The sequence below is a fragment of the Lacerta agilis genome, chromosome 12, assembly GCF_009819535.1.
Source record: "Lacerta agilis isolate rLacAgi1 chromosome 12, rLacAgi1.pri, whole genome shotgun sequence".
NCBI classification, from domain to species: Eukaryota; Metazoa; Chordata; class Lepidosauria; order Squamata; family Lacertidae; genus Lacerta; species Lacerta agilis.
In genome coordinates, this window is record NC_046323.1 from 24519784 (window position 1) to 24591872 (window position 72089).

Here is a 72089-nt window from a genome sequence, read left to right on the forward strand (position 1 = left end):
GTTTCATTTGTTTAGAAAAGTTAATACATTTCCTATTTCAACGAAGTTGCTGGCTTCATGGGGGGAAAGGCTATTAATGGAACATTAAAAAAGAAAGAAAGAAAACTATGCTAGTATGATTACAGATCCTGTATATCACTTGCATTTGTGTGGTTTCCAAATGAAACTTGTGACTCCTGGGAGAAAGAGAGAAAATCAACAGGGAAGTAGTTGCCCTGTTTAAAAAATATAATTTGTTTTCAGCTTTAAGAGCCATGTGTGTGGGACCATTCCCTGCATTTTTTTTTTAAAGAGGGTCCCATTTTCTTAAGCTTGGTTGCTTAACAACAACAAAATTTAATCAGTGAGGTTGTAGCTGTAAGTTAACCTCTCATATATCATGCGAAAGATGCAGGTATTTCATTTATGGCACATCCACATATAAATATCCAAAGTGGAAATGGTTCTTAAGCTACTGACTTCACAGGCTCCATCTGGCATTTCAAGTACTCCATCAGCAAAAGAGAATGCCCAGTTTTGACTCGACTACAAAATGTCCCATTGACTGTGCAATTTATCATTTACTGAGAGAGAAGGCATTGGCTAAAGGATGCAGACATGCAGGGAGTGTTCAATTAGGCATATCTGCTGTGTGACAGCCCAGAGATGAAACAGTGTAGTGGTTAGTGGGTTCGACTAGGACCTGGGAGACCAGGGTTCAAATCCCCACTTACTCACAAAGTTCTCCGAGTGAGCATGGGTCAGTCACTATCTTTTGGCTTAACCTGCGTCATAGGATTTTTGTGAGGATAAAATGAGAGAACCAGGCATGCCACATTGAATTCCTTGGAGGGAAGGTGGTATACAAATGTAATAATGATAATAATTATAAAAACTGTCACTAGTGTGGATGTCCCCTACTTGCTTTCTTGGTCAGCCTGGAGCATCCAGCTGTATTCATCAGAAACAAAAGAGTCAGGGGCTCAGATAGAGAACATTTTAATTTATTTATTTTCTACAAAATTTATATGATGCTCAATGGTAGTGCTCTCTGGGTAGTTTACAGGCAATCAAAGCATTCAGATCTCTCTCTCTCTCTCTCTCTCTCTCTCTCTCTCTCTCTCTCTCTCACACACACACACACACACACACACACACATACACATACACAGAATACAAATTTCAACATGAAAATCCTGCATGCACATTTCAACAGCAGCAAGAAGAACAGCATGGAAAAATACCCAGTGCTGCTAAAATATATATAGCAGATCAGTAGATTCAAAAGTTCATCATTTTAAAAGCCTGTGAAAATAAAAAAAAGGATCTTCACTTGTCACTGAAAAGAGCACTAAGAAGGTGCCAGGCAAATCCTTCCAGGGACATGACTGAAGATATCCTTTCTCTTGAATCCATCCATTACTGTACAATTCAGGTTAGAGGAAGGAGAAGAGCCATGGCTCAGTGGAAGAGTCCTCCATGCATATGGTCCCAGGTTCAACCTCCAACATCTCGAGGTAGGAGAAGTGCAGTCAGACGGCAGGTCCCTAGGTCCCAAGAAGTGGCAACAACCTCTGAGGACACACACACACTCTCTCTCTTGTATTTGACATAAATACAATCCAATGTTTTCCAATGTTTAAACTAATCCTGCTAATGAACTTACATGTGTACATTAACATTTCAAGTAATACCTGAATTTCCCCCAGCCTTTTATTAAGTCCCCCCACTCCCTGGTTCCTTATTGCTCTCATAAGTCTTGCCATTTCAGCATAGTTCATTAATTTAGTTTGCCATTCCTCCTTGGTTGGTACAGAATCTTCTTTCCATTTCTGAGCATAAATCATCCTGGCTGCGGTTGTAGTATACATAAACAGGTTTGTTGTTGTTGTTGTTGTTTTCGGTATCTCTGTACCAATTATCCCTAAAAGAAAAGCTTCTATTTTTTTAAATAGTTATTTTAAACATTTTCTTCAATTCATTACAAATCATTCCCAGAAAGCTTTTACCCTATGACAAGACCACCACATATGGCTACAAAGTACCCTCTTTCTCTTTACATTTCCAGCACATATTTGATTTTGATTCATACATTTTTGCTAACTTACCTGGTGTTGAATACCATCTGTACATCATGTTCTAATAGTTTTCTTTCAATGTATAACGTGCTGTGAATTTCATATCTACATTCCACAGATTCCATCTCTGATTCCAGTTAGATAAATGTAGAGGATGTACATCATTTCCTCATTCTATCTCTGTCAGATTCTCAATAAAGTATGGGGGAAATCCTCTCACTTGAAGACTGGGAGGCATACCTCTACTTAACTGTAGCACAAATTAAGATTGAGGTTCTGGTGTTGACTTCACAGTGGCCTTAAGCAGTGTTTTTCAACCTTTTTTGGGCAAAGGCACACTTGTTTCATGAAAAAAATCACGAGGCACACCACCATTAGAAAATGTTAAAAAATTTAACTCTGTGCCTATATTGACTATATATAAAGTAATTTTTCAATTTTTCCCACGGCACACCAGGCAACCTCTCGCGGCACACTAGTGTGCCACGGAACAGTGGTTGAAAAACACTGGCCTTAAGTACGGTAGCTGGTTGGGTGTTGCAGATCACCAACTGCACCTCACCACAATACCTCCTTCTCCTATCAAGTGTTTTTCCCCAGGGATGTTACGGTGTTGCAGAAGCTGAAGACCCCCCCCCCCCTTGTCAGAGAAAGGCTTCATTGTGGCTGTTACAATAGGGAAAGTTAAGCCCTGTTGCTAGAGATTTGTCAAACATTTCAGAATGTGCTTCTCAGTTTGCAATCAGTTTGGCACTGGACTCTCATAACTACACAGAGATCTCTCTTAAGAGGGACGTCTGTAGGCCTGAACAGAAAGCATTTTGTCTTCTCTAACAGGAAACCTAAGGCACTAACTTAGGCAGCCCCATATATTCAGCTGTGCCTGTCAGGACAATCAACATGTATCTTTTGATCTGTGTTGCAACAAATATATGAGTTGTCGTTTTGTGCCTGGAATGGAATGAGACACAAATCTGCCAGAGGTGAGCCCATGCCCCTGGAAGACTTCTCCACATCCTAAATTTTGCCAAGCTGAGACTGGGGGATTTCCAATAAATATGTCTAACAAACCCATAAAAAAATTCCAACTAGCATGATGACTTAAGTCCTAATGTCAAAATACAGAACCACATAGGCTGTGCTGCATGATTTTTTGGCTCCTGCACTGCAAATTAAATCTCAGTAGAACCACTGCTTTTTCAAACAACAAAAATGAAGTCTATCCCCTTCCCTCCCTCCTTCCAACGTGGGGAGAAAAATGCAGAATAAGCTGTCCTGAGACCTTGGGGCCAAATGCAGCAAGAATGAAAAAAAAAAAAAGACTTGTTCTTATATTTAGGTAATCAAATCGGGGTAGTAGCTTCCTAGTCCTGGATAAGGCCAAGCCTTTGGACCTCATTGTCTTATAATTTCCTCTTGCCATCCACAGAGAGAGACAGTATTTCACATAGCACTTCTGTTTACAAAGCAAAGGGCCTCACTTAGGCATCGTTTGCTGAAAAAGAGTGCTGTTCTGAGGAAATGTGAGTGGGCTGGAGCGGGGATCCCTGTTGAGCAAACTTGGCAGGACCCAAGATCCTGGCTCGGTCTGATATTAAAAGTGAGTCATCAGTTTACCCACACAGCAGGGCTTCTCTCCGGCCTTTGCGTAGTGAGCAACTTGACAGAGCTCCAGAAGATCTAAGCCCAGTTTCTATAATTAATAATAACTGTCTGAAAGAAGCTCCTTGTTAAGAAACACTTGCTTTTGTATTGTGCGACTGCTCCCAAGAACATTTCTTTTTAAATCTATTAAAACACTGCAGATCAAACCTAGTACTTGAAAGGATAGTTTAGGCCACAATCTTATACACTGTCACCAAGGTTTCATTTATTAATAAAATTTATTAAATTTGTATACCGCACTTCATCTGTAGATCTCAGGGGGGCTTGCAACATAAAAAGGCAGTAAAGGTAAAGGCAAAGGGGACCCCTGACCATTAGGTCCAGTCGTGTCCGACCCTGGGGTTGCGGCGCTCATCTCACATTACTGGCCGAGGGAGCTGGCGTACAGCTTCCGGGTCATGTGGCCAACATGACTAAGCCGCTTCTGGCGAACCAGAGCAGCGCACGGAAACGGCGTTTACCTTCCCGCCGGAGTGGTACCTATTTATCTACTTGCACTTTGACGTGCTTTCAAACTGTTAGGTGGGCAGGAGCTGGGACCGAGCAACGGGATCTCACCCCGTCGTGGGGATTCTAACTGCTGACCTTCTGATCAACAAGCCCTAGGCTCTGCGGTTTAACCCACAGCGCCACCCGCGTCCCTAAAAAGACAGTATAGAAACACAAAATACATGATAAAAACAAGAACAAAAATAAAGCTCAACGGGGCTTACTTCTGAGTAGACGTGCCTAGTAGACATGCCTGCTTGAATGTTATTTAGGTCACATCCACACCATACATTTAAAACAGTTTTATCTTACTATAACAGTCATGGCTCTTCCCCCCTAAGAATCCTGCAAACTGTAGTTTATTAAGGGGGCTGGGAACTGTAGATCTCTAAGGGGCCTCCTAAGAACTCTTAGCACCCTTGACCAGCTGCAATTGTCTGGATTACTTTTTGGAGGAAAGACATTGCTTTTAAAGTGGAATAAGAGTGCTTTCAATGTATGGATATGAACTTAGTCCTTACTTGAAGGCTGTTTCCAGTAAGATGAGGGGAACTGGCAGTGCTCCAGAAGTTGTTGAACTTTGACTCCCATCATCCCTGATCCCTAGCCATGCTGGCTGGGGCAATTGAGAATCTGAGTATAATACCTTGAAAATGTCCCAGGAAAACTGGGACACCCTGTTGTTGTTTTTTCCGCGCAAGAGCACAGTTGGCCATTTTGGGTGCTGTGATCTCACACAATTTTACACCAAGATCTCACCCTTGGTGAGGGGAGGGGGGGAACCCCACATTTTTTAGGGGCCACAATTTTGCATGGCACCCCAAAACAGGCATTTTTGGGTGCTGTGCTCTCAAGCCAGGGCACAAAGAAACATGGGACACATACAAATGGTGGCTGCCCAGTGCCAGTAAGAGGAACACTACCACGTCCAGGTAAGACAATGTGGGGAATTGGCCTGGGAGGAAGCCCAGCAGTGGGTAATCTGTGAAGGGGGCCCTCAAGCTTTGTGCTGAATGTGGTCAGCAAAGAAGCTGCTGCTCTTCCACCAGTGCTCCCAGTTTCAGTCACTGGCACCTCCAGGTACTGCTGGGAATGCCCCCTGTTGGAACCCTGGAGAGCTGCTTCCATGCATTGTAGGCAATATTGAGCTAGATGGACCACTGGTCTGATTCTGCACAAGTCAGTTTATGATATGAGAATGAAGGTAAGAACAAGGCCTCGGAGCATAAACTGAGATGTGGGAGTCCCTAGTACAGTGGTACCTCCGGTTACAAACTTAATTAATTCCGGAGGTCCGTTCTTAAGCCGAAACTGTTCTTAACACAAGGCGCACTTTCACTAATGGGGCCTCCCGCTGCTGCTGTTCTGCCGGCGTGTGACTTCCACTCGCATCCCAGGGCAAAGTTCGCAACTAGGGGCATTTACTTCCGGGTTAGTGGAGCTCATTACCCGAAGCATTCATAAGGAGGATGGTACGTAACCCGAGGTTCCACTGTACAATCATCTCAGCTACCAACTCTCTGGGTAGCTGTGAGCAAGCCTCCATCTCTTGGTCTTCGAACTGTCTCCATCTGTATGCAATGTGTGGGTAATAACACTGATTTGCTATCTGTCTTTATGTATGCATCTTACTGTCAGTCCCTGCCTTTCTGCAACATACCATGAGATATTGCCTGGCATACGCCAGGTGAAACGAGTGATGCATACATTTGAACCACCAACAAAGGTCCTTCCGTAAACTGGAATCCGAGCACCATGAAGCCACTCTGAAATCCATAGGGGTCACAAAGAGTTTCATTGGATAGTCATAAGTAAGGCATAGGGGAGACAAAGTAAGTGAAACAAACCTGACAAGCAAACTCACTTAAATGCCTGGCTGTGATAGGACAAAAACCAGAGCCCTTTCCTACTTCTGAACTGGTATTTCTGTTTCTTACATGGAGGGACATAAAATGTGTGTGTGTGTGTGTGTGTGTGTGAGAGAGAGAGAGAGAGAGAGAGAGAGAGAGAGAATATAAACAGATGGATAACCACTTTAACAATCAAAATGCATGCTTTCTGAGAGCCATACAAGTGAATACTATAATGTTATTCCCCACACCTGTTGGTTCAAAATACTTCAGGCATTTTAGCAATGGTGAAGAAAACAAACCTGAGAACAATCTGCTAGATATATATTTAATATACACCTCTCTCCCTCTCGCATTGGCTGCTGGAGAATATTTTACCTTCTCCGGGGATTTTACCCTAAGATGCTTCTCTCTCCTTCCTAGTTTTTCAGATGGAGCATCTACTTTTATGTTAGAAGGCTGGTGGTGTGAAGTTTGAAAACTGGTTCTGAAAGAGATACTGACTTAGAAAAATGCTTAGCAAGGGTGCAATAAAAAAGGATGAATTTGAGGAAACTTGGTGGCCTTTTCTAACCCTTTTAACCCAGCCTGGCTATACTACGTAGATGTCCACCAAATGACCATGTTCCTTTTTGGTCAGACTGTGTTCCCAGGTACAGTGGAACTTCAGTTTTCGAGCGTCTTGGAATGTTTTGGAACCCGAAGCCCAAAAACCCAGAAGTAATTGCTTCCATTTTCGAACACACTTCGGAAGTCGAACGTCTTCCGCGGCGTGTTTTTCCATTTTCACCATTGAAATTGCCGGCAGCCCTTTGAGCCTCGGTTGTCGAATGTTTCAGAAGTCGAACGGTCTTCTGGAACAGATTACGTTCAACAACCGAGGTTCCACTGTATTAAGTTTTTATTATCCTTATGCACCCCGTTCTATTATTATATTCTTTTGTCCAGTGGGTTTTTCTTTCCGTTTTGCTCCTGCTCTGAAATGTAATCCCTGTGTTCATGGATATTTGTAATTTATGTTGTCTTTTCCTTTGTTTATTTCTTTTGATTGTTGTGATGTTAATGTTGAAAATTATCTATAAAAACAATAAGAATTAATTAGGCTGCAATCCTATATCAATTAATCAGGGGCTTACTTTTGAGTAGACATATATAGGATTGGACTATTAATTGCATGCATAGTTTTATAGCCAAAGGTGAAAAGTATGTATTGTACTCTCTCTCTCCATTTTTTTTTGTCCTCATGTGTACAACTTTATGCAATGAAAACTTGCAGATGAATCTCCTTCCTTCCTTATACAATACCTCTGATTGATTAAAAACCTTGTTGGTTGAACACCAAGATTAGGAATGAATTGCCTCCTCCATTTCACTCTCTCACCTAGGTTTTCTGAGGAAAGGACAATGCCACATTATCTGGCTGCCACGTCGCAGGCTCGGCACATAGTAAAAATCTTTTGCCTGTAGCCTTTGCATGGCAAAGTTATCATCTTCTGCAGGGTGTTTGAGTGCATATTTCACAAGCCACGAGCTAAGATGTGTCTTAATTAATTGAATCTGGCTTGCCCTCAGTCCTCCATCAAGCTTTCCAGACCTGCAAAGCTTTGAACCTTGAACATGAAAGGAAGAGGTATTTATTGGAATCTGTAGAGGGCAATGCTTTGCTGCTCATCTGAAAGTATTGCTTGTATTTCACTTCATAAAATAATGGACGTTGGAGCTGTCTTTTGTGAACTAGGCCGGCAGTCTTGTCTAATTTTAGTGGTAAAGGCAATAAAAGTTAAGTATTCCAGCAGCGAAGCTAGCTCCATGGTTGCCTTCAAAAGCTCTGCTTCTGTCTTGGCCTGTACATTAGGATATAATAATATCAAAGGCCTAGCATGGAATGAGACCTAATTCTTACAGCATTCCCATGTCACAGAAGTCAGCTCTTTATTAAGAATTTAGGATGCCGCAACTTCTTTACTGTGATAGGAACAATGTGTAGAAGGAACGGTTTCTCAAGGAGTTATTGGGTATGACTTTTTGTTCTTTTTAAAAGTTTCATTCTCGTTCATTTCCCTCTTTTTCCCACTTGTGGTTTCCTTTCCACACAGTCTTTTAAGTCTTTGGGGTACCTTTATCAGCAATATAAACTCAACTTCTTTTTGAAGCACGAAAGCTTCCCAGGAAAGTTTTTTGTTTAAACAAAATGATTAAAAAAAGAAAAAACTCTACAGAAGTGGCTGTTTCCAGACCACTTCTTGTCACTTGGGATAGGCACGTGATGGACTCGTTTGAGATTCATATTGCATTTGATTTTATTTGGTCTGGTATATATTTTTTGGCTTGTTTCAATCCCTGCTCCCTGCTTGTGTGAGATCTTGGAAACAAAAGAAGATCTGATCTTGGCACAGCATAAGATGGCTGGAAGTCCCTTTGCAAAAATGTTGAAAGCAGCATATATCATCTTAGCTTCACACGCTTGGTGCAGTAGCACTAACAGAGAGTCCCTGTCAATTGGAAATCATTTCCAGTTGCTGCTATTTCTCATTTTATAATAATTTGTGTGTGTGTGTATCAGGGGCAATGTTCCCCAGATTTCTGATAGCTGATAGGTGCATTTTGATTCTCAGTTCAAATTGGAGAAACACTTTATTCTTACTCCTGGGCTGGGCTCTTTTTTAGAGTGTGCAAAACAAGTCATGAGGGAAGCTGCCTTAAACGGAGCCAGACCACTGGTCCATCTAGCTCAGTATTGCCTTCACTGATTGGCCACAGCTCTCCAGCATTTCAAGCAGAAGAGATTACAAGCCCTGGCTGGAGATGCTGCAGATCGAACCAGGGACCTTCTGCATTCAGAGTAGAGGATCTTCCTCTGAGCTTCATTATGTATTTTGTTGGGATTGCCGGAATTTCCCAGACATACCTGGAATACTGATGTCAGAAGCAGTGCCTGGGCGGAAATCAGCAAAGTGTCCGGGAAATGCCCAGATATACGGCATCCCAATTTCGTGTTCTCATTTCGTGTTTTTATTATTATTATTATTATTATTATTATTATTATTATTATTATTATTATTCAAAACAAAATCAAAAATTCTTTCCAGTAGCACCTTAGAGACCAACTGAGTTTGTTCCTGGTATGAGCTTTCGTGTGCATGCACACTTCTTCAGATACCAAGTGTGCATGCACACGAAAGCTCATACCAGGAACAAACTCAGTTGGTCTCTAAGGTGCTACTGGAAAGAATTTTTGATTTTGTTTTGACTATGGCAGACCAACACGGCTACCCACCTGTAACTATTATTATTATTATTATTATTATTATTATTATGAGTCACCCTGTGATCTTGATGAAGGGTGGTATGGCAATTTAATAAACAACAGAAGCAGCAGCAACAATGTCTCAGCAGAATTTTCTGATTACACCCAAATCAAGAGATTTTTTTTTTTTGGGGGGGAAATCCCAAGATTCTGGCTGGAAGGCAGTAGTGTGATCTGGGGGGGGGCAAGGAGCTGAGGGCTCCCACAAAATTTTCAAGGAGGGGCCGGGTCCCCTTAATATTCTGCAGCCTGCTGCAGGCTCTGGTGGACCTTTCCACAGCCATGGCAGGCCCCACGGGGCTTACCCACAGCTGTGATGGACCCCACAAGCCCCCTCCCACTGTGTGACTATGCTGGAATAGATATGACTAGGGCAGAGAGCCTTGTGTGGGGGTACTTTGGCCTCACATGAGCGTTTAGTTAGTTAATTAATTAATTGAGTACGCTGCTGAGGCCTGGCTTCCTGCTAATGTGGAGATGTCAGTATTTCCAGGATATGAGAGTTAGAAGATAATGAGCTGTATTAAACTAAGTCAGAGTAGACCTATTGAAATCAACAGAATTAAGTTAGTCATCCCCATTCTTTTCAATGGACCTCCTCGGCGCATGACCTAGTTGCAGACCCTCCAAGTGTCCCTATTTTCCAGAGAAGCCGTCCCGGTTTCTGATTTGATATTGGAACGCCCCGCTTTTCCTTAGGATGTCCCTATTTTCATTGGAGAAATGTTGGAGGATATGGACTTATCCAACCCCCGAGCTGCCTGAAGGCAATCCTGTTAAATGTTTAATGTTTTACTATGTTTTTATACATGTTGGAAGCTGCCCAGAGTGTTTGGGCAACCCAATAAAATGTGTGGGGTATAAATAGTAACATTATCATTATGGAATGGGACGTCCCTATTTTCATCAGAGGAATGTCGGAGGGTATGCAGTTGCTTTCTACCACTTGGTTTGCCTTTGACTAGGAAGTCGACATGGTTGGCATGGCTTCTTATGTGCTGAACGGTGCTGTAACATCATGCGCTGGCTCTTGCTATGCTATTGCTATTGCTATGCTATGCGCTGACTCTTGCTATGGAAGCCATCAGCTATTACCATTACGTGCAAGCGAGGAGCACTCCTTGGTGTTTGTGGTGCAGAGTTCCAAGATCAGAGAGATAGTTTGGAGACCTGGGTTAAAATGCTGTAAAACAAGTTACCATTTCAAAACTAACCACTGGCATCTACTTATTTGAAGATTGTAAAAATAAAATAAAAAAAATCTTTTTGGTAGGCTTAGAATGCTTATTACCAGCAGAGTTTGAAGCTCAATACACTGTGCTGAGGTCACAGTTACTTTGATGGCTCAGCGACATGGCCGTTTTTTTAAACGTTGCTCCTTAGACTTTTCTGCCAGGAGAGAGCAAAGGCACCTGCAAACTCATCCACATCAATCAGCCCACAACACTCAAATATGTCAGGGTTACTGCACAAGGCAAGCTGGAGAAAATTGGCAGTCAGGATATGAAAGCTGTGGACTGGACACAGGGTGTGTGTGTGTGTGTGTGTGTGTCAACAGATGATTGACTATGAGCAGAGGTGAGGAAGCCAGCATTTTTCTAAGGCAAAACTCCCAGATTCCTCTGGAACCTACAACCAACCTGAAGAGACTGCACTGTAATTGTGCATCCAGATGTTCGCCTTCCCCACAAAAGCCATTAGCAAAACAGGAAGACTTGTTATCATTGAGGTTTGGAGCTACCGGTTCAGCTTTGACTTACTAGGGATGGGGGAGAAATTTGCTTCTGTTTGCTTCAGTTGGCAAGGGAGATACCTTGGTCATAAAGGAGGTTTTCCTAGGGTGAGGTCCCTCCGCTGCATTCCGAAGTGTGCTGACCCCTGAGATTTCCCCAATGTGGGAAACTTGACTGCATAATTTGTGGCACAAAACTTACCTAATTCACACTTCCTGAAACAAGATGCAAAGCAAAACTCAGCCATCCATTAATTCCCCCCCCCCCCCCGCTTCTCTGAATTCTGCAAGGCATTTCTCCAGCCAAGTAATGTGCACCAAAATGCATAAATTAGTGTAAACTATGTATATAGTTGCATATATCAGTGAAAATGACTGTGTTTATTGAGCACATCCCCCACAAAATCCTATGTAAAGGGTGGGAAGAACAGTGCTTTTTTTTCCTGGGGAGGATGTGGGGATACGCATACCCCTAAACATTTTGTGAATCTAAGTTTGGCCTCATTGAGGGGCAGTATTTCAATATGAGTAGAAAAATGAGAGTACCCCATAAACATTTTTTTTTAAAAGAAGTACTGGGTAGAAGTAACACATGTTAAGTAACGCAGGTGCAAGTAACACAAGTTAAATAAAACATATGAGTAAAAAAGGTCATGCAACACAGGGCAGTGTTATCAATCAGTAATGTAAATAAGGCTATAGCAACCAAAGAAAATAACCTGCTCCATTTGCTTCCCTGGTCCATGGATAACTGAACATTGGTCTGTTTGGTTTAATGGCTGACTCTTGACTCCACTAGTTGGGGGTAGCAAAAAGATTATTTTGTGGGCAGTTTCCAGATGCTAGGACCTATCACTGGTATCAGCCTGCACTTGGGAGAATTAGTGAATTAATCAATATATTGCAGATTGGCAAAATAGGCTAGCAACCATAGGTTTGCTATGATCTCCCTGGGACTCCATCATCCATATACAGTGGTACCTCAGTTGTCAAACGTAATCTGTTCCTGAAGACCGTTCAACTTCCGAAACGTTTGACAACTGAGGCGCAATGGGTGGTCAGCAAATTCCATTGAGAAAATGGAGAAACGTGCCTTGGAAGCCGTTCAACTTCCGAGGCGCATTCGAAAACCCAAGTATTCACTTCCAGGTTTTCGGCATTCGGAAACTGAAACGTTCAGCTTCTGAAGCTTTTGACAACTAAGGTACCACTGTATTGTGTTTTTACATCTGTTAGTACAGCTACAAACTGGTGAATCGTTTCTTTAAAACTTGGAATGTGTTAACTTGCTGCCTAGCATTCAAAGTAGATCTATCGCCAGGATGAAAGTGATATTAGACATTAGATGAAGAAGGGTGACTTTTTAAAAATGACACAAAAACTCACCTTAATGTTGTAAAATACATATAAGACAAACAACAACATTTTTTCACTCCAGCCATTCTTCAAAGAGTACCATAGAAAGGAAAATGGAAAACCTGATATTATGATGTGTGCATTTTAAAATCTCCATCTTCCATCAAGGCTGCTCACTACTTCTAGAACTTTTTCTTGATTAATAATCTCATTTGAACAGGCTAATAATTAATTTGGTTAATATTCTTTAATTTATTTAATCAACTACACCAATTAATCAATTAAAGGTTGATCCCTCACCATATGCTGTGTGCATCTATGTAGCATTGTGTACCCTGGACAATTTGTTTCCCCCTTTGTTCTGAAAATTTAGAAACCCAATTACTATGCAGTAGACTTATTACTGAGGTTGCAAGTGCAGGTTTACTGCTCCATACACTTAAGTCTACGTTGCAAAGGGGAAAACACTCAAATATCGGGGGAAAGCGCTTCTGAAAAGTGGTGGCTAGATGGCGCTCTATTTCCTCTTTGAAATTCAGGGAAGTTGGTTCTTTGCTGAGAACTTCAAACACGAAAAGGGAAGATCACAGAGGATCTCTTTCAAGATGTTGCACAGCTGAGAAGTTGCCAGAAAGTGGCCAAAAGCTTGCATGTTTATAATGCAACAATAGCCATGTGTGAATATGTAGCCTAATTTGCAGTTTTTCTGTGGCTCATCTGGCATTTTACTTGCACTGGGTTCTTTGAACCCCACAAAGGACTTTGTATCTGCCTATTTTCTGGATTTCCCCCAAATGCATGTTTCAAAAAGTTTGCCAGAGCAACCTAAAGTATAGGCATTTGGGAAGGTTGTTCTGCCCACATATTTTCTTTCAACACATTTTGAAATGCATTTTGATAATATTTTGGAGCTGCAAACTCTGTCAGAACATTCAGGAAGTTCAAAAGCCAGTGGATAGCTAAGTTCTGATCCACATATATAAGTCCAGGAGCTGCAGATAACAGGCAATTGGTATTGGAATTCATGACAACAAAATTCATTTTTTTAAAAAAATATTAAGTGTTTGATGCTCCTCTAAGCACAGCATTTTTGAGCGACAAGTGTTGAAATGGTCTCTTGGAAGGAAGCTCACTGAGAATTGATACAAGACATGGGGATTGTTTTAGATGTCATGTATCTCTGCCTCTTCTCCAAACATCAATGCCAAAGCATGTTTTCCCCTCCCCAGTGAACACCAGGTCTATATATAATCTAGAAACTTGCGCAGGAGGAAGAAGGCAGCAATTTCTATTCCAACATTTATTTCTAGGAGAGCTCAGTCAGTACAGCATAAGACTCTTAATCTCAGCGGCATGGGTTTGAGCCCCACATTGGGCAAAACCTCCCTGCTTTGCAGGGGGTTGGACTAGACTACCCCTGTGGGCTCTAAAATTCTATGATTCTCTGTATTCATCGCAACCAGCACAGTTTCCATTCCGCTGCAGTTTACTTTCCAGCAAATACTTCAATATTCATCTCGCTGTGTGTACAATTAATACAAGTTACCTAACTAATGAAACTATTTAGATAGCTTACTTAACTGGCATTCATTTCAATGTGAAAGAAACATCAAAACGATATTTAAAAGTCGTTCATTATGTCTGCAGACTTAACCTCATGAATCCAGAAGTTCAGATGACATAGACTGTGATATTCCTGCATTCTCTCACTCTACACTGAAGTTAGGAGTCATCTGCAGGCAACAGGGGGCTTCCCCGAACTGATGCCCCAAAGTGGTTTAGCCTGGATTCTCAGCTCAGAGACATATTGAGTAGAAAAGTTTCCATTGAGCCTGGAGGACAACTTGTCTTCATTTCATTTGTTCATGTGCGGTATTTACTTTCTGGGCTACAGAAAGTTCTCTGGGTGGTTTTAGAGTGGTGCTTACCTGTATGTTAAAATCTTCAGCAGAGGGCTTTCTACAAGTGAGATGAGTGGGCGCCAGTGGGTGGCACCCCAATTGTGGAACGCTCTCCCATACAGTTGTGCCAAAAAGTTCAACTGTGCTCCCCGCTCCCAACCATTCTCCATCCATTTAGGAGAGAAGAGATTGCGTTTGAAAAGGAAATGGAAGATCATTTTTGGCAAAATTCTTGTGGGTGGAGTGCAGTGCTTTTGGTCGTGATTACCTTACATTCAAGGTGGAAGCTGCCTTGTGTTATGAACACATCATACGTTTAAAGTGCATTAAATGGGGACACGAGTGGTGCTGTGGTCTAAACCGGTGAGCTTGTCGATCGTAAGGCCAGAAGTTCAAATCCATGTGACGGGGTGAGCTCCTGTTGCTCTGCCCCAGCTTCTGCCACCCTAGCAGTTCAAAAGCATACCAGCACAAGTAGATAAATAGGTACCACTGCGGTGGGAAGGTAAATGGTGTTTCCATGCGCTCTGGCACTCGTCATGGTGTTCTGTGTGCCGGAAGCAGTTTAGTCATGTTGGCCACATGACCTGGAAAGCTTTCTGTGGACAAACACTGGCTCCCTTGGCCTGAAAGCAGAGATGAGCGCCACACCCCATGGTTGAATTTGACTGGCCATAACTGTCCAGGGGTCTTTTACTTCTTTACATTTTACCTTCAAACACATTTAAAGCACTTTAGATCCACAAAAGAATCCTGGGAAACCTTTAGTTTGGTTAGGATGCTGGAACTTTTAGCTCAGTGAGGGGTAAACTATAGTTCCTAGGATTTGGAGGGGAGAGATCAGGTGTTTTAGATATATGGTCTGTATGCAGTCCTACACTAAGTCAGATGGTGTGCAAGGCAGAGACGTTTATATTTTCACATGCTCTCAACAAAGGGAAGACATCAGTCCCAGGAATGTGGTCAATGCAGTGTAATGTTGGGTGGTTAAGTCAGTATTCTCAAAGCACTACTGTGCCCTCTGTTTTGTTTAATCCCCGTTTACAACTGCCTTATGAAGCAGGACAATACGTACACTAATTTTTGGTGATGGGGGATTGAGCCCTGGTTCTTGTGGGGTGGGTAGCTAACTGCTGTTCCTGCTGCTCTGTCAGTAGGCCAGAAGTTGGAGTGGCAATGGAGCAGAGTCTCTCACCAGTTTGCTTAGTGGAGTGACTTCTGACAATCTCTGAAAAGAATTACTTCCACGAATTCCCAAGCACAGGGATAGACAACCTGTCACCCTCAAGATGTTGCTGTGCTATAGTTTTCCATTGCTGAGGTTGATTTGGGATGGGGTGGGGGGAGTCTAGCAACATCTGCAGGGTCACAGTTTCCTCCCTCTGGTTCTAGCATCTCAAGCCGTACAGAACATGATCGTTGCCCGAGGACGTGAATTTCAATGCAAATGCATTTTACACAACGACAGCAGCACAATTCCCCAAAGAAGAGTTGTGTGTGAAACTGTCGATTTAAAGAGACCACTGTTTTTTCCCCCCAGGATGCAATTGATTTTGCTACATGGAAGGCACTCAGATTTATTGCCTATTAATTAATTTATTTTATTGCAAAGTTTTGCTAACTTTGAACCGCATTTCTTCCACAGGTATCGTTTTTTAAAAAATATTTTGTTAGTCGCCACCACTCACCACTCTCCTTGTGCCTGTGTGTTCTTTTACCCATCACTGCCAATTAATCATATTCGCTGTTAAATTGCAACAGCTATTATTTTAAGTCGTGCTGAATCATAAAATTTAGGAAATTTAAATCCGGCTCAAATACTAGGTTTACAGAGAAGTGGGTTATTGAACCAGACAACCCGTGTTATTTAAGTACTGGGAAAGTCAGATGATATATGTGTGAACAGATCTTGATTGTAGCCAAACTACTTATAAGAACAAATTCCACTACTTTTAAAGGGGTTAGAACTGAATCAGGAAACACTCGGGGTTTATTTTTCAGTCATCAAGATGGAGGAAAATATGTTATTTAGCAAATACGCTGCATTTCACAAAGTTCTCCGTTGCATGACTAACTTCTTTTTAAATTAAATGGCAAGCATTCTTAAAGTGTAATTTACAAGCACAGCTGAATTCCCAAAGGTTGTATAAGCAAACTGTAAATGCTGTGCAGTGGAATGCACAGCAACCTTCCAACAATGGATAGCATCAAGTCAACAATTTTGGACTAGTACATATTTGCAGGCTCCAAAAATATAAAACAGAGGTAGAGAACCTTTTTTCTGCCTAAGAGCCACATTACCTTTGAGGCAGCCTTCCACGGGCCACATTGGTGGGTAGCATTAGAGGTGAATATAGATGGAGCAATAATTTAGATTTTACACAGTAGGCAAGTTTCTACATACACTCACAACTCATGAGGAGCATGTGAAGCAAGGCTGGAGAGGAATGGGGTCTTGGAAGAGATCAGACAGAGAGGCTCGGAGGCCCACATTCAGCCCTCAGGGCTGAAGCTGCTCACTCTTGGCACAGGATGTTTTCTTTAGATTCATGAACAGAAGGGAAGACCCTCCAAGTGTCCCTATTTTCCAGGGACAGTCCCGGATTTACAGAAGCCGTCCCAGTTTCTGATTTCATCCTGCAATGTCCCACTCTTCCTTTGTTGTTGTTGTTCAGTCGTTCAGTCGTGTCCGACTCTTCATGACCCCATGGACCAGAGCACGCCAGGCACCCCTATCCTCCACTCTTCCTTAGGACGTCCCTATTTTTCATTGGAGAAATGTTGGGTGATGTGGAGTTATGTGACCCCCAAACCAAGGAGATAAGTAACTGTTCAACCTTTAGAAGACATCTGAAGGCAACCCTGTACAGGAAGGTTTTTTTAATGTTTAATGTTTTATCATGTTTTTATAAATGTTGGAAGCTGCCCAGAGTGACTGGGGCAACCCAGTCAGATGGCCGGGGTATAATAATAATAATGACAACAACAACAACAACAACAACAACAACAATAATTGTCTCTATTTTCACTGGATAAATGTCGGAGGGTAGGGAAGAGCACATTCCAGCTTGAATAACTTTTAAGCCTAGGCTTAAATCTATCCCATTAAAGTCAACAGGCATTAAGGCTGCAATCCTACGCGTACAGTTTCTTGGAGATGAGCCCCACTGAACAGAGTGGGACTTTCTTCTAAGTAAACACCCATAAGATTGGGTTGTAAAAAAATACTTATCTCTGGCTGGACTGTGCCCTAAATTCCTCCTCGTCTTTTCCAAACTCTGCTTGGTGAGGTCACTTGAGATTTCCACTGACCTTTTGAACACAGTATAATTCTGTTACCGGTGCTGCTGAAACAAAAATTATTTGACTTGTAGAAAGGGGAGCTGGCCTTTGTTGTCGAGCTGAGCCTTCTTTTGTGGGTTCTGCGAACTGTCCTCAGCACTGATTAGCTTAATCCCTGCCTCATAAAAAATATTTTTAAAGAGCACTTTCATTTTTGCTTTGAAATACCCTTCCTTGCATTTAATAGCAGATATTTATAAAGGGGTTTCTGCTATGTATCTGCATCTCCACAACTGGTTCCCAGGGCTTATTTATGTTTCGTTGTGCACGACCCTGGTCGGTTCCAATGAATATAATTTTTAGCTGTAAACAGCTGAGGGTGTAACATTCATCCCATGGAGCTCCCACTCCAAAACAAACAAACAAACAAACAAACAAACAAACAAACAAACAAACAAACAAACAAACAAACAAACCCCAATTCCTGATTTAAATTGTGCTCAGCTGCACCTGATAACCCAAAGTTGTATTTCAATAAAACAACAACCAGGAAGCCTCAGAACTCACTTCTTTGGAAATCATGTGCAGAATGCAGCTTCATAAACCTGAAACCTGTTTGCCTTTGATAGTCTTGCCTTTTTGAAAATGTGTGTTTAGGAACACATAGAAACATAGAATTGTAGAGTTGGAAGAGACCCTGGGGATTATCTATCCAACCTCAAAAATATGCAGCAATCCCATATGGGGACTGAACCTGCAACCTTGGCATTATCAGCACCAAGTTCTAACCAACTGAGCTATCCAGGCTGACTGGAACTTGGGGTGACATTTGCAATTAGTGACACTGTCTAACCCTACGCAAAGGATTCTCAGCCTTTTCACAATCTTTTAAATAAGACCTGCAAGGGAAGAGGGATTGCAGGAGTCAAGGGGGTCAAAGTAGACACAGTGGAAGTGCCTCAAATAAGCTCTTGTTTCCAAGCTTGATTTCATCAAGTGTTGCAAACCCCCAAAGACCATTTGCAAATACGTCGTTTTCTTCATTGCCTCTAATTAACGTTTTCCTTGGCTCTCGTGCTCAGTGAACTTGGGAGGATTTCACTGGGAGGATTTTGAAGAAGAAGGAAAGTCTGTTTCCCCACTTCCCTTTAGCAGGTGGACTTTTCCCTGTTCGACCAGTAGTGACATTGTGTGATCCTTCCTTCCACTATATTTTATTGGATTTATTCATTTTTAATAAATATATTTTTAGTCTTCAGCTCTGACAGAAGATGGAACATTCCACAAATCCCAGCATGGAGCTTATTTGATGAACTAAGTTTGTGCAGTGTGTCCAGGAGTTATGGAGTTGTTTGCAAAGAACTTTATTGTCCAAAAATTTATGGCAGCAATATAAACTCACAAATGTCTTTCTCTCTCTCTCTCCCTCCCTCCTCCAAGGAGTTGGCTTCAGTAGCCAAATGACAGATGATGTGACAAAGTGTGATAGCAAGCACAACTGCAGGGGAAACAGCAATAAATAAATAATAATAATTAGAAAAGATAAAATGGGAGATAAAATGGCTTTCAGTCAAAGTGCTAATGAATGCCTATGCTTTACTTTTTCATAAAGTAATAGCCCCCTACCAAAGTTCTCCCTTTGATCATATTTGTGGTTCTGTGAAATATACTTAAAGTTGCTTTAAAGGGGGGGGGGATTGGCAGTTATAGTATTTCAGCCTTGGAGACTTTGACAAGTCCCCCCCCCCTTAAGTAAAACATCTTTACTGTTAAGCCTTTGCTTTATTTCTTTTTCCTTTCCTTTCCTTTCCATTCCATTCCTTTGATATTAAGCTTCTCATGCAAAACCAGGGTAGTAGTAGTAGTAGTAGTAGTAGTAGTAGTAGTAATAATAATAATAATAATAATAATAATAATAATAATAATAATAATATTTATATGCCACCCATCTGATTGGGTTACCCCTGCCACCCTGGGCAGCTTCCAGCAAATTAAAACACAATACGACATAAAACTTTACAAACTTCCCTGAACAGGGCTGCCTTTAAATGTCTTCTAAAAGTCAGATAGTTGCTCATTTCCTTGATATCTGATGGGAGGGCGTTCCACAGGGTGGATGCCACTACCCTCTGCCTGGTTCCTTGTAACTTTGCTTCTCACAGTGAGGGAACCCCCAGAAGGCCCTCGGAGTCGGACCTCAGTGTCTGGGCAGAATGATGCGGATGGACACGCTCCTTCAGGTATACTGGGCCAAAGCCATTTAGGGCTTTAAAGGTCAGCACCCACACTTTGAATTGTGCTCGGAAACATACTGGGAGCCAATGTGGGTTTTTCAGGACCAGTGTTATATTGTCTCGGCAGCCGCTCCCAATCACCAATCTAGCTGCCACATACTGGATTAATTGTAGTTTCTGGGTCACCTTCAAAGGTAGCGGGGGCAGACCATCCATCCGTCAAACATTAAAAGCTTCCCTAAACAAGGCTGCCTTCAGATGTCCTCTAAAAGTCTGGTAGTTGTTTTTCTCTTTGACATATGGTGGGAGAGTGTTCCACAGGGCAGGTGCCACTACCGAGAAGGCCCTCTGCCTGGTTCCCTGTAACTTCGCTTCTCGCAGCAAGAGAACTGCCAGAAGGCCCTTGGAGCTGGACCTCAGTTTTCTGGGGAGTATGATGGGGGTGGAGATGCTCCTTCAGGTATACTGGGCCAAAGCCATTTAGGGTTTAAGTAAATGACAAGGTGTAGTCTTTGCAGCAGCAATTAAGTTCCCTCTTCCTCCAAATACAGGCTTCATCTTAACTAACCTCCTGAAGCTATGAAGAGATGAGGCCAAATGTTCCCCAGTAGCCCAGCCCCCCCCCAAACCATCTCAGAAATTTGTAGTCAATGTGTAAGGTCGTGAGCTTCGACAAGAGCTGGGAGCTGGGCGGCAGGAGAAATGACAGTATGAAGGAAGACTGCTGGAGACTATGGAGTGTATGGTGCATATGTGTCTGGCAATGCGCTGCCACTATCATGGTGAGATTAAACACGGGAGAAGCTTCTCATCCTTCTAGCACCACAGCAGAAAGGTGTGTACTTTTTTTCACCCTTTCTGCTCCCCTTGCCCTCACTCGGATGCTTCAAGTACATGGTTCACGTAAAATGTAGTAATTTCTAATGTAGCTATTGCAGTAAAGTGAGTTATTCAGGGAGAGGGGTGCTGACACAGCCCTTTGCCAAGGGCGCTGAAACCCCCCCCCCAACAATTTTGCACCCAGGGCAACTGTCCCTGTGCCCCCCCCCACACTATGCCACTGGCACATTTGGGGGTACTTTTTTATTTAATGCATCTTTTTTATTTAATGGATGCCCAGAAAGATAGTTTACAGTTTTGTTTTTAAATTAAAACATGAAACCACAACAATACCACAAAATAAGCATCTACGTTAAAAACCAGAAATAGTCACACTTTCCCAGCCCTGCGGATCAGCGTTCGAAACAAACGGTCACTTTTTGCGACAGGAAACATCCTTACTTAAGGTTACCAGATTTTTTTTCAATGAATCCGGGGACACTTTTCAACTTCAATGGATTTTGTAAATCCAGGGACTGTCCTTGGGGAAACGGGGACATCTGGTAACCTTATCCTTACTGTGATTGGTTGAGGAAACCTTATTGCAATGACGGGATTTCACCCCCTCACCCCCTCACCCCAATCCTCTCGTTTTGATTTGCCAGCTTCAGCAGCTCCTGCATTAGGGCGAATGTCCTCCATGGCCGGGACCTATGAGGACCCACAATCTATAGTTTGGTGGTAGAGCTTTGAATACAGAAGGTCCAGGTTGAACCTCAGGCATCTCTTATAGAGCTGGGGGGGGACCCTTCCCAGAAGCCCAGGAGATGTTGCTCTCCCCCTGACCAAGTGCATGAGGATTAAATCTGAGAAACCTCTTGCAAAGGAGCACCCTACACCAGGCAGGATTGGTGCCTCCAGCTGTTCAGTGGAGACAACAATCCTAGTCAATTGCAAGTGGTTTCCCTACGGGGCATGCCATGCAGCAGTCAGGATCAGTGCTGCCACTGAATGCTTATTCTGCAGCATGCCTGCAGGATATTGATGAAGATTGAATGATACAAATGGCAATGTTGATGTCGGGGTTCTCCTGTACCACCTGAGGCCCATTCATTTGATATTGTCACCTTAGAATCATAGACTCATAGAGTTGGAAGAGACCACAAGGGCCATCCAGTCCAACCCCCTGCCAAGCAGGAAACACCTTGGAGAGCTGTTGACCATTTAAGTGCCAAACTAGAGCCAGGGAAGATTTCCAAGCTGGTGCTCACCAGATTGGTAATCATAAATCACTGCCAGAAATGCAGTGGAGGCTGATGGCACCTAGACCTGGTGGATTACCTAGGAGATCCCATGGGTGGGGTGGTGCCTCCTTGTGAGATACCTTTGCAACGGCAGCACAGCTGAACAAATTATTGGCACCTGAAAGTGTCCGAGCTCGGTTCAGAATGGGCCCTTGCTGTCACACTTGCTTGTCTGGAAGATCCCACCTCTCTCACCCTTGATATTATTGTGACAGGAGAAATACTGGATCATGGTATTTGTATGTTTCGGGGGATTCAAAATCTTGGCAGGGCTATGCCCCACTTTGCCACAAAGAGATGCCTCCCCTGCGAGAAACACCCAGTGAAGGGCACTATAGACTGCAATTGTTTTTCCAAGGCTCAGGTAGCTTGCCTTCCAAAATCCAGGACTCTTGACTCCCTTTCTCTCACCAAGTAGTCAACACATGCTCACAAAGAAAATACAACGGAGGTCAAAATGGCGGGTTTTCATTGGGCAAAGTGTTGATACTAGAGCAAAGTAAAACAAGAAGCTGTTTTACAAGAGCTGTCAGTAATTAGCCCTGCTTTTGAATTACATATTGGTTTCTAAATGTTGCTTCAAGCAGGTTTATTGGATTCCCTCTGAGTTCAGTCATTTAATATTGGCTTAATAGAGGCATACACCATGCTGGAAAGGAACAGCTCCTGTTTATTTATTTAAAACTTTTATATGCCACTTCTTTCTTAAAATACCCAAGGCCGTTTGTGATATGAGAAATCGTAAATTGATAAAAACACAGCAAATGTTGTTTAAACAGCAGCAGCCAGAGGAAGCGATCTAAGATCCAAGAAAACCATTATGCAGTTAAGTACATTATCCCTCTATCCAGAAGATACAAGTTCAAACATGCCCGCTACACTCGGAAGAAAAGGGCTTCTAAGAGATGTCGTCTAGGCACTGGCAGTGGTAACATTTTGATTTGGTAGGGCAGCAGTTTTTAACCATGCTGTTTTTGTCACAATAGGACTTGTGCAGCACTTATTTAGGAAAGTGCGCCATTGCACATGTGCAGGGTGCCGTCATCTCCCCTGTTCTCTAAAGAAAGAAATTGTTCTGTGCACATCTATGAACAGGAAAACGCTTCCATGTAAGAGGACCAAGTTTGACTACATACTTCTTATTTAGAAATTAAGCCATACCACACAAGTTTTTGAAAATCTTTGGAATGCAATGCAATTCCATTAAAAAGTAATGGTTAAATATGATCAATGAGTTTTGAAGAATAGCACATAGATATCCACTTCCACCCCATAGGGTGTAATTTAAAATAAATCCAATATACCTTACCATACTGGGAACCTAGTGACCCAAATGCTTGCTCTTAAGACATTTTGTTTGTTTGTTTGTTTGTTTGTTTGTTTGTTTGTTTGTTGCCTTGGGCTCCTTTGGAGGAAAGGTGGGATATAAAGTTAATAAATAAACTAGAGGACACCTTCAAATAGAAGACTGTCCTCTGTAAAGTCGGAGGCATGCAAATTCTAGAATATCTTCCCAATACCAAAGTCAATAAATTCAGTCATGCTCAAGCCCAGCATACCAAATAATAGCAGTTACAGCTTTTAATAATGGCTCTGCTCAATGAAATTATTTTTGATTGGTCACGACTTTATCGATGGAAACCAAGGCTTGAGAGATATTCTGATTGACTTGTCTAAGATCCAGGAGAAAGCACTCTACTACAGTGGTACCTCGGGTTAAGAACTTACCATATATACTTGAGTATAAGCCTAGTTTTTCAGCACATTTTTTGTGCTGAAAAAGCTGCCCTCGGCTTATACTCGAGTGAGGCGGGTGGTGGGGGTGGCGAGAAAGAAGCCCTTTCTCTCCGCTCGTGCCGCCACCCGCTCTCCCCAGTCAACCATTCCTTAAGAAGTGTACAAGAACGGCGGTTCTTTACTCTCCCCAGGCAGCTTGTTCCATTCCTGAACTGCTCGCATAAATGCAAACTTGGCAAAGGAAGAAGAGGAAGGAGCAGCCCAAAGGGTTGCTTTCGGGCTGCTCGTTCCTCCTCCTCCTCCACAGCGGCAAAGGTGAACCGGCTTATACTCGAGTCAATAAGCTTTCCCAGGTTTTTGTAGGAAAATTAGGTGCCTCGGTTTATATTCGGGTCGGCTTATACTCGGGTATATACGGTAATTCGTTCCGGAGGTCCGTTCTTAACCTGAAACTGTTCTTAACCTGAAGCACCACTTTAGCTAATGGGACCTCCCGCTGCCGCTGCGACGCCAGAGCACAATTTCTGTTCTTATCCTGAAGCAAAGTTCTTAACCTGAAGCGTTATTTCTGGGTTAGCGGAGTATGTAACCTGAAGCATATGTAACCTGAAGCGTATGTAACCTGAGGTACCACTGTATAGGCACACTAGTCAAGCAGGCTATTGGACACTTGCTTGATTGCTCCTTCTACATATTATCCCTTCTTTCATGGGATATGAGATACATATTATCCCTTCTTTCTTTCAAGTTCTCCCAATTGTAGAGGAAAACTGTAGCCAGCTTTTTAGCATGCATGGAACGACAGTATTTTCCAGAGGCAAAGAATGGAAGCCATTAAGTTGGTGTGTGCACTGTTGTATATATAATGTGTGTATGTTTAGGCCCAAGGACCCAATTATGTGAAACCTGAGAACATTATCAATGGCTTGGAAAGTCTTTTAAAAATTAATTTTCAAGGAAACATTAAAGAGTAACCTGTGTGGAAATTTTATCACATCTTCATAAAATACTTCTCTTGGAACAGTGGTGGTTCATGATTACGCCGTCAAAGTATTATTTTAAGAATTCGTTCGGTAAACCCTGAAAACATCTGGACAATTCCTAATGTTACTGACCAGGAGAGCATTCTTTATATTATGAAACTGCTATAGAATAGGAACAGGTAAAAATAGAGATGGAGAAAAATAAGAGTAGAGAGACCCACCACTTTTACAATTTGTCTATAAAGGGGGCTCCTGAAAACTTATAATAGAGGTGGTGATGAACCTGCAGACTTCTAGATGTTGCTAGACTACAACTCCAACCATTCCTGAGACCATTAGCCATACTGGCTGGTGTTAATGGGAGTTGGAGCTTCTTATGTTCTTAAGCTTAGAACTTCTTAAGCATTTCTTCCTTCCCAGTTTAGCCCATAGCATTTGTCATAAGTATTAATGCATTGACTGGGACACGGGTGGCGCTGTGGTCTAAATCAGTGTTGCTCAACCTTGGGTCCCCAGATGTTTTTGGCCTACAAGTCCCATCATCCATGACCACTGGTCCTGCTAGCTATGGATGATGGGAGCTGTAGGCCAAAAACATCTGGGGACCCAAGGTTGAGGAACACTGGTCTAAATCACTGAGCCTAGGGCTTGCCAATCAGAAGGTCAGCGGTTTGAATCCCCGCGACGGGGTGAGCTCCCATTGCTCGGTCCCAGCTCCTGCCAACCTAGCAGTTCGAAAGCACAGCAAAGTGCAAGTAGATAAATAGGTACCACTCTGGTGGGAAGGTAAACGGCGTTTCCGTGCGCTGCTCTGGTTCACCAGAAGCGGCTTAGTCATGCTGGCCACATGACCCAGAAGCTGTCTGTGGACAAATGCCGGCTCCTTCGGCCTATAGAGTGAGATGAGTGTGCAACCCCAGAGTGTCTGCGGCTGGACCTAACTGTCAGGGGTACTTTTACCTTTAACTTTAGTAATGCATTGTGTGATACCTTTCAGTATGTATGCAATGGATAGGATCTTGGAACTTGGTTTTAAGAAATGAAAGTATATGGGGATTTAGAAAAGACCAGAGCTCACCTGGAAAACATCTGAGTAGGCTTTTAAAAGCATAATATTAAACTACATTTCACAGCCAGTTTGCGATTGCATGAACTAGCTGTATTCTCTAGGCAAGGATTATTCATTTCATACATCATTTAGAACTAACTGTAGAGATCCTACAAAGGAATGTTGTCTTGAACATAAAATTAGGAGAAGCAGCATGGCTTCTAAAGCCCTCTGATGTCTCTGATTTGAATTATCTTATTTTTCTTGACTGCAAGAAGGATATGCACAGCTTTCTCTTTTTTACTTGGAGCATTTAAGTGGTGAAAAATAAGGTTATTCTCTTTGTTGGGGTTACAGGTGGGTAGCCGTGTTGGTCTGCCATAGTCAAAACAAAATCGAAAATTCTTTCTAGTAGCACCTTAGAGACCAACTGAGTTTGTTCCTGGTATGAGCTTTCGTGTGCATACCAGGAACAAACTCAGTTGGTCTCTAAGGTGCTACTAGAAAGAATTTTCGATTCTCTTTGTTGGGGTAAGTAAAGCCAAAACCATGATATTTTGGGCCATAACCCACAGTCCTCAAACTCTCCACCACCACCAGGGAAAATAAGTAGCATATAAACCTAAACAGTAAACATCTAGACAAACTGAAAATAATCTCTCAACCTGGTGGGGGGGGGGGCAGGGGGCAGTGAGGGAGTTCGTAGTCACATACTAGGAGTATTATTTTCAGGTTTTCAGGATGGGCCAGGGTTCTCAATAAAGGTTTAGAGACCTGTTTCCGGATAAATTCAAATTGCAGATAATAAATTAATATATTTTAAAGAACATTTGTTTTGGCTACTTTTTTAAAATCTCACCCTAAGGATTAGAGGCATGCTGTTAACATTAGGCAGGCACCCACATTATACTTTTTAAAAGATGCCTACTCTTTTTATTTAAACAAAACTCTCCAGGTATATAAGTTAGTATTTGCTTCTAATTTTTGCTGATTTTATCCATATAATATTTATATATTTTATATTGTTGTATATGTTAACACTTAGAATTTGGGTGTGTGTGTGTGTGTGAAGCAGTTTATATATTTTTTTCTAAATACTGTAAATAAATTTCCCCATGCAGTCTTCCCCTTCGCAAGCCAGTGGTAAGCTCTCCATTGTATACCCCCTAAAACCCCAAACAGAGGCTCACCCTTACCAATTACCCTTGGAGAAACAGCTCTCATAGCAATTAACAAGTTTTCGCTTTTAAACATTAGTTTGGTGGCATTTCCTTTTTTAAAGAGAAAGTTCTTGACTTCCTTTTACATCAATTTATACATAATTGCAGCCTTCTCATTAGTTCAGTGCAGTAGAGAAAGATTTCGTATTTCATCAGCTCCTGCTTGAACTTGTGTGATCCAGCTCTTTCCATCTAGCTCTCAACACTTTGCAGACTTAAGGAAATTTCATATCTCATTATGCTATTTGTGGAGGTTCTAGTACAATCATGCAAGATCTCATTACATTAATTTTCCATTTGTTTCTGGCATGCTCTGATCTTGTAATTGGAAATACTAACAAATGGGGAGTTCTCCAAATATGGTGCATGCATCGTATTTCATTCCTCAAAACGTTCCAATCGGGATATTTTGATACCCTTTGGTTATATCGGGGCCATTGGAAGATGATGTGGAAATTGTGAAATAATGTCAAAAATATCAGGAGAGGGGGCAGATTTCTGCCAGTAAGATTTTGGAAGATCTTTCCATTTTCACAATTCTAAAGCTTACAATAACGTTTCCCAATGTGAATAGAGTTCAGCCTTGGAATATAGATCAAAACCCCTTGTTGGGAGAATGACTCTGTGCTTGGTCAAATCTGAAAGTGAACGAGATGGGCCAGAAATGGAGAGGCAGGATTATGGGAATGGGGAAGCCTCCAGATGTTGCATGGCAAGGCCCTGAGCACCACCCCATTTCTTAGATAATGAAACACATGGACACCAATATTTTGGGTTAATGGGATAAATAAGGCCACAATTTTATTGGTTGCAGATGTGAGCGGTATTGGCTTAGGCACTGGAACTGAACCAACTATACTGACTCCTGCCTGTCATGCAGGTAGTCCCATAAGGGTCAACAACCATTAGGGGGAGCCCTGTTGATGTACATCAACTGCGAGCTCCCCCAGGGTTCCCGATGGAATACCCTTAAAGAGGAGGGGCAGGTGAAGGCCACAATCTCCCCTCCCCAAAACCAGGTTTACCAATGCCTAACCGCCAAGCCTTACAAAGTTGTGACGATATCTACAAGGCAGGCGAAAACCACATGGCTGGTGCCAATTTGCCAGGTGGGAAAATTCCTACCTGGCCCCCTCAACAGGCAACCAACCGTAGTCCATAGCAAGGCCAAGATGACGAATGCATGAAAATAGGGCTGGAGAGCGGGAGGCCCGATGCAGGAGGAGAAAAAGGAGAATGGGCCCTGGCCGTGCGGAGGTTTAAATCCAGTAAGCCACGCCCCACGGTTGACCCGATTGGTCGGCCGTAGGCTGTGATGCAGCCGGGACTCCCAATGATTTGGGCAGCATTGTCATACCCTCCGCTGTACCTGGGGAGTGCTCGTGGCCAGCCTGCAACTCCGCCCTCCCAGGAAGGTGAGTGGTCTACCCAGGCAAAGGATAGAGCAGAGGTTGCTGGCCATAGGAGCCAATTCCTAGGGGCCAAAGGGGCTCCACTCCCCAATAAAATATTTAAGCCCCCCTCCATTTGATGGGCATTGCCATTCAATTGTTGCGCATGCACCATGTCATGTGATTGATTATGTGGGGCAGGGTTTACCTGGGCCCCTCCCAATATTTTATTCAGGCTGGTACCCCTGCTGCTGGCATCCTAGGGTTCTCTATTTGGGCATTGGAGCTTTCCCAGACCCCGCCCCCTCTCCCCAAGCCACTCCCCTCACTTGCCCTGCTTCGAATCCCAAATGTTTCTGCCTGGTTTGGATGTGGCCTTGAACTCAGATGGTGCATCTTCATTGTGCGGATGGAATATAGAGAGGATGTGTAGAAAGTAGTCCACTGGGCAGATGCTCTGCCTATTTTTGGCTTCTGGCCCCCACCCACCACAGGTATGTGGCCTATGGAAGGTTGGTCCAGAAGGGAATGTGACCTTGAGTTGAAAACGGTTCTAAATTATTGAAATTCCGCACCATGCAGTCGGTTTCCATTGATTCCTTCAGTGTGCACGTTCTGAATTTTGTAGCGCTTTACTGCAGCAACATGTTGGGAGGATACATAAATTAAACCCTAAATATATGTATATTGCAGCTGGGAACAAAATGCAGTTCATTTATGTCACCCGTCTAGAAAGTCACATTTGAAAAACGACATGTAAGAAAATAATTAAAATCAAGCCTGAAGTAGTTTTTTATTTTACTTTCTCTTTCCAAAATTAATGTGACCGAGGATGGGGGAGGGGGGGAAATCATATTTACACTACCTAATATTGGTAGGCAATCTGCTTTCTTTTGTGTCACTTGAACTAAAACCAAACGAATGAGGCCAAGTGGATGTTTATAAGCCCAAATCAAATTAATTAGCAGTTCCATTCCCTGTCCAGTGTCAGCGGCCAACTATTGCTATACTCATGAGACTGAAAGATGAATGTCACTTATTTATATCGTAATTAAGAAGGGGTTTAATTTCCCAGTGGCAGAATTGAAGACCGTTCCACTTTCTCGGGAACCATATGATGAAAATGACCTATATTTACCCTGTTGTAATATAAGACAGATTTCATCGGACTGGAGGCCTCTGGGTTTTCTGAACTACAACTCCAGGCACCACAGCCAATGGTCACAGATGATGAGATTTGTAGTCAAAAATATCTGCACCACAACAGGTGGGGGGGGTGGGGGGGGAGAAGGCTGATATAACAATACTGCCAACATAATGCTAATATCGGGAAACTGCTGCAATATAAAAACTTGTGCCATATCTTTTAAGAAGAAGCAGGTTATAATAGGCAGATTTTGCCTTCTTTGCAAAGCAACAATGTACAGATTCCCGTTCTGCTTTTCTAGTAGTAAATATTCTTACAGGATTGTTGGGGGTGGGAAAATCAATGTGCTTTTTTTTTTTTTTAGTTTGTTTCCTGATTAAAGAGTTTTAAAATGTGGTTTTGCTCTGCTCTATTATCTTCTAACAGGTGCTGGCTTTCATTCAAACAGAAATGCACACTGAAAGCTTTTGGCCAAGACCAAAGCTTAATCAGGACCAGAACCCCTTTCTGATTCCACCATTGCTAATTTATACAGTAGTACTGTAATGAATACTGCCTTGGTTAACCATAATCTTCATTTACCTCATACATCTTTCAATTGAGTTAAGTCATTAGGGGAAAAAATAGATTAAAGAATGAAATCTGCAGTGGTATAATCTCTTCCCTTGCTGAAAGCAGCAAGGCGTAATGATGCCAAAACACAGGGTGCAGGCTAATCCGAGGTCTGCTACTCACTGAGGTGGTAAAGCTCTGTCTGGACTGTACCACTTCAGACTGCAGGGCGGGTGGGCAGGGATCACACGATGGAATACCCTTCCATACCCCTCACAAGTCCCTCTGCATAAGGCACTAGGTAAGCCTTCCCTAACCTGCTGCCCTCCTGATGTTTGGGACTGCAACTCACATCAGCCCCAACCAGCACAGCTGTATTGGTATTAGAGAGGAGCGCCTAGCCTTCTGCTTGACATGCTGACATACACTTTGTGTGGAGGCACGTTCAGTCGTGTGAGAACTGGACCCCACAGGGAGAGATCCTCTGGGATGTTTTCCTGTGCACGCCCCATTACACCGAAAAGTGGTGTTCCCATTCATTTAAATTAGGCCCCCACAGGAGAGTTTGCTGGTGGACTGTGTCAAAACAGTTCATTATGCAGGGAAGGAGATGTTTGTCCCCACCCTCTAGTCTTGTAATTGCTGTTTCTGAGACCTTTCAGCTGTCCGTATTTCAAAACCTCGGTGGCTTAATGTTACTGCTCCCTTGCACTGCCCAAAGAGAATGTGACTATTCAAGGTTTTCTTTTTTTAATGCAACTTCTTTTCGTTGGTAATGTTGTTGTGAACAGTTGGGGGGGGGAGTACTTCCGTGTCTCCTTTCTGCTGAAGGATCCCTTTGCATTCGTTTTCAGTTGAGAAATCCTTAGCCCTGCCCAGATATCCATGTGTTGAAAGGGAGGAATCCCGTTCCTGACTTCCATGTGTCCTGGGGTGCCATTGGTAAACAGCCTCCCTCCATGCATTCACCTGAATGCACATAGGTTCTTCTATGCGTATCTAGTGCTGTGCAGAAATGCAGGGCATGGGTCCTGCATGTGTGCTGTGCATTCAGTCATGGTTCAGATACAACCCTTGGCAATCTGGAAGACCCGGGGCTCCTGCGACCAGCAGGCAGCCACCCTCTTTTCAATCCTGTTACCTGCAGGCAACATGCTTGTGAAGCAGACCCTTGCAGCTATCAGGATTGCACCTTCTGCTCACTAGCTGGTGAATGGAGTGTGTGTGTGTGTGTGTGTTCCTGAGAATAGAGCCAACACAGCTATCTGTGGGAGTTGTAGTCCAACAATATCTGAAGGACCAGAGGATCCCCATCTATCCTTCGGGGTAGTAAATCGGGTTCTACCCTGAGTAAGAGCACGTGTTGCGGTCGGGGCCTGGCAAGACACTAAATTGACCTGTAGGGAGTGGCTGGACGCTGGCCTTAGTCAGGATTGGTCAGGCAGAGTTACTGGGCAAAGTGAGATGTAGCAATTTGTGATGGACAGGTCAGCGTCCTTTATAATCCTCTGCACGCAGGGTGATCCCTCTCTTGGCTTGGAGCTTCGGATCACCCACCCGCCCCCCCATTGTTTTCTTAGGCCTCTGCTTTGACCTTGCAACTGCCTGTCATGGGGTCGTCTGCTTTGTAGCAGGGGCCCAGTAGGAATTTTTCCATCTGGCTGATTAGTAGTTGCCTTATGGTTTTTGCCTACTGCAGTAGCAACTTGTCACAACTTGTAAGGTTGGCGGTTAGGCATTGGTTATGTTTTGGATTGCTCGGATGGTGAGGCCCCACCTCCACAATCATGTTTATGTTGGTACAGGGAATTCCGTTAAAGGAATCTGGTGGCTCTTTTGCTTTGTCCGAACCCCAGGTCTGGGGCTAGGGCCATAGGCAGAGCCCCCGGGACCGCTGGTGAGGGGGAGGTTTCGTCCCCAGCCTCCTTAACTCTCCCCAGCTGCATTCTCCTGACGCTGACTGAAGTCAGCAGCTGTCCCGTTTGGACAGATAGTCTGAACCAATGCCTACGCAACCACTCACCAAATTTGTATTTTAATAAAGTTGTGGCCCTAAATTATTTGCCAAAAACCCAAACAAAAATTATGTCTCTGTGTTTAATTCTTGGGGGGTGGCTTGAGGACCTCGACGCGCAATTTATAGAAATTGTACCCATTACAATTGAATCAACATAGTGAAGGGTTTTAGTAGCTTGTCTTTAGCTTAGCCTTTATCAACCATCAACCTAGTGCCTTCAAATGATTTGAACTACAACTCCTAGCCAGCACAGCAATTGGCAAAAGTTGTTTTAACTCACGGTGACCTCAACAGACAAGGCATTTGCCATTAGGGAGGTCTGGGGAACCTGCCACCCTCCAGGCATTGCTAGACCACAACTTCCATCACCCTTGGCCATTGGCTATGCTGACTGGGACTGATGGGAATTGTAGTTCAACAACATCTGGAGAGCCAAAGGTTTCTCATCCCTGTATAAGCAGAGAACACTCACCTAAAAGAAGGGAGCTGCAGAGAGAAACATGGCTGACTTTCCCATGCTGCTTCTCACGTTATCTCTTCACCATTTCTGTTATCCTTCCTTCTTTCAAGCCTCTCAGACCACCAGACTATATTTATTATTGTTGTTGTTGCTGCTGTTAATTTTCATGTATGGATTGCTTCCTTTGAAGCATCTTGAGGCAATTTCACAATACAATAAAATGTATATATTATAGCATATATGAAAACTATTTCAAATCCAACACAGATAAAAAATATCCTCCACTTAAAAGTCTGTTGTTGAAACAAGGAAAGTCTTCCACAGGTGCTGAAAAAGCAATAGGGCTGGTGTCTGTCTGATATGCAACAGGAGGGATTTCCAGAAGGTAGGTGCTGCCACACTAAAGGCCTGGGTCTGACAATGTGAGGTCACTTTTGCTCTCTCCTGCAGAGTGCAGTGATTGGCTGTGTGTATGCAGGTCTTTTAGGTCTCCTGTCCGCTGAAGTCACATGGACCTCTAGCAACAGAGATGATACAGGACCACTCCAGACTATGTACTGGCTCCTTCTGGGGGAATCCAAAGTAGGCAAGTCACCAATTATCTGAACTCAGGAACTGCCCATCCACACCACCTCCATAATGCCTGGATTCAGTCTCAGTGTTTTGGTCCTCATCCAAGCCCACCACCAAGTCCAGGACTTGCATGGCCTCTTGATCCAGATATTAAAGAGAAATAGACCTGGATATCATCAGTGTACTGGTGACACCACATACCAAATCTCCAAATATCTGCTCCCAACAGCTTCATGTAGATGTTATACCCTGTGGCACCCCCACAGCACAGCTGCTAGAGGGTTGAGAGATAACCACGTGGTGCTATTCTCTGACACCAGCCCTGGGGATGGGCCCAGAGCCACGGAAGAACTGTGTACTTCCCCACCAATGTTCAGAGTCAATTCAGAAGGATGCCATGGTCAGCGGTATCAAACTTGCTGAGACACCAAGTAAAAATAAGAGGGTCACACTCCCCATGCATTGTGTGGAGAGCTAGATTTGTGGAAGTTCTCCATTTATTCTATAAGCCTGCTGGTTCTGTTTTGACTTTTGTCCCTTCAACCCTTAAGAACAATGCAAAACTTAATCACAAGACAAATTGTTCTTGTTTTGTGATGCTAAGGGAATCCCATGGATAATGGAGGCAAGCTAGGGTTATATGCTCTGTGTGAGTATGTCTTCTGCTATGCAAGGACACCCAGAGTAATAGTTTTCTTCCCACCTAGCAAATTCGCATTGAAATGCTCCCATTTCCCCCTGAAAGTCTCTGTATTCCTTTCTGGTGAAGTCAAATGCCTGCCTTGGCATTTTATACATCTGAGCCATTTGATCTATCAATTAATAAGACTTTAGCCAAACACTGTAAAGTAGGGGACCATCAGAGAGGCCTCAGCCCTTGGCTGGGATTGCTAAAACTCACTGTGAACAGCTGGCCTCTTTACAGTCCTTGTGATGCAGATTAAATGAAAATAATACATGGCAGAGAAAGAGAAAGGCAAAATCATTTGAACTTCACAAGTTATAGCCCTGAGCCATTTCACTACAGCTCATTAGGGAGTTTATGTTTATACTGTAATGCCTTTAAATATATCTGATTTTTCTAAACAGGGTTTTGTAAATTAGAACTTTCCCAAGGGGCTAACCCGGTGCAAGCTGTTCTACTTGGACTGTAGCCGGAACGAAAAGGCTACAGGGGAGCAGGAACGGATCAGAGTATGAGGGCTGGGGCTGAGATGGTACTCGACTTGGACAAGTTCAAATGTCTCTCAGCCATGAAGCTCACTGGGTGGCCTTGAGAAGTTTCCCCCCTCTCTCTCAGCCTAGTCCGCCTCTCAGGGTCATCCCAAAGCTAGTGAAAATCCAAGTAAGAATGATAAAAATGGGTTGCTTTATAGATTCACATTTTCACATGCACAAGTAACTGATTACGTGGGAAATAACTTGCATGAGCAGCATTACACCAGCCAGTTGTGACATTGCTCTGGATTAATGACTTAGGACAGGCTTCCTCAAACTCGGCTCTCCAGATGTTTTTGGCCTACAACTCCCATGATCCCTAACTAGCAGGGCCAGTGGTCAGGGATGATGGGAATTGTAGTCTCAAAACAGCTGGAGGGCCGAGTTTGTGGAAGCCTGACTTAGGACATCAAACTAAGACCACAGTATCTGTAGGCAGCTGCATCCGGCACTGTCATCGCCACCAGATGTCAATACCAAACATCACAAACATATTTGCCATAGAGTTTGTGCAGATAGGCGATGGCAAAGACAAGGGAAGGGAAGCTGCATCTCTGCACCAACCCAAAGGCTTTCTCGATGACAACAACCCAGTTGTATCAGTGGAAAGCTACATGTCTGTAATGTGGCCATAAGCTGTTACAATAGCGTGCAGCATAGTTGGGCAAGTTGGGCTCGGTTATCTCACGAAACCATGAACACTATCATGGCTACTACACTCATCTGTGTTCTGTTCCAGCTTCACATGTCCACAGGATTAGGGTGAGCCTCAGTTGCTGCTCCTTCTCATTTATATACTGGTGGCTCCCCACTTGTGTGTGCTCGATTCACAGGCAGCCATGGATGTGCACGGTGCCAGAAAATAATAATAATAATAAATTGACTAAAACTGCAAAAGGCTGCGAAAAGGGCAAAAACGGAATAGAAAGAGTGGGGGAAAGTGCAAAAACCACACAAAAAGAGTTAGAAAACAGATAGTAGTCCCAGGAGCCTTTGCAACTGCAATCCCAGGAGCCTTAGTTAATGACCTTTCAGGCTTGTGGAGACTTTGAATTTGAGAAAGGAGGTTTGGAGGAAGCAACTGTGGTGGAGTTTGACCGATTTTTGGCGTAGTTTACAACTTCAGGGAATTGGTCCACCCGTCTTGTCGTTGTTTCCACATCATCCTCCAGCAAAGAGGAAGACCATTGCCACTATTCATGCCATTCTGGTAAGTTCTGCTGGTTTTTTAAGGAGTTTTCAAGGGTTCTCCCGAGGTTTAGAGGGTGTTTATAGTCTTTTTAGATGTTGTTTGTTCCGTACTATGCGTGTGGTACCTGAAAACATAACCCCCACCTAAGTGAGGAGATGCCTGTACAACTTTTTCACCCACACATAGTTTGTGGGACTAATTTTGACAGTGGGGTATGACAGTGAGGGGTGTGTCATATATCTACTTACTACTGTCCTGTGTAAAGCTATCTGCCAACAAGACACAATGAGATACGTATGGTTAACTCAGCCAACCTTTTTGAGGGAAGTCGATTGGTGCTCTGAAATTATATCTCCTGGCCCCAGGGAATGGTCTAAGAAGATGTGAAACTTTTCCATGGCTAAATCTCACCTGATCTCTGCTCAGTCAGTGCTGGACTGGAGCTCCATTTAAGCTGCTCTGAGCTTCAGTGTGATATGGAAGGACTTCAGATCAGTGGCAAAGCACTTGCTTTTCATGCAGAGGGTCCCAGGCTCAATTCTTGGCCTCTCCAGCTTGGACTGGGAGAGGTCCCCATCCTAAAGCCTAGATAACCAATCAGCGCAGACGATACTGAGCTAGATGGACCAATGGTCTGACTCAGGATAAGGTAGCTTCCTCTGTTTGTAACTAAATAATTGACTCTCTTTTTTGAGAGCCAGAATTGGTAGAGAGTTGGACTGAGGCCAAGGAGATACTTTAATTGGAATGTTTTATTGCATATTTTAATTTTGGCTGATTCCATTTTAATGTTTTATTAGGATTGCTTTATTCCCTATTTTCTTTTTGGACAATTTTATTTTAATGGGAATGCCCTTTTCCATTGTGGATGTTTGTATTTTAAGGCTTGCGGAATTGGTTTTGATACTTGTAAACTGCTTAGAAGCCTATTTTGACACTGAGTGGTAGATAAATAAGTAATGCATTTTTTGTTAAAGAAAAAAAATCACTACTCGGCTGTGATTGGACTCATCACCCTCTTCCCACCATTGTTTTTCAATCTAACCAGGCATGCTGTGAGGATAAAATTAGACAACCCATGCAAAGCCACCACGGACTCCTTGCAGGAGATTCAAATCTGACAGCTACAAATAAGCCATGGATCGAATGTATTTCATGCACATATGGTTATCAGCTACATTTCAGGCTACCAGTGGCTCACCGTTGGCTAATTTAAACTCAAGGATTTTTATTATTTTTAAAATTCTGTATGCCTGTACAGAGAATTCACAATCCACACACCTCTTTCCTCCATAAATTCCACTTCACAGGGTACATTTCTGCTTCCTTTTGTGTATTTCAACAACGATAAGAGCTAATAAAATATGGTTATTTTCCTAAAACCTAATGAGCATAGGAACTTATTCTGCATATCTCACACTGCCTTAAAGATGCTGGAGATAGGCCCCAAAACCAGGCTAAAGTTAGCACATACTATATACTATCATTCAAAATTGTTTAGACTTTTTCTTTTGATTCATGCCGTTGCTGTATTTTGCACATCCTCCTGACCACTCTGAGCAGCTGTAACAACACTTGCGGTATTACCAGTAATTTGCAACTTATCAAACATGATTGAACCTTGTTCTTTTGTGTAAATGAAACAGAACTCTCTGGTTAGCTTTCTTTATACTTTGGAAATAGTGCAAAGGAAACCAAAGCTATATTTGCATGCCAGACAATGAAACATAACACACAGTGTATACATGCCTTTGACATTGTAATTACTAGCTGTTGTTTAGATTCCATGTATGGTCACTGGCTTTGGCTGTGTCGAAATCAGCTGTATCAACATTTAATCAAAGTCTTATAGATTTGGGGTGTATATTTTTCTAATGTCAAAATGGAAATGCTAAGACTAAAAAATAAGTTTGAGTGGGATGAAGATGCGTGCCTGATAGGCTGCAAAAATAATGAATGTTTGCGCCATAACGAGCAAGGCCCTTCTCTGAGGTTTCGCCCCCTTAATGAAACAAAACAGAGCGAGCAATTTTCAGTTGGAATGGCTTTCCTCAGAGTCTTGGCAACTTTTAATTAGTTCTGCTGGGATTCGAATGTAAAATTGGAGCGCAGCGCTCTCCTATTCAGCAGGCTGCAATGCTTACCTATCCTGCAGAACTCTTTCCAGCTAGAGATTGAGAGTTGATCCTATCGTTGCCTGGGTTAAATCATATCCGAGCCTCTGGCACATAGCATTTGGAGTGCAACAACTTGTACCTAATGCCGTCCAATGTCAAACATGCATCACATGAAACAAAGGCTGGAGAGATTAAGACTGGAGCTTCATTCCTCTAAATGCACATGGCCAGACCCTGTCTATATCATCTCTACGCGGCGGTATGTATCTCCTTGAATTCATTCATATATATATATATTCAGGGACCTAGGATCTGGCAAATAGGATGAATGCTATCAGTACATTGTTCAATGCACAATCTTGACCAGGAACAACATAGGAACCCACATAATACTGACCCAGATCATTTGTCCATCTAGCTCAATATTGTCTACACTGACTGGCAGCAGCTCCCCAGGGTTTCAGAGATGGGGCTCTCATGTTTTTATCTTTCAGCATCCAAAGCAGATGTTCTACCAATGCCACTCAGTTACAACACTTTGCATATAATCATAGAATCATAGAGTTGGAAGAGACCACAAGGGCCATCCAGTCCAACCCCCTGCCAAGCACTTTATACTAGTGACCAAAATTTACAAGTAATCACTTTGGCCTGAAAAAAATCAAAGAGACCTAATGCTTTAGATTCAGACAATAACATAAATTATCATTTGGCTATAATTTGGTTATAATCAACTGTATGTGTTTTGTTTCTTTCCTGTGTGTTGATTTCATTTACTTAGGTAAAATATTTATACCCTATTCCTTAATCTCAACATTTGACAAACATAAAATTCCTATAAAACTTAAAAATCAAGGAGAGAAACCAGTTGGGGGTGGTGGGTGGTGGGAGATTAAACACAGCAGCAGCAGACTACTTTAAGGGGAAGGGTTGAGACACAGCAGCATCTTCAAAGTCTTTCAAAAAATTGGCAGAGAAGGAACCTGATGAATTGATGGTGGAAGATCATTCTAGATTTGAGGGGCCACAACTGAAAAGTCCATGCTGCTCTGTCCTCATCCCACTCACTTCAGAATAAAAAAAGATACTCTGAGCTGTTCTAGAGTGCATGTGGAGTCTGACATGAGATGTGCTTACATTTTGAGCCCCTGTTGTTAAACGAAAGAGAGAGCTTTCTGCACAGTTTTTTTAAAAAAAAATTCATGAATGATTTTCACATGTGATTTCATGGAAAGGCACGGTGACTCAGTGATGTTTCCTTTCGTCTGAGAATTGGGTTTCCATTGCTTTCACAATACCTGAGTGGTTAGTGACGAAGACCTCACTGAAATGCATCATGCTATCTGTAAAACAATTATAACCAACATGTGAATTTATAGTCAAAACAAAATAAAAAATAAAAAATTCCTTCCAGTAGCACCTTAGAGACCAACTAAGTTTGTTCTTGGTATGAGCTTTCGTGTGTATGCACACTTCTTCAGATACACTGAAATAGAAGTCACCAGAAGTCACTCTTATATATAGTGAGAGAGTGAGGAGGGGTTCTACTCAGAAGGGTGGTGGGAATGGGGGATTGGCTGATGGGTGTGGAAAACCTGTTGATGACTGTTAATGACTGCAATTAGTCCTAAAGGAAAAAGCAAGGGGTGAGATGGCTAAAGATAGCTTTGTCATGTATAATAAGATAAGAATCCAATGTCTTTGTTCAGACCGGGTCTCTCCATGGTTTTAAGTTTGGTAATTAGTTGCAATTCAGCAACTTTTCTTTCCAGTCTATTCTGAAATTCCTTTGTAGTAAGACAGCTTCTTTGAGATCTTGTATAGAATGTAAAGTGACTATAAATGATCAGCATTATTGAGTATAGGCTATTCTATTATTATTTTTTTAGAACATTGTACAATATGTTACTATGCACTATTACTTTTTCATCATTATTTGTGACCTTTCCAATAATATATTACTTTTGTACAATTGCAAGTGCCCTTTCTTTGTTTTGTTTTCTGTTTTTCGTCCATAAGAGGCCTTTTTTTTGTTATCCTAGTGAGAACCAAGAGAGAATACAATAATGCATCGTTTCTCCTTGGCCTGTGGGTTCAGTTGCCTACTGATGCTTGTTTGTTCTGTGTTTTGCTAGTTTGTCGAATTTGTTTTTGTAACCAACAAGTAAGTGCTCTCAACTGAGATGTGCTGCTTTAATAAAATAATCAACCATCACAACCATCTCTGTGCTCTCTCTGACTTTGAAGCCCGAGGCATTTTAGAGAGCTAAAGGATTTCCTGAGAGCAGGGAGGAGGACATTGTGGAGATCATGAGATATAAGAAGCACAAGGCTATCAATGACTACTAGCCCCAACTGCCACTGTTGGAGGCAAAATACTTCTGAATTCCACAAGTGGGAAGAGGGCATGCGGGCTTCTGATAAGTATCTGGTTGGCCACTGTGAAAACAGGATGCTGGACTAGATGGTTCATTGACTAGATCCAGCAGGGCTATTCTTATGTATATAGGAAAGTATCATAGAATCATAGAATCATAGAGTTGGAAGAGACCACAAGGGCCATCCAGTCCAACCCCCTGCCAAGCAGGAAGCACCATCAAAGCATTCCTGACAGATGGCTGTCAAGCCTCTGCTTAAAGTCCTCCAAAGAAGGAGACTCCACCACATTCCTTGGTAGCAAATTCCACTGCCGAACAGCTCTCACTGTCAGGAAGTTCTTCCTAATGTTTAGGTGGAATCTTCTTTCTTGTAGTTTGAATCCATTGCTCCGTGTCCGCTTCTCTGGAGCAGCAGAAAACAACCTATCCCCCTCCTCTATATGACATCCTTTTATATATTTGAACATGGCTATCATATCACCCCTTAACCTTCTCTTCTCCAGGCTAAACATACCCAGCTCCCTAAGCCGTTCCTCATAAGGCATTGTTTCCAGGCCTTTGACCATTTTGGTTACCCTCCTCTGGACACGTTCCAGCTTGTCAGTATCCTTCTTGAACTGTGGTGCCCAGAACTGGACACAGTATTCCAGGTGAGGTCTGACCAGAGCAGAATATAGTGGTACTATTACTTCCCTTGATCTAGATGCTATACTCCTATTGATGCAGCCCAGAATTGCATTGGCTTTTTTAGCATCACACTGTTGACTCATGTCAAGTTTGTGGTCTACCAAGACTCCTAGATCCTTTTCACATGCAAGCTCTCTAATCTGGCCTGGCCAGGGGTCTGATCCCTGCCTCTTTCTCCTTAAAATATTATAGGACAGATGAGTGACTAGACAAACAAGTGCAGCCATCATGAGCTAGCAAGATACTTAATGTCCTTCGGTGTTCAGCTTCAAGCTTTTCTTTAAATTTTGAGATTAAGTGAATAGGGGGGAAATTTGATTCTGTTCACATTTAAAGCCAAATCTTCCACATTTGCATTTTCCAAAACATCATGAGAAATGAAGCACAGCCATCCTTCCAAATTCACAGTTATCTGAATTTTGCAATGCAGTTAGCCAACCCAACAATATTAACAAAAAATGCACGCATTAGGAAAAATTGTGCATTAAAAATGGATATATTAGAGGTTTAAAAAATGCATCATGTTAGATGACATTGCTTGTGAAAAGGTGTACAGTGCTAATAACTGCATACAAAATGTGTTTATTTGGGGGGGTATCACTAGAATGCTGTAGAATTTTCATATTGCTGCAGATTGTTGCAGAAATATGGAGAACTGAATTTAAGATAGGAAAAAATAATAAGGTGAGGGAACCAAAACTGATAGACCCTTCTATTCCTAAAAGAGAATGAGAAACAATGGGAAGTTAGTCAGAGTGGACCCATTGAAATCAATGAGACTTCCTTCCATTGTAAATGCAAGAGTTATTTAATATTTTTTATTTAAATATTATACCAGCCTCCAGGCAAATCTCAAGGCAGTTTAGAACAGTCAATCATAACTTTTTAAAAAGGCACTAAATAAGCAGACTAAGATACAACAGAAGAAGAGGGCTGCTGGATCAGGCCACAGGCCCAACATCCTCACAGTGGTGGACAAGATGTCCTTGATCAGAACACGAGCACTACAGCACTCTCCCCTCTTGTGATTCCCAGCAATTTGTATTCAAATGCATAAACAACCACAGAGGGAACAATAACCACAACAGCCAGGCAATCTCTCAAGGCATGGTATCAATAACCTACAAAGTCTAGAGGAATAAACATATTTTCAGGAGTTACTGCAAACTCAACCTTCATTCAGGGGGAGATGGCTCTGCAGACTAGGCACCACACACAAAAATCCCTCCCCTGGTTATGCCTGGTGTCCTTCAGTGGTTTGCAGTACAAAAAAGGGTCCTCATCCTGAGATCTTAATAGCTGGTCTCATCATATAGGTGAAAGCTTTCCTTCAGTGAACCAAATCCCAGGTTGTTCAGAGTCTTATAAGTCAACAGCATAACCTTAACTTTGGCCTGGTAGCAAACAAGCTGGACTTTCAACAGTGGATGTTACGTAATCATGGTAGACTGCTCCAGTTAGCAGTCTCACCACTACATTTTGTAGACCATTCAGGGCAGCTTACATTGTGTTCCTAAGGCAGCAATTGTTGTGCATGTTTTGCTTATAAAACTAAACTATGTTTGGACTTTAGTTGCAGCTCAGGTGCATGACTCAACTTGATGGTCATTCCTAGGGATTTGGGTTCTGAGAACCATGTGGAGTCACTATAAATACTTGGGAAGCAGAACTGCTTAGAGAGAGCGAGGAGGGAACCAAGGCGGAGATTGATGACAAAGGAGGGCTGAGCTCAGCTGGGTGGGAAAGACCATTAAGAGGACAAAGTCAAATTGTTTTTCAAGGCCTCAAAGGCTATGCCTGCTGGACTGTAACATTGCTGAAGCCACTGGAGAACTGTGGATGTATCACTGGCTGAGAGAGAAGAATGAGGTCCATAGAATTTTCCAAGAGGTGTGTGCAGTGGCTCTGGGCCAATGGCTGAGCACTGTGGAAAAATGTTATTGATGCCAGTGACTGGAGAGATTTCTGTCCCTCTGCAAGATTTGTGAATGATCCACACAAAGATTTGGCAGCGGATACTGAAATACCTGCATGTCACATGTGCACAGCTGTGTATATGAGCCATGCCTTATTGACCCATGAGGTCAACCATAGGGCAATCCATAGGGATAAACGCTGTACGCTAATGAACCATTTATCCCTTCTTTTCTCTAACTTAATTAATTTATTCTCTCACCCATTCTCGGGGGACTTCAATTAAGACAGAGAAATCTGTCAAACATGCAGGCCCCCTTCCTTACTAAAACATTTGCTGGCTAGGCGGCGACCCCAAAATTCACCTAGCGACGCCATAACTCTGGTCGTGTCTTCCAGCAAATCAAAACGGTTGACATGAAGGAGCAATCAATCAGACCTATTCCTTGGGATGTATAAAATATGTACACGGCGAGGTGCTTAACCCACAGCATTAAAGCAGCTGCGAGTTAGTATTTAAACGGCAAATATGCTAAATATATTTTAAAATTTGCAGCATTTGCAATTCCCATCATCAAATGAAGTTTGCAGGTGTTCAAATACGTTGTTAATCCTGGAGGTTTTTCAGAAAACTATTAGCAATATTAAATTGAAACTATGGAACACAGGCAAACTATTTGGTTGGAGGAAAAAGTACAGCAATAAATAATGTCTCTTGATGACTGATACAATAATTCAAGACCTTTTAAGGTGGTCCTGCTTTCGCCCCATTTCAAGCACAGTAGAGCGATCATTTTAATATTACTATAATGCAGATAAAAACAGTTGCATTGGGGCGGGGGTGAGGAACAGTGCTCCTTTGTTTAAGACCAAAAAAGGGGAGGAAAACGACCCCATAACTTTATTTAGCCCATCAGAGTAAAAGGTCAATGCTGTGATGAATGTTCCTTACTCTGCACCAAACCAAGGAAGTGGATTTGTGGCACCATATACCCAGCCCAAGCTGGCCTTGCTCTAACCAGACCTAACAAAGCAAGTATGACTGGATGTCCTGGTATTTCCCTCAGTGGGAGAGGAGAGCTGAAAAAGAATGTCAATATATCTCACATCTGGCAACCAATGTGGTCATTTGATTTCAGATAGTACATGGGTAAATCAGTCTAAAAAGGCCAGGACACAAAATTTCATGGGCCTCTAGCAGCTATGGTGGCTCATTTATTGATTATTCTGACCAAACTAAGCCTCCCGATGTATATTTTGCTCTTGGACAGGGGGTCAGCAACCTTTTTCAGCCATGGGCCACTCCACTGTCCCTCAGACCATGTGGTGGGCCAGACTATATTTTGAAGAAGAAAAATGAACAAATTCCTATGCCCCACAAATAACCCAGAGATGCATTTTAAATAAAAGCACACATTCTACTCATGTAAAAACACGCTGATTCCCAGACCATCCGCGGGCTGGATTGAGAAGGTGATTGGGCAGCATCTGGCCCATGGACCTTAGGTTGCCTACCCCTGCTCTAAGAGGCTTAGTTTGGTCATAATTGAGTATACAATTCGAGAGTTAACACTAAATACCATATATACTTGAGTATAAGCCTAGTTTTTCAGCACATTTTTTGTGCTGAAAAAGCTGCCCTCGGCTTATACTCGAGTGAGGCGGGTGGTGGGGGTAGCGAGAAAGAAGCCCTTTCTCTCCGCTCGTGCCGCCACCCGCTCTCCCCAGTCAACCATTCCTTAAGAAGTGTACAAGAACGGCGGTTCTTTACTCTCCCCAGGCAGCTTGTTCCATTCCTGAACTGCTCGCATAAATGCAAACTTGGCAAAGGAAGAAGAGGAAGGAGCAGCCCAAAGGGCTGCTTTCGGGCTGCTCGTTCCTCCTCCTCCTCCACAGCGGCAAAGGTGAACCGGCTTATACTTGAGTCAATAAGCTTTCCCGGGTTTTTGTAGGAAAATTAGGTGCCTCGGTTTATATTCGGGTCGGCTTATACTCGGGTATATACGGTACATTTCTTCTGGTAAATGAGCCACCATAGCCACTAGAGGGCCATTAAAATTTGTGTCCCGGCCTTTCTAAACTTGTCTACCCATGTACTATCCAAAACCCAAGGGGCACATTGGATGCCAGGTGCAAATTTTCTTTTTCCAGCTCTCCCACCCCGTTCCCTCCCTTTCCAGGGCACGACGACTTCCCACAGGTAGCAAGTGGTATTGTCACAATCTGAATACAGAGAAAGGTTATCTCTGTATCTTATTATTCATCGCACGCAGTGCTGTGTTTGTTCTGCTGTAGTTCGGCTTCCAACAAAAACAGCATCATTCATTTCTTTGTCTGCTGCAGCAGAATTTTACATATTTAAATGTGTCATTAATTACATTAGTGTTACATTATTCCACACCGCTCAACTCCATAGATCTGGAGAGCTGGAAAAGGTTCAGAAATGTAAAACCACAATGATCAGGGTGGGTGTGTGGAGCAACTCCCCTGCAAATAAAGGTTGCCGCAATGGAAACTTTTTAGTTCAGAAAAAATGGGGAGTAAGAGATGAGTCGATAGTCATTTATAAAATTATCCATGTCACAGAGAAGGTGGATAGATAGCACATGGATAATAATTATATTATAATAATATGTAATTTATACCCTGCACATCTGGCTGGATTTCCCCAGCCACTCTGGGCAGCAACCAAAATAGTAATAGTAATAATAATAATAATAATAATAATAATAAGCGATAAAACATCAAACATCAAAAACTTCCCTAAACAGGGCTGCCTTCAGATGTCTTCTAAAAGTCAGACAGTTGTTTATTTCCTTGACATCTGATGGGAGGACATTCTACAGGGCGGGTGCCACTACCGAGAAGGCCCTCCGCCTGGTCCCCTGTAGCTTCACTTCTCATAGTGAGGGAACTGCCGGAAGACCTTCGGAGCTAGATCTCAGTATCCGGGCTGAATGATGGGGGTGGAGATGCTCCTTCAGGTATACTGGGCCGAGGCCGTTTAGGGCTTTAAGGGTCAGCGCCAACACTTTGAATTGTGCCTGGAAGCGTACTGGGAGCCAATGTAGGTCTTTCAGGACTGGTGTTATATGGTCTCGGCGGCCGCTCCCAGTCACCAGTCTAGCTGCCGCATTCTGGATTAGTTGTTGTTTCCGGGTCACCTTCAAAGGTAGTCCCACTTAGAGCACATTGCAGGGATGTTCTTTAGTATATGCTGGGTCCACACTGTGTAGAATTTTATAGACAAGAAGATGAACTTGTCACACTCTAGATGTTGGGGGACTACAGCTTCCATCCTCCCTGACCACTGGGTATGCTAGCTGGGGCCGATGGGAGTCATAATCCAGGAACATTTGGAGGACCTCGGGTTCCCCTGACCGTGACTGGCTGGAATAAACAGCACCAGGTATAATCCATATTACTGTTCCTTCCTTTCCATTCTTCTAGCATGAATAGCAGAACAGTACCACAGAACTGGAATTTCAAAAAGCTGTGTCTTTATTCCTGCCTCATTGCTTTAATCTTAAAATGGATACCAAATGAAAGTCATTCGAAAACTGTACACAGCAGCTGTGACTTGTTGAGTCAATCACAATACAGGATATTTTTAAACCTGTTTTAAAATAGTATATAAAAGAGCCATCTGGAGAATATTGAGTTTCATAACAGGCAGGAATTATTCAATAACCTTCTTCCAAATAGGAGTAACAGCTTCTGGATCTTCAAAGAAGAATCCTGAGCTTAAGAAAAGAGATCTTATGCTGTTTAAAATCAGGAAACATGTAGAATAAGGAACTCTTTTTGGTCTACCTTAATAGCTTGTGGGCCAAGGAAATGACCTCCACAGCTGTCAAAGTTTAGCTTATATAGGGGTGGAGATGAATTTTTCTCCCTGTAAATATAAAAACTTTGAGAAATCTAAACTCTTGTGATCTGTATTGTTAGTGTGACTAGGTTATGCCAATATTCGTACCTGGAGTGCAATTCATTTAGGATCAGTTAGCCAACCTGGTGGCTTCCAGCTTTTGTAAATCCACATCTCTTAACTGTGACTGGCAGGGGCTGATAGGAGTTGGAGCCCAACAACATCTAGAGGACCGCACGATAGTCAAACACACACCCGCACATTCAGGTTGTGCAATGACAGCTGATCAATGCTCTTTTGCAGTAACCCCCTTCCCCTAACTGCCCAGCCCAAAAGATAAAGTGATGACAAAATGCACCAGAAAGTGCGGAATAACAATTACTTAACAAACGTTGTCTAATCTCTCCGCAAACTAATCAGTATGAATGGTCGATAAATAACTGACGTTGTCTAACCTTCCTGCAAGCTTTGTGCAAGCAAATCAGGATGGAAGCTCAATACAGTCCATCTGGTCCGAATAGAACTGGACCTTCTTTTCTTCTGCCTGTGGCTGGCTTCATTACGGAGGAATAAGCATAGCACTTAGAAATAGGAATGGTTTTGCACTGCTGAACTCAGTTAGCAAAGCATTACCTAATGCTAAAAGAGCATCAGTGGTGTAGTAAAGCTACTTGGAAGAAATGGAAAACATTAAAACAAAAATATAACTCCCCTTTAAGAAATCAAGCTCCTGAGCATGTTGGGGAGCTCAGATTTCTTGCACAGCTTTCTAAAAATAAAATAAAACAATCTGGTTTTGAATATAGCTTGCTATTCTGCTTTGCGAATGCGAATGTGTGTGTGTTTTCTTCTCCCTTTTTTTAAAAAATATATTATTCGTCTATTAGAATACAACAGCTTCTCTCATCATTAGGAATGCCTTTGGGGAAAAGCAACTCTAAAACAACCTCATTTGGAACACCCTTGGTGCATGAACTCTTTATAGAAATGACATGTTATCAGTTTGAAAGGATACTAGCTTTTTGAGTAAACACTGATCTGTAAAAATAGAGATTATGCAGTTAATAACATTTAATATTTTGATATCTCAACCTCCTCCTGTGTAGATCGGCCCGGGATAGATATGTTTGTTTACTTGCTGCATGTGAAAGTTCATTCTCAGTATCAAGTTTGTTTGGTCCACTAACTTTGTTAACCTTTGCATTCACTTGTATTATTTGGTGTCCTTCCATGAGTAGCCCGGATAGAAATGGTTACATGGGGGTTAAAGGTCATAACCATTACGGGATTTCAAGTTAAAATACACGGTGCTTTTTTGAGGATCAGAGTCTGTTTATGCTTAATTATTTTCTTTGTGAGAATTTCTATGAAGAAGATTATTATAATATATAAACCATCTGGTTGAGCTTTAATACCTACCTCGTTTCTTAATGAAATAACAATCCAAACTTTACCGAGAAGCAGCTAAATTCCAATGAGAACGGCGGGGCTTGATATTCCGCAGTCACCCCTGCTTATGGAAATTCAATTAACCAGAAGTGGGAAGAAATCAGTGCATGGTGCCAATATATTTATTAAAAGTGCTGCCACTCTTCATATTGCGCCGCAAATTGAGAGTTTTACAATATTTCAAAAGGATTATTTAATGTTGCATTAACATAGCCTTCAAACACATATGACCGTGAAATTCCCTTGTGTCATGCGTTGCTGCCGAATGTAATTTTTTTTTCTTTTTTAGTCAAAACACCAAATAACATTTTTAAGGTCTCATAAAATGATATTTATATCTTTAAAACATTGCATTCCTAATCACCAAGCCGAGATTCATAGCGCTCAAGAGACACTGAAATCACTGCTTAGAAACAGTATTTGCTGACTTCACCAGGGTAACAGTTTAATCCTTAAAGTAATCAACTTTCACCCTCGTCTTTGGGTCTCCTTGACTTTTAAGTTCTCCCTCGCTTTTTCAGAGGGGGGAAAGAGGCCTGGTGCTAGGCGACAGCTATTATTCTCCTCCATGGGATAGTCCACTTCATTCAGACAAGTAATATCATCTTCTATTTACACTCATTTGAAGCAAGTGCACAGAGGTCAGCCGCCGGTACACTCTGAAGTTACACCAAAGCAAAAGGAAAAGCCAGGGCAGCAGGAGACAGCAGGGTTTTGAAACCAGAATAACCTGGGAAGCAGATACTGCATGCTTATTTATTTCTTTTATTTGATCCTTCAGGGGAAAAAGAAACAGATGCACACACGGAAACATCCAAATCCCAGTGCCATGTCGTCAAAGGATTTCACACAAACTTAAGCAGGGTAAATGGAAGAAGCAGCCCTGGGCATTATTCCTTTTCTTGCCCTTCCATAATGCCTCGAGGCTAATCTTGGCAAGCATATGCCAGATAAGGAATGTTCAAAATATAATGCGGGGGGAAATGTATCATCCGTGTGTGGGTTGCGGGAAGTTAACAAAGATAACTTGGAATGACAAGAAGCGGGGCTATCCACCCAAAATGAGAAGTGATTTAAAAAAAATATATCTATGCAACATGGAAGTCTGTGTAGCAAAATTTCCACCCCAGATTGCCATTGTAAGTTGCTTTATACTGTTTTTAATATTGTGACTCACCCTGAGACCTTATAGGGTGAAAAGCAGGCAATAAAATATTACCATCATCCTGGCTGGCCGAGGACCATTATTTAAGTCATGGTAGGGTGATAATAACTTTGGATATCATATTTCTCTGTAGCAATGTGCACAACTGGAGGATTTATCACCGAGCAACAACTTTATTACACGATCGAATGAAATTTCATTTATATGCTGCTTTTTCTCCAAGAACAACACACATGGGATTATACCTTCTTTTCTCCTATGAACCAGAGGGATAACTCAATCAGTAGAGCATGAGATTTTTACCCTCAGGGTCATGGGTTTTAGCACCAATGTGGGGCGAAAGATTCCTGCATTGCAGGGAGTTGAACTAGATGACCCTTGTGGGCCCTTCCAACTCTACACGTCTGTGATTCTGAGATAGATGGGGTCCACCCTGAGATCAGCCAGTGAACATCGCAGCTGAGCAGAAACTTAAACCCAGAACTCTCCATTCCAAAGCCACCACTACAAAACACTGGTTAACGCAAAATCTCCAGCATTGAATGATGCACTTAGTCAGCACTATGTGAAAAAAAGTCTGACAATGTAGCCATTGTTCAGAAAACATGGCTAGCCAATGTTCGACTCCAATTCCCATCTAATTCCCATAATCTCAAGCCAGCATGGTCAATGATCACAGATTGTGGGAGTTGTCATCTAACAGCGCTACGTTAGCCACACACCAGTGACAGTTCTATACAGTTCTGTTCATTAACCTGATTTTACTAGCTGATCTGCTCTGTTCAGTCACTGCTGAATAATATGGCCAGTATCCGCAAACTGTAATGGGAGCTCTTGGTAATTTAACCACACCCGCTAAATGTGTTTATGGTTGTTTAAAGAAAAGTTGCTAAAATTTATGTTTAGCATGCCAGCTTCCAAGCAGCATTCACCATTTCCAGTGGAACAGGTGTCTTTTCTTTCATTCATAAATTCATTCATAACTGCAAGTCCTTCGTGCATATCGATAGCAGCTACTACTATATAGGGGAACTGCACTGTATCGGCAGCAAACCAAAGCTCCAATTCTATTCATAGTTACTTGTGAGTGTCCCATAGAAATTATTGGGAGTCGCTTCTGAGCAAATATGGACCAGATCAGTGCTGTTAGCCATTTAGTGCTTTGCAACGTCAGCCTTCTGCACAAAATACTTTCATGCAGGCTAAATTTTATTTAAAAGATATCAGAAGGCAATTTCCTTTCCTCAATCAAAGGCAGACAAATCTTCTGACTTATATGCTACATTGCCATATATTCAAAGCAGTCTCTCTCTTTCACACACACATGCTCAAACATGGCCAATACCATTTGCCAATTTGCTGTATCCAGTGCTTTTTTTCCTTAAAAAAATGTTTAGGGGTACTCTCATTTTCCTACTCATATTGAAATACTGCCCCTCAATGAGGCCAAACTTAGATTCACAAAATGTTTAGGGGATATGCGTACCCCCGTGTACCCCAGGGGGGAAAAAGCAGTGGCTATATCACCAACCCTGAGATTACTGACAATCTGGATCTGATCTGTTCAATCAGCACTGTAATGAGAATTCAAACTTCATTATTTCCACTGACAACATTAGGGAATGCTGTAAGTGTGGCACAGTGAGAGGCCATTTTTCTTTCTTTCTGTCACACAACAGAAGTTTCAGCCATAGCTCAGTGATAGAGCACGTCTTGTATGCTCTGTGGAAGAGTCCAGCTTCTGTCCTGATCAGCTTCAGCTAGAAGACCATTGGTATATCTGGAAAGGTTCCAGAAGGCCTGAAAAACCACCACAGCTTAAAGTAGACATGGCTAGCTTAGATGGACCAACAGTCTAACTCAGGCATCCCCAAACTCGGCCCTACAGCTGTTTTGGGACTACAATTCCCATCATCCCTGACCACTGGTCCTGTTAGCTAGGGATGATGGGAGTTGTAGTCCCAAAACATCTTGAGGGCCGAGTTTGGGGATGCCTGGTCTAACTCATTGTATGGGTAAGAGAATCTAAGAGCCATGTGACACTTTAAAGACAAGCATGTGTAAGCATAATTTTTGAAGGACCACAGTCCACGTTGGCAGATCCAGGAAGGCATATGCCACAATAAATAGATAGTCTTGAAGGCGTTATAAGACTTTTTGTTCTTGTTGTTGCAACAAACTAACACAGTTATTCTTCTAGAAATCAGTATAGGGCAATGATGATGATGATGATGATGATGATGATGATAATAATAATAATAATAATAATAATAATAATAATAATATGCTGCCCATCTGACTGGGTTGCTCCAGCCACTCTAGGTGGCTTCCAACAAAACATTCGCACACAGACACACACAGTTCATATCTACACCTATATCATCCGGACGGTTATCAGGACAAAAATTGTTTGTGATAGAAAGTCAGAGTAGCAGAGAGGGAGAGAGGGAGGGAGAGAATTAGCCTCATATCAGTGCCAACAGGGCTGGCCCAAGACATTTTGCTGCCTGAAGCAAAGGACATGATGGTGCCTCTACTCCACTTTATGTACACAACACCTATTGGACTGACAGCTGAATGTTACTTGAACTCTGGTGGTGTCCTCCACTGTATCAGAGGGCAAGAGACTAGTTTAGGTGGCACAGGGCAGGTTGTCTGGCACACATAGGCATGTCCTCCAACATCTGAGCCAGTTACCTCACTCTTCCCAATGGCAGGGGCAGTTCTGACTGCAGAAAAATGTGGAATTGACGTGAGTGCCACAGGTTACTCATATTGGCCTACAGACACATAGACTGCAAGGCTGCAATCCTATGCACACTTCCCTGGAGAAAAGTCCCATTGAACTCAGTGGGGCTTGCTTCTGATTAGAGTCATGTCTAGGATTGCACCGTAAGTTAATAATGCTCTCTCCTTGTGTCACCACACTATTCCTTTCCGAAGTAAAGGCTCAAAGTAGAGAGTACCAACTGGTACATCTATGTAAAATCTGCACGTCTTCTGTGGGTTTACATAGTTGATTTTGAGCACAAAACATTTCTTTTGGGGGACAGAATATGGATCTTTTTACCATTTTGGATGTATAGTGTGAAGAACTTTGCCTATTGGCTTCAGATGGGCTAGACTAGTATTAAATGAATTATTTACTGCTCCCTTGGTCAAATAATGCAGAACACAGAAGCAAGTTATACAATACCCTTCTTAGTCAGGCATGGGATGTAAAGTTATAGTATAATGGTTGTCACACAATTCTTTGGAACTCCACCCAAAAGGAAGATTCCTCTGGTGTGTTAATAAAGTTTGATTTAATGAGCCCATCATTCTCTTTCTACTTCTCGAAACCAGTAGCAACCATCAGATGCCAAATCAATACTGAGCAGAGCGGGTTGCAAAATGGAAACTCTCGTCTATAAAGTACTACAGTGTTTTGAGATTTATTTTCATTCCTAGTTAGGGTGAAAAGTTCACCAAGCAGAGAATTTTTATGCAGGAGAAAATTTTCAGGGGAAAATCACTTTAGTTGTGAGTTAATGCAAACATAACCCTAAGTGTGCTGTTTCAAGTCAACTCTGAAAAAGTGAAACGAAAAAGGCACTTTCTGATACATCATAGGTTTACTGCAAAGTGTGCCTGCAGTAGAAACCAGCATGTTGAAAACCAATGAATATATATATGTATATATATGGAGGAGGGGTGTCATTTACCATTATGGAACTACTTGACCTGTGGTTGTTGGAAGGCTATCAATTGCTCAAAAACAGTTAAAAGAGATCATGCAGATTTTCATAGTTCTCTACAAGATTGAAGCATAAGTGGGCAATAAAATAACTATCTTTCTTAGACATTTCTTTTAATTCTGGAATACCAAATTATAGAGTCTTGTGCTACCTAGCTAAATCATTTTGTCCATTGTGAGTTGGATCAATGCTGATCAAAGCTGGAAACAGGCAATAGTTTTTAAGAGAGCTGGAAGCACGATAGAGTCATCATATCAAATTCCCCTTGTCTTATTCTTCTGTCTGGTGAAATATATTTTGCAGAGAGGGGACTACAAAAATGGGTGTGACCAAAGATGATAGTGGAACAGAAATTCTGAAAAAGCCATAGTCTGTCTTCAGAAAATTGCTGGGTGTAGTTTTCAGTATAAGAAAGGGAGGAGGATGGGATAAGTATAACATATTGATCTTATTAGGTCTTTCTTTAGCATGAATTGGTGGTGCAGAGCTGTGCCTATAAGCATTTTTCGGCAACTGCAAGTATACTTGATGAAAAGCAACAGCAGCCCTGTTCGTGTATAAGGAAAACATTGGGGAATACCCCTTTTTTCACTAGGTGTAGCAAGAAGCTCACCTTGTGACAAGCGTGAACTACCAAAAGCAAACAATTCTGGTGCTGAACTATTTCCATTGCCCTCTAGGCACAATGCAAAAATGGCTGGCTTTAATTTGAAACTCATTTGTGCCTTTACTTCACTGGTTTGGTCTACAGCACTACTCGCTCCATAGTAAATTACAAGAAGTACCAAAGCAGCATTAAAAGGTGAGAAAGTGTCACAGAGCTGTTAAATTTTGTATTTTTCGACGAGGGTACTTACCTAGGATTTGTGTAACAATATGCCTTGCATGCTTAAGTGATTACAAAGGCTTGAACTCCCCGTCTCCATTTTGAGCATATTATTTTTAGGCCTACCAAGAGATTTAAGTAAACATTACTGCATTCACCTGTACAATCTGCACAGTTCTTCCAGTAAATTAATCCGTTTGCACTTCAGTCCTTGTTCGTATAAATTGTTCCACTGATTTTAAGGGTGAATATGTCCAAGTAAAGGATATATTCCAGACATTACTTTTGGCCATTTTCCTCATTCAGCGGAGAAAAGGAGACTCAAATGAACAACAAAGCAGGCAATCTGGAACCTCGTGGTTTTCAGTTATGGCAACATCTATGACTTCAAAGGAAACTTAATGCTTAGGATTGCAGTCTGTCCTTAAGCAAAAGTTTAATTCTGGAAGTATTTATTTACTTGGAGATTTCACACACACACACACACACACACACACACACACACACACACACCTTTCATCCAGGGCTGGACCAAGACTTTTTGCTGCCTGAGACAAAGTTCCCATCCAAGTTGAGTGTCCAGGTTATTTTTGCACCCCAGGTAGAAAATTCGACAAATGCCTTTCCCCCTGTCTGGCAGTCAAAATACAACCACCATAACAAAATATCAAACCCATTCCTCTCCTTTCATAAGGGCTAGCCTAGTTCTGACCTAAAACGCAAAATTATTGGGGTTGCCAACAGTGCCCATGGGTATTAGGGTGCCCGCTGGTATTTCCTGTGGCACGTGAAAATCTCAGTAAAACATTACCCTCCAAAATCCACAAGGCATGAGTGACTGTTCCTGCTCAGTCCTGTTTACAATGGCTGCTCCTCTCCTACATTTACAACATATAGAGCGCAACAGGCTGAATTGTAATGTTTGTAACAAATTTCTTTACAGTACTAGTTACTTCCTAACATACGAATCAAGTCCAGGATGTACACCATATACAATCCTTAAACAAGGTAAGGAACCTGTTTCATTAAATCCAATGCAGATATATTTCTTCCTTTCTTAATACTTTCTTGTTTGAGCTCATATATTACACAGTCCTCGAATGTGGTTAAGGAAAGGTCCCTCGGAATTTCACGGACAATACAGCTGATGAGGTTGGCTAGCATAGGTAGAAGACACAAGCAGGCTGGCTCAGTGTCTTGTAACTTGTAACTATTGCATCTGCGTAACAAGGTATTGTATTTGTTTTGACCCTCCTCTCCGACATGCCGCCACAGCAACCATTTTGTGCTATGTTGCATCCCCACTGCAGCCATTTTGTGACAGACACACACAGCACTTTGTCAACATTCCAGTGGTTCCATTCCCTGCACAAGAAGAACTTGGTGGATCAGACCATGGGTCTATTTGGTCCAGAATTCTGTTGTCACTGACATCAAGCAGGTGCCTATTGGAAACCTTCCAACAGGACATGAATGCAACAAGCCTGTCTTGCTGATGATTCCCAGCAATTGGCATGCACTTAATGTTGCAGGTAATCTAGCTATCATGACGAGTATCCATGACTGGTAATCTATTGTCTTATCCTCTGTGAATTGGTCTAATACTCTTGAATGAATTTCTCAGGGGAGAGGGCGTGGAGAGAAGATGTGATTTTTTTATCTATATATTATACGGTATGTCCCCCTCCCCCCTTTTTTTTGGTGCTATGGTGGAGATCCAAAAATGCAGTTTGTGCTAGGAATTGCCAGGAAGTGAAGACCCCACTAATTTTAGCCTATAAACTTCAGTGCCTTGCAAGAAGGAACTAGAAATAGATCTGTCACACAAAGCAGCAGGTCCTTTCCAGCCTCTCACCGCTCCCCTGCCTTCTATCTGAGTTCCTTCCAGTCAGTTTGCTATTATCCCTCACACAAACAGCATCAAAAGTTACATTCAAAGAAAGGAAGTAGCACAATATAAATGTCTGAAAATAAAGCTTGCTACTGGAAAATGTACTTTAAAAGTTTCCACATGGCTGTAAAAATCTTTCTCCTGGAAAAAAAAGAGGCACTTGATCATGAAATAAGCAATATGAATACGTTTGTCTCAAGATAAAACTTCTATGGCTTTTGCATCGGTGTATTATTTTTATTTAATTCACCACCCCATATGTGCCTATAAAACCCACTGCAGTTTTTATTATATTTTACTGAGCAGTGTTCAGCTTTGGGTATTTGAAGGAGTACTTTTATTTTCATTTTTCTTTTAAATGTCAACTTTTGTACAATATACCTGTTGCATAAATGGTAAGTGCCATATTCTTAGAAAACAAGCAGGTAGACCAATGGGGATGTATTTTATCTATTTATTAAATTTGTATTCCATTTTGTAATATTGCCTCCACCTTTTGCTTTCCACCTTTTGCTTTCTAACTTTAAAGGTGCCCAATTGACTTACTTTAAAAAAATTATCGGTAATCATGAAAGCTTAGAGTTCAGTCCTGCTTTGGGGGAAGTAATGAATGTGAAGATGAATCAGAAATCATTCACAGCTCTACCCCAAAGTGAACTTAATTCACCTTTAGTTCACTCAGCAACTATAGGAACTCCTTTCAGGTATAGTTCAGCAATTCCCCCCCCCCTTCGAATTGGACTAGTTAATTCTAATACTGGTTTTGCCTGGGGATGCCTGAGTTTGTTTGTTTATCTAAACTTCCTACACATGGTGAATTGGGGCTGTGGTGCAGGGTGGCTGGGTAGATTTAACCCTTTGCCCCTATCACAGTTCAGATCCTGCTTCCCTTGCTGCTGCAGTGATTTTTGTTTAAAATAATGCACGTCAGGTCACACCATGTGAATAACGTCACATGTAGGTTGTCCATGAATAAACATGCATTGGATTGTGCTGTAAAGTGGGGAGGAAGGGGAGGAAGGTTGCCAGACCAAGACTGTAAAATTAAAAGGCCAAACAAATGTTACATTGCTCATCTCATTGTTCTGAGCCCAACGTTTGTACTGAACAGAATAATCAGGGATTGGTTCAAGCAATTGCTCTCTTCTGTCTTCAGGATAATTCCACCATTTGTAAACAGCCCCACCAACCTCTTCGCTCTTTATGAAACCACACACATGGCATATGTGTCTTGTGCTATGTTATTATTTGGGCATGATACTAGGAGGCAGGGACTGGTGAGTCATCATGGGCAATGGGATCCATTTCTGACTCCGGGAGATAAATTGATTCACTACAAGGGTCATTTGTAGGATCTTCGTAGGGGTTCACCCCAGCTTTCTTCCTTTCACTTAGCAATCGCCGTTCCATCAAGTTGCAGAACAGAGCTGCTCCCTCTCACTGAGTGGTAACCATTCCATCAGACTGCCTGAGTCATTTCTGTTCCAGCTGGCCCTTTTATCAGCTGTAACTTGAAGAACTGTTGCCTGAGCTTGCCTTTCCCTTCTCCTTTTACATCCTTTTTTTCCTTGTGTGCCATGCCTTTTAGTGCAGTGACTATCCTCCTGCTTTTTGTAAGCCACTCTGGGAGCTTTTCTGGCTCAAGAATGGGATGGAAATCTTGAAGTAAATAATAATTTATAGACAATGCGGTAGAAAATGAATTTGATGACCAATAGTCCCTTTCTTCTCCACGCTGGAATGCACATTTTTGCAAGAGTTAAAGTGAACTTCCCCTCTTGTTTTCCCCTCATTTTGCCCCTTGTATTGTATAGTTTAGTTTTAAGAGAGACTGTTTACTTCCAAAAGCCTGTCCTGGCACTTTTCTCACAACGTGCTAATTACAATGTCTTTGGTACTCCTTTTGCCGGCTGCATCTGTGTTTACATATCTTCTGTGATCAGTCAGAGGCCTGCTCTGGGGCCTTTCAGCTCCTTTCAAAGCTAGTCCTCCAGGAGTTTAACCAAACTCTGCATCGCTAAGATCAGTTACTCCCAGGAGTCTTCCCTGGTCAATTTCTACCATCCACTGACATTTTGACATAAATAGGCAGGCAAGCGCTCCCTAGTCTGGAGATATGAGACTTGGGAAAGTGTGAATTCAAATGACTGTTGATAAATTGCTCTATAAGGCCTTCACTATTAATTTCTGTCAGTAGACAGTAAAATGGCAATGGCTGCTCAATATGGTTCCAAAAACAACACTTTCTGCTGTGGAGTAGAGCATACAACACTGACAGATTGGAATTAATCTCGCTCAATTGGATATTGAGTGCTATCTAAAATTACACAGCTGGTGTTGAACAGAGGTATTGTTCCCCCTCCAGTTATGAAATATAAACACAGGCAGGATCATGCCCCTCTGATTGGCTTGCAGAGGGGACGTTGGCTTTCTCCGGACATTGCAGGGAAAGGTCATTGTACACTATGGAAACTTGCAAAGGAATGGGACCAGGGTGGCTCAGTAAGGATGTCAAGACTTTGAGAGGGGGAAATAGGTCCATTTCTCATTTGCACACGCTGACTCATTCAAATAACTCAAAATCTGAAGTTTCCCACTGACTAGCAATGAAGTAAAAACAAAGGTTGCCTTAGACCTTTAAAAAAACAAAACACAACCAACATGATTCATTGTATGGGTTGGGTTTTCTTCTTTAAAACACTATACAAAATTCACAAATTGTGGCAAGGTGAATGCACACCTTAAAGCCATTCTTAGAAAAACTTAGCCAGTTGCTAGCATGTTGTTCAAGCTTATGGCTGAGCTATAATGGTAAGAAATGCCATTAACAACAGCTGATGATACCAAATGACCGTTTGGGACTGGAGCACACAGAGACAGGTGGGCCTTACCTGGAATAATTGGGAAAGAAATATTTAACTCTGAAAACAAGCTCTGGAGTTTAAGTATCTCTTTCATCCCACTACCTTTGTCACATGCTTGTCATTTGAAAAATGGTCCTCACATACCACAGAAGGGGAGATTATTTTAATGGGAAATTTTTTTACTCTCTCTTCTCACAACTGCCATTTTCAACATACCTTGCAAAGAGTGCTTCTGATGTGATGGGCATTCAGTGGTCTTGTTTGCACAGCCATGGTTTTTTTTTTTTTTTAAACAAATCATGAGTTTTCCCACAGATGATCAAACAAAAGCATGGTTTGTTTCTTCAAAGTTTGGTTTGTCTTGCAGCTGCTCTTGCCTCATGCATTTGTGAAGAGGGTGGTCAAACAAACAAAACCATGGCTAAAGACGGCTGCCAGGTTTGCACATTACACCAAGGCACAGTGAAAACAAACCAAGGTTTGTAAGCAAATCGTAAGCCATGGCTTCAAATCATAGTTTGTTGTCAGTAAATAAGCCATAGTTATGCCACTGGACAGGGCTCAGGTGATCAAACAAGCCATGGTTTATTGGTATTATGTGAGAACCAAGTCAATGAAATATAGGGGGAGATGGCTGGAATAACAGCATATTTCCACTGGTGGTCATCTGCCTAGAATTGCTATAGACTCTTGTCTTCTTTCACAGATTGCAGAGATAGGCTTTATCCATAAAAGATAGCTTACAGCCTAACTACGCTTAACTTTTCATGTAGCTGTGATTATCCTGCCCCCCCCCCCCGGAATTATAATACAAGCTTGAAGGTAGTGATAAATAAAAGGGTGGAAATGAAGTGTGAAATCTCTATGAAATACAGATTCCTAAGCAGGCCAATATATTTCTTTCCCATAATTGTGCTAATTTGGAACAATGCCTCATGTTTGTGATAGTGTTAATATGGCACAGTTAATAGAAAAGGTACAAATGGAGAGGAGACATAAAGTTACACGCAGACAATAAATAAATAAATCAGAAAGATCACTTTGTCTGGAAATTTTTCATCAAAGTATGGAGTCCTTTTTAATTACCTCACTTTTTGTTAACAGGCTGAACAATTATCCTGCATGTATTTGTGTTCTGTCTATTACAATTAACTTATGTTGAAAAACACTTATATATGATGTTTTTCTTTTTGTCCCTCTCAAACTTTGTATCTTCTACCATGTACCATTTCTCTAATAGTCAAGCATGTATATTAAGGTATGATTTTTATTTCTCTTAACAATATAATATTTTTCTGACTATATTTTTATTTTTCTGAATATTATTTTGGACTCTTGTTGATGCTGAGCATTATCCTTTATATGATCCTTTTATGATTGATTAGATGTATATATTCTGTTTTGTTATTCTTTATAGTTATGAACTGAAGAAGATTACACCGAAACAGTGTACTTATCCGGAATGCTGTCTTCATTGCATATTATTTGACATTATAAAGAAATTTCGCTGCATATCATTTGACATTATAAAGAAACATTTTGCCCTACATTATTTGGTCCATGTGTTGCCTTTTTTCATATCCTCCTTGTAGTTTGCAACACAGGGGTATCTTTTTTGTATGAAGGATGACTCTGGCAGATTTCTTCCAAACCTTGCTGCAGCATTTCCAAGGGAAACTGCCTGCTTTGCAGCAAGGGAATTTATTGCCATTTCCCCAAAATTGAATTAAGCTTTCTTTGAGACAGCAGAAGAGTGTGAAATGACCATAACCAAGCCATTAACTCCATGCTCTTAAATAGATGTCACTAAAAGTTTGTCCTTGGTTGAGTTTTCTTCTTCTTTTTAACTACATGTAAGGAATAAGCAGCAATAACATGGAAGTTCCTAGAAATAAATATGCCAGTACTTAACGGAAATATAGAAAAGATTCAATTTAGCATTACTGTGAAGAATGGTGTCTAAGTAGGATATCTGAAGAGATGCCATCTTTTTTTCCTAGTCCAAGTTATATGAAGGAATCTAGCTTTGAAAACAAGATAAACGACTCAGTCTCCCTGCATCTTATCCCTCCCCTATAACATCTTTGCACCTGCAAGAGTCCCTTGAGGCTCTTTCAACTGCCCCAGAGGTCAGCTGTAGATTCTACATCAAATCCAAAACTTTGATGGGACAGCTGAAAAGAACTCTGTGCTCAAGAATTTCACCCAAAAGTTTCTACCAAGAAATCTACAGTGCAGTCATATATGTCTACTCAGAAATAAGCTCCATTGAGTTCAATGGTTATTGGAACATGGCTTACTTGCATTGTTGATGGTATCAGCATGTGGAGATGAGCCTTTGGCTGCCTTGCTGACAAATCGTGTTGGTTTTTGAAGCACAGAGTAGGAAAAGAAGAGAATGGGGGAGGCTTGACATGAATCTGTAATGAATGCATACATTCCACTGTTTATTTTTGCATGCTGAAGCTCTGAGAGAAGGGTAAGGCTCACATTTCAATCCTACTCTCTTGTCAGGTCCCTGGGTATATTTTTCTACCCGTCAGCGTATCTGCAAAAACAGAAGAAATTCTGAGAATAGAAAAAAGTTTGGTATCAATTGAAGGCTCAGAAGCTACAATGCAAATAGACTTGGTTCCAGAACTGCCACACAAGAAACCCCAATTTCTAGGAGGAAAAGATCTGAAAATTAATGTGGCCCTAATGTTAATGGATCACAAGTATAAATTTGCCACCGCAGTCTGGATTCTGGAGCAATAAAAGCAGATGCAATAACAGAATACTGCATTTGGAAAGCACTTCAGAACATTTAAAATGCATACTAGACATGATGTTGCAATTGTTTTCAACTTCCTGTAATGCAGATCAGTATTGTTCTCCTCATATTGCAGCAGAAAGACTGAGGAAGAGTGGCATGCCCAAGGCTTTTTACTAACAATTCTCATTCTCTGGCCACTCTTTAAAAGGGCAGACCTTGCACCATGTCCCATGAACAGCATTTTCCTCTTACCCTTAAAATCTTGCTGAGTACTTTGTGGTACTAACAAGAAGCATTATTGTACTGTTTGTTTGTTTGTTTCATAATATTTATACGCTACTTGATTGTGTCGTTTTTTAAAAAACAACAACCTCAATGAAGTTTATTAAAAAAAAACTCATTAAAATTAACAACAATAATTTAAGACTTTTGAAAAGTTAACATAACAATAGTCCAAAAGCAAATGAAAACTTGCACCAGCTTTCTAAATGTCATATTCTGAGTACAGCAGTTCAAGCTCCTCAGGTCAGGGAAATGGGATTGTCATGCACCGGGGCTTCTGGGGATGTGGGGTTTCCAAAGGTTGTTTCTAAGGGGACCCCTCTCCCATTCCAGCACCTTTTCAGTGTTCATGGCCTCATCCTCTGGGACCACAACACCAACATACTCCACACAGACCTTATCCCCTGTGACCAGCTTGTCTCTATGCAGTAGTGGGTGTTACAAGACATGATCCACCATCATATTTTAGATCTCTGATGATTGAAGCCACTTCAGCTTGGGATGGTTGGGGAAAGCTGCCATCATGGGGATAAAGGCATAGTGCAACCTTCAGCCATTGGGGGAAACTTTGTTCCGAGTCAGGGGATGCATTCAGGATTGGGAGTCTCAAGTGCCTAGGAGGACAACTGAAGCTTCCATGGGCAATCTTCCGCCTACCAAAATGGTGTGTGTTTGTGTAGAGAACCGGAACTATTGGAAGTGATTTCATCTTGCAGGATAACACACAACAACTGTGAAACGACTATACATTCCCTACGCAATGAAATCATCTTCTAGCAGGGACGTCCAACTCCCAAGAGACTGCGATTTACTCCAGGGAAAAAATACTGGCAGTGATCTACCCGGGGGGGGGGGGAGGGGAGGTCAAACTTGTTGAACTTTTTTGGGGGAGGGGGCTTCCCAAAGTTGTTGACATTTTTTATACAGTAAGTGTGCAGAATTAATTTTAATTGCTCATCAGCAACACAGCTGCTGACAGACGAACGCAGTGCTACAGCAGACAACAAAGGAACGCACACAAAACGCAACGCAGGGAAAGACCAATGGGGGAGGGGGCGGAGACACGATTCTAAACAACGCGAGCAATAAGAAACCCGTGATCAACTACGATCATCCAGGGATCAGCCTGTCGATCGCAGTCGACTGGTTGGACACCCCTGTTCTAGAGAGTCCCTACAGTTGTTACCAACCTGAGCCAGATGCAAACCATCAATCCAACCACAAAGGCTAAAGATATGACCCATTCTGTTTCCCCAAATAACATCTAATTTTCAAAGAAGTCTTATTTAGTGAATTCAGTTCTTAGCCTAGGAGAGATCTGAGAGAGGGAAAACTTGTAATGGGCATATTGGCACACATCTATTGCTTCTGCTGTAATCAAGCCAATTTCAATAAATAATTGTTGAGGTTTGTTTTAGACAAATCACTCAATGGGACTTTTTTGTTGTTATTTTTAGAATTTGCCGTGATTAAAGAAGTGAAGACTGGAAACAGACGGTTTCGGCAAAAGCCAGTCATGCTTTCAGAGTGAAAGGAAAGGAACAATATAAGAGCCAACTGCACACCTACATAAATACTCCCATGACAAACCATCCTTGAAATATTTCACCTACTGTTTATTCTAGGGCAGTGAAAAGCGACAAAACAATTAATTTGCCCTGAATTCTTTCGGCATCCAAAGATATTATTTTGCTGGGAACTTTAAAAAAATATATATGAGCCGCAAGGGTCGCATGAAACTACGTTGCTGTGGAACGTTAATTTCCATGCATTTAAACAAAGTAATGTCAAAATCAGGATAATTGAAAGTGTGCCCATTTTTGCAAGTTGCTTCCCAACATGTTCCCTTTGCAACAGCTGCTGAGTGAGCTGAAAGAAAATAGTAGTGTTGGGTCAGGTGGCATTAGTATATTCATGACACACCCAGAAGCTTCATATAGATGTTTTATGATTGCACAAAACTCTCAGTAAAGGTGGAGGCATATCCTCCATGCCTCATCAGCATTCATTTTTACGCCATCGGTCAGGAAACACAGAATCCATTCCAGGGCAAGTCCTTTAATACCTGTTAGGTCCTACAGACAATCTACTGGAATCAGCTGTTCAGTGGTTACATCAAGCGTTTTTGAAGTTCTGCACCCAGCAGAATACTGCACCGAGCAGAATACCTGAAGGAGCATTTACACCACAACCATTTAGCCCGGACACTGAGGTCCAGCTCCGAGGCCCTTCTGGCTGTCCCCTCCCTGCGAGAAGTGAGGTTACAGGGAACCAGGCAGAGGGCCTTCTCAGTAGTGGCGCCTGCCCTGTGGAATGCCCTCCCAGCAGATGTCAAGGCAATAAATAACTATCTGACTTTTAGAAGACATCTGAAGGCAGCCCTCTTTAGGGAAGCTGCTCACAGTGGCTGGGGAAACTCAGCCAGATGGGTGGTGTGTGTATGAATAAAATTGGTTGTTGTTGTTGTTGTTGTTGTTGTTGTTGTTGTTGTTGTTAGGCTTCCTTCCATTACTGATCAGCTAATTGGTGCTGAGAAGAAGCCCTGTTTGCAAAGGAAGAATTGGAAACTCACCTTAGGCTTCTTCATACCTGCTCCACAGTTTTAAAATTAAAAGTAAAAGTAAAAAAAAAAACAAACCACAAACACCCACATAAGTTGAATCAATTCAGAAACTCAAAATATGAGATGGAGAACTGATGGTTAAGTCCAGTCAAATTTGACTATGGGGTGCGATGCTCATCTCCGCTTTTAGGCCAAGGGAGCCAACATTTGTCTGCAGACGGCTTTCCAGGTCATGGAGCCAGCATGGCATAACCACTTCTGGTGCACAGAACACTGTGATGAGTGCCAGGGCACACAGAAACTCTGTTTACCTTCCTGCTGCAGTGGTACCTATTTATCTACTTGCACTGGCATGCTTTCAAACTGCTAGGTTGGCAGGAGATGGGACAGCATAGTGTCATGCTAGGGTTGCAGATATGTAACCCCATGGAAAAATATTTAGAAGCAGAAAGGTGTGTTCAGCTCGAAAGCACCTACAACTCCTCTCACCCAGTAAATTGAGACCTCTTATTTCAGTAAGCTATGATATACTGTAGATTGACCACACACTCACTAGCATACTATGTTGGAAAGGAAATCACAAATTTCCTCTTAATGACATCATGACTTGGCAGGAGCCGGGACAGAGCAACGGGAACTCACCCCATTGTGCAGATTTGAACTGCCAACCTTATGATCGGCAAGCCCAAAAGGCTTGGTGGTTTAGACCACAGAGCTACCCACATCAAGACCCCATTCATGCCACAAATTTAAAGCACTATGATACCACTTTAAACACCCATGGCTTCCCCAAATAATTCTGGGAGCAGTGGTTCCTGTAGGGTGTTCAGAGTTGTTAGGGGGCCTCTTTTCCCCTCTCAGAGCTAGTTTCCAGCATCGTTTAACAGTCAATGCCTCTTCACAGGGAACTCTTGAGAATTGTAGCTCTATGAGGGGAATAGAGACCTCCTAACAACTCTCAGCACCCTTAACAAACTGCAGCTCTGAGAATTATCTGGAGCAAGCCATGACAAGGCCAGTTCCACTTGGAGGTTCTGCTTCAGATGGCTGATGGAAATCATCTCCTCCCTTTCCCTATCACAGGCTCAAAGAATTACAACTAGCTATTAAACAGTGACATTGCTGCAATGTGTATGAAAGAGTGCTATGGAGGCAAAAAAAAGATGCTATGATGTATTACCACTTCCTTCAAGCAGTTGCAGAATGATTAAGGGTTGCCCTCAGTTATGTGGTTAACTTCTGAACATCTCCAGATGCGATGTTCAGGGAAAATATTAAGTGCTGACATGCCCCAATTCAGATTGCAGTGAGTTATGTGTCTGTAAAGGAAGTGTGAGATTAATTGCAATTATGATGAAGATGAAGAAGGTGAACATATATTGTGCATAGTTTTGTCTGTGAGAAGGATAAATTTATTATGAGGAAGTAGTATCTTGGTTGCTCATTTACCCTTGCTGTCCTCAGTACAGTGGTACCTCTGGTTACGTACTTAATTGGTTCTGGAGGTCCGTTCTTAACCTGAAACTGTTCTTAACCTGAAGCACCACTTTAGCTAATGGGACCTCCCGCTGCCGCTGTGCCACCAGAGCACGATTTCTGTTCCTATCCTGAAGCAAAGTTCTTAACCTGAAGCATTATTTCTGGGTTAGCAGAGTATGTAACCTGAAGCGCATGTAACCTGAAGCGTATGTAACCTGAAGCATATGTAACCCGAGGTACCACTGTACTAGAAACCTTGCACCAGAATGCTACATGGTAACACCTCTCTCTCTTAACTTAATTGCCTCATCAAAAGTAAACCTGTGATTTCTATCAAGACTTTGGGTTAATCTCAGGGATCCACATATTCAAACCGGCCTTATTTGTGGTCGCTCTTGACCTCTTGTCTCCCTGACAAAATGTGAGACAAAGTCCGTTTTTTGAAACTGCATCCCTCTGAGAAAGTTGTTTTCATGATGCCCCAGACTCGCAGGCATAGGCAACCTTCAGCTCTCCAGATGTTTCAGACTATAATTCCCATCATCCCTGACCACTGGTCCTGTTAGCTAGGGATCATGGGAGTTGTAGGCCAAAACATCTGGAGAGCCGAAGGTTGCCTATGCCTGCCCCAGAGTAAAACACATGAAAGTTCTTTGTTCCTGAAGATGGTCACCAGTCATATAATTGCTCCTTTCAAATGCCTGGCTCCCTTCCTTCTTCGAAAGTGAGTGAACACTTTGTCAGTCTCAGGTGATTCTTTCACTAGAGATGGTGAAGAAATTTGATTCAGTTTCCATTGAAAGGCAAACCCATCTAATTCACACTTTCTGAAACAACGTGCAAACTGAAACACAGCCATTCTTAACAATTCATGTTTCTCTGCATTTTGCAATATGTGTACAAAAATGCATGCATTGTAAAGTATGCATATATTCATGACAACAGCACATAAAAATGCATGTAAAATGTGTTTATTAAAACAAATACACACTAAAATGTTGATAAATTTTCATGAGGAATAAAAAAAATCAAAACTGCAAAACGATGTGGAAACACAGAGAACTGAACCTTGTCCGTCCCTTTCTCTCACTTTGCAGTGAGATCTGCAGAGCAATCAGAACCCCATTCTCTGCTCCCAAGCACAATTTAAAGGCATCTGAAAGCTGGGAGGAGGATTGTTACCTCATTCTCATGTCTGCAAAGTCCAGCAGAAAGTGAGAGAACTGGTGGACATCTGACCCAAGCCCATTTGTACACAGGACACTGGGCTTGGAGGAGGGGAGGGGGGTCTCCTCCTTCCCTCTACATATGTATTTGTGAAATTAAATTGGTGGGTGCATTTGTAAATACAGTAACATACTGGGATTTGGTTGGTGCTGGCCAGGAAGTAATTCATTTGGAGCAACCCCTATGCTGATCTGTTTGGGATATAGCTATTTGAATAAATAAATGTGGCCCAGCTCACCCAACTCTTTGTTTCTCTGTGTTGTCGCAAATCACATACTGGTGTGGTAATATGGCAAATGGAACCTAAAACTGGAGATCGAGAAACTGAAAGCAATGGATTCTTCTATCCTTAGTACATTGTTACTTTATGCAATCAGGATCCTGGTGTGACCAGAGAAGCCTGATTTTTAGGAAAATAATTATCATGTATTGAAAGATGGAAACAGAGGGAGCCTGGTAAATCTGCATCAGAAGGGAGTTCTACAACTGTGGCATTACTACCAAGAAGACCCTAACCTCTTGTACTCATCCACCAGATAGTATACATGGACTGGATTGAGACCTGTTCTTTCCTCTTGCTTCCTTTTCCTTTTCTCCCTGCTGCTCCACTTCCCACCTTATCAGACCAAGCCGTGCACTGTAAATAAGAGAGTTAGGACTGCGGTCAGGGACAGAAGTTTTTACAGACAGAATTAAGGGAAACAGCTACTAGGAAGTGACTCAGTATGGACACAGAGAGCGTTAGGAGTTGAATGCAAGTTAGTTTAAATGAACTTCTTTCTTTTCTATTACTTCTGCTTGGTGATGAATATAACTAACCCCACCTGAAACATGTCCCACCTTGATGAAAGAATCCAAACCTCCCCCAAAGCAGAGGTGGATTTAGTGCAATGCAACCGGTTCCTTCACACTGGGTGCCAAGCCTAGGGGGCACCGCAGGGCACCACAACTATGATGTAGTGAATTGAGCAGAATGGAAGGCAGTAGGCAGTGGGTGCTGAATTTGAGCCTCACATAGGGTGCCACTGAAATCTGAAAGACCAAAGTGTGCCACCACCGAAAGCAAGCAAGATGAATAATACTGAATGAAGAGTTTGTATTTGTATTTGATATCCCGCTTTATCACTACCCAAAGGAGTCTCAAAGCAGCTAACATTCTCCTTTCCCTTCCTCCACCAAAAACAAACACTCTGTGAGGTGAGTGAGGCTGAGAGACTTCAGAGAAGTGTGGCTAGCCCAAGGTCACCCAGCAGCTGCATGTGGAGGAGCGGAGAAGCGAACCTGGTTCACCAGATTACAAGTCTACCACTCTTAACCACTACACCACACTGGCACTTTCCTATTTGAGAACCATTTCCGTCTCTGGTGTTCAACTCATGATGAACGCTTTTTAAAAAAACAAAAAGCTGCCCTGTTCGTTGCCTTTTTCATTCATCCTGAAACAAACGCAGAGCCCTACTTATTCATCTTGCCTACGCATACATTGCTTCTCTCGACTGCTCCCCTCTTTCCTTTTCCGTTTGGTTACATAGATTCTTTTGCGTGATGTTGCTCGTGCGTGAAGTTTAGAATTCCATCAAAGGGCCTCTAGGTTCTGCAGTAGCAGATCTCAGAAAGTGTCTTCGCCTGAGCTTTGTGAAGCATAAGGGGAGGAGGGTGTTTTGGTTTTTTTAACCTTGGGTACTTAACTTTTGTGTCTCGAACAAAGAGCCCTTTAATGTTTCTTCCCCCTCTCGCATGTTTGTTTAGTTCTGCCGGCATTTGCTCTTTCTCCCATTCCATGCCCACTTCAAAGCCAAGCCTTTGCCATAATCTTTCCTTTTAGCGAGATTACTACTGTTCATGCAACTCAATGTGCCTGTATTGTTTTGATTAACATAGGAGGCGGCATCTTCTGTCACACCAGAGGAATTTGTATTATACCCATGTCTTATTTCAGGGCTTTGGTACGACAAAAACCAAATACATGGAAAACTGAAGGCGGGGGGAGAAGATTCTATTCAATATACCTACAGATCTTATTCCAAATGTCATTTAATGTGTGGGTTGTAGTAGGGATGCCCCTCCAGCTTCCAGTATTCATAGCCTTCTCTTTAGGCTGTTTCATATCAGCAAATCATCATCATTCTTCCCTATCTACAATAGAAAAAAATGAAATTTTCTCCATACCTCCAGGAAACATTTGTATCTTACTGTAGCTACACTTCTCACATTGCTTGCGTTGTTGTTGTTGTTGTTGTTGTTGTTGTTGTTGTTGTTGTTGTTGTTGTTTGCTTTTGTAGATGCTTCCAGAAACACACAGTATCTATTCATTTACCTAAAATATTTACAGTATTCACTGCCCTTCATCAAAAGCATTCCAACATGGTATACAAAGGTGTGGGCGGGACTATTCATGTAACATATAAATACAATATCAAAAATCAACAAAAAAGCAGAACAATCTGCAGCTGAAACAGGAAGCAGACTAAAAAGTTTAAAGAGTAGAGCAGGGTTGGGGAACCTGTGACGCTCCAGATGTTTTTGAGCACCAATTCCTATCAGCCCCAACCACCCTGGCCAATGATCAGGACTGATGGGAGTTGTAGTCCAGCAACATGCAGAGGTCCGCAGGTTTCCCAGCCCTTATCTAGAGGAAACTTCTTCCCAATTACAATTCTCATGCTCAATAGTGACACCTATAAGTGGAATCAAGCACTACACACCTATGAAGTTCATAGAATCATGGAGCTGGAGGGCCATCTGGTCCAGTCTGGTGTTTGACGCTGGAAATCCAGTGCTAGAGTGTCCCCAACAAATTTTGTACTGACTCTGCTTGAAGAACTCCAACAAGGGAGAGTCCACCACCCATATAGATCATTGTTTCCCACCTTTTAAAAAACAACAACATGATTCCCCCAGTTTGGTGCTATGGTGAACTGGGGTTTGTTAAAAGTCAGAATCAAAAGTGGGGGAAGAATGGAAGTCTGAGACCTGCCATAGCTCATTCTCATAACCGGAAACCATGAATGAATGAGGCTACAGAATTCTGCTTATACATTTAGTATTACATGTGTCAAGCATAGTGGTGCAGTTTTGGCACAACTGGAAATCAGCATACATCGATAGGATCAGAGATGATGATATTATATCATAGCTCTCACCTGTGTACTAAGATGGCCTTTGGAGTCCACAGATCTTGTTGCAATGAGATTTCCATTCTGGACACTACTTTCGGAGGACAATTTCAGAAGTTATAAGCCATTCATATTTCTGAAAGTTCATTTGAAAATCCAAATTTATTCATCGGTACAAGATACTTAGCATCATTTGCAAAACTTTATTATTCACTGGTGAATTTTGGGTGGCCATTTTCTATTTTGATGATAGGCCTGGAAGAACCTCTGGCACACATTGGTGACATGGTTTCACCATATGCATATTGCTATTGGAATGGCTTTTCACGACAGTTCTGGAGGCATTATATAAATACAGAGGGAAATGTTCATAAATGGGGGGGGGAGTTATCGTTAAGTTCCTAATCAATCAGTTTTCTAATTAGAATTACCTGCAAAGAGTTAATTAGGTAAAGGTAAAGGGACCCCTGACCGTTAGGTCCAGTCGCAGATGACTCTGGGGTTGCGGCGCTCATCTCGCTTTACTGGCCGAGGGAGCCGGTGTACAGCTTCTGGGTCATGTGGCCAGCATGACTAAGCTGCTTCTGGCGAACCAGAGCAGTGCACGGAAATGCCGTTTACCTTCCCGCCGGAGCGGTACCTATTTATCTACTTGCAGTTTGCTGTGCTTTCAAACTGCTAGGTGAGCAGAAGCAGGGACTGAGCAACAGGATCTCACCCCGTTGTGGGGATTCGAACCGCCGACCTTCTGATCGGCAAGCCCTAGGCCACCCGCTGTTAGTTAATGATACCCTTATTTGAAAACTATAACATTTCATTTCAGATCACTGTGATGAACGTTTTTCTGATTTTCTTTTTAAGAAACCGAGTTCTGCCTCTGAGGATACTGCATGAAAAATAAGACCTCTTCTGAAATCACTCACTATACCAAATTAATTTAATTCTAATATGCCTAGCCTTTGCTAGTTTAACAGATTAATAATGTGCCGGGGGGAGGGGAGTTTCTTTCGCCATTTGAAAAAAATTGGGGAGGAAAATGAACAAAAGATCGTCTGGAATTGGTGCGTGCACTTTAAAGCTATGTGACTTGATTCCTTCATTCTATAAAATTTCAAATGCAATGCCTCCCCAGATGTTAAACTTTGTAATTCATGGCATTGATTCAAAAGGAATATGAGCTGCTATTCTGCCACTGAGTAACATGTATTTATTGGTCTTCTTGGCTTTCATATTAATTCAAAAGAACCTCTCTCCCTCTGTGTGAAGTCACAGTAGATCTACCTGCGTTGACGGCCAGTCTCTTTCCTCCCCCCCCCACTTGCAAAAATAAAAAATTAAAAAATCAGAAAATCCTAGAGCGAAACACCAGAAAACCTAGAAATGAACATAAACAGCGGAGGCTCCTTGAAGTCCAGAAAAGATGCTGAAACGGATGGCTTCTTCCATTCTCATCCGGACAGTGGAATTGCAAAATCAGTAGAAAAGGCGAAAAATGTCATTTACTTACTGTAGCAGCAGGAAATCGAGGAAAGAAAATAAACAGGGCTGGGATTCTCGGGCCTTTTAACCTGCTAGTCGGGCAGCTTTTCTATCGTTTCAAATCTGTGCGCGTTGGTGCGCTGGTAAGCAGCAGAGGGGAGGCAGAGGGACTGAAAGCATGCGAGATCGGTGGAACTCCCACCACTATAAGCACAGCTGTACAAACACAGGGAAGGGCTTTGTTAAAGTCGGGTGGGCAACAGAGGCTGAAGCTATTGAGCCTATCTGACCTATTAAACTCCTTGCAAAAAGCCGTACCTGAGCAAAAGCCAGAAGTTATGCGCAAATGTTTTAAGCTCAGCCAATGCCCCATGAGTTTCCTCCTCTTACAAAAAAAGGAGAAATTAAAAGGAAAAGGAGAAAGGGAGAGGGTGTCTTATTAGCCAGATAATTTCTGAAGTTAATATATGTAGGTGCTTGCAATGACTCAGTGGCGAAGGTTTGATTACCTGCCAGTGGAAGGGGAGGAGAAAGGGGAGAGGAACTAATAACTCAGTGAGTCCTTCAAATGAATTTTGGAGGTTTTAAAGGCTACACAATAAATTAAACGGACTGGGGAGGGCAGAGCTGGATTAACAATTATGGTACTTGGTAGGGATCCAGCAATATGAGGCATGGCAGGTGAAAGCAGCTCTGTGCAAAAGGGCAGATGCATATCGTAGATGGTGAGTAAGTTAATTTCTACGAAGGCAGTCCTG

The 72089-nt window shown here is 42.2% G+C and overlaps 1 pseudogene; it reads left to right on the forward strand.

Annotated features, from left to right (window-relative positions):
* Window positions 1-11156: 11156 nt before the first annotated feature.
* LOC117056209 lies at window positions 11157-11293 on the forward strand (annotated as a pseudogene).
* The last annotated feature ends 60796 nt before the right edge of the window (window positions 11294-72089 follow it).